General features: G+C 41.3%; 1 protein-coding gene and 1 long non-coding RNA gene across 3 annotated transcripts; one reads left to right on the forward strand and one right to left on the reverse strand.

Annotated features, from left to right (window-relative positions):
- Positions 1–13,796: 13,796 nt before the first annotated feature.
- Positions 13,797–24,288, forward strand: LOC118846276. The gene is made up of 3 exons (XR_005010183.1): positions 13,797–14,051; positions 21,668–21,840; positions 24,035–24,288. It is a non-coding gene; the product is annotated as an uncharacterized LOC118846276 (long non-coding RNA).
- On the reverse strand, positions 24,242–51,477 carry CDC7 (cell division cycle 7). Of its 2 annotated transcripts, none has more exons than XM_036754619.1 (12): positions 51,365–51,477; positions 50,386–50,569; positions 43,493–43,576; positions 42,224–42,359; positions 38,585–38,678; positions 38,353–38,495; positions 37,266–37,404; positions 36,416–36,511; positions 35,429–35,607; positions 30,057–30,139; positions 27,490–27,639; positions 24,242–25,937 (listed from the first exon to the last, which is right to left on the reverse strand). In XM_036754619.1, exons 2-12 carry the CDS (start codon positions 50,498–50,500, stop codon positions 25,564–25,566), a joined length of 1,593 nt encoding a protein of 530 aa, XP_036610514.1. In that variant the 5' UTR covers positions 50,501–50,569; positions 51,365–51,477; the 3' UTR covers positions 24,242–25,563. The 2 variants fall into 2 exon arrangements, with proteins under 2 accessions (XP_036610514.1, XP_036610513.1); XM_036754618.1 differs by having other exon boundaries at positions 37,170–37,404; positions 51,365–51,464.
- Positions 51,478–72,089: the final 20,612 nt, after the last annotated feature.

Here is a 72,089-nt window from a genome sequence, read left to right on the forward strand (position 1 = left end):
TGCAAGTATCACAGAGAGGGTGTTACAAAAGAAAAGCATGGGAGGGAAAGGGATGAGAGGTAGGAAACAATGAAAATGGAGAAGGTCCTAAAAAAAAGCAGCATTTCTATGGGTCTTTTCTGGGGATTAAAGTCACCTGCTTCTAACTCCCTGAGAGACTTTTAGGAACAAGGGCTACAAAAGTAAGCCTTTCAAAGTGCTATAGTTTTTAACACTCTTAGGCATTTTGTCTTTGCTTTGTACTCTTGCTAGTCCTGGGCTTGGGTCTGTGGTCTCCCCCTTCAGAATGTGAGTTCCTTGAGCGTGGGGACTGTTTTTGTCTTTCTTTGTATTCCCCAGAATTTGGCACATAGTAAGCTCTTAATAAATGTTGCTTGCCTTTATTTCTATTCTCTGGTCAGGGATTCATGCTTACTTACGTTGATTATTCCACACAATTTGCATTTTGATTCTCTAAAGGTTAAGCTGTAAGCTAGGTGATGATTGTTGGCCTAATAATTACCTGGCATCACTGAGGATGTGAGATTCTTGTTTTTAAACCCCAAATTTCTTCCCTTCTCCCTAATTGGTGAGTGTAATGGATAAAAACACCAGGCCCGGAGGTGAAGGTCATTATCTCTTCTACCTGCTCAGACACATTCTTAGTCCCTTCCTTAGGAAGAAGCATAGTACTATGAGGGAAAAAAGCCCTGGTTCTAGAGTCAGAAGACCTAGGTGCAAATCTAGCCTCCAAATTTTACTGTTTGTGTGATCTTGAGCAAGTCACATAACCTCTTTGGGTCTCAGTTTCCTCAACCATAAAATGTAAGGATTGGGCTAGATGACCTTCTAAGGTGCCTTCCAGCAGTAGATCTATGACTGTGTGACTCCAGGCAGATATGACCTATCAAAGTCTGGAAAAGGTTTTGCCCCACACCCTTACATGTGTACCAGTCCTCTCATTAAATCATGCGAGATAGCTAATGAGTAAATAAACCTTCTACACATTGAGTAAATAATGTCTTGCACATATTAATACATCCCTCCCTCTAGTATGCCTCGCCAGGTCGTGGCTACTACTCTCAGGTTCTGGAGTACAGTTTCTCTATCTAGACTCTGCTACTATAAGGCAATGAGCCTCTGCTCATGTGCTTGCCTTCAATACATAGTTGACTCTTTTCTCCACTGCCAAGGGTCATGCTCTTTGAAATTATTTCCTCCTTGGATGACTACTTTCCTATGAATGTGTCTCCTTGGAGACTGCATGTCTCTGCTCCCTCAACTATGCCTCAAGCTGTCTCACGGGCATCAGTTCTCAAATTTCTGTATGGGCTATCTCCTACTAGGTAAGTAGGGCGTTGCTACATGGAGCCCCCACTGTTGTCCTGTGGTACAGGGATTATACAGGACCTGGACTCACTTGAACTCTTAGCTCAACTCTAGGGCTGGCAGGATTAGCTATTTAAAGTTCTCCAGGACCATGGCCAGTTTTCATCCAGCCAAACTCAAGCTCCCTTCCCAATTCTATTAGAGGAAATTTGTCACACTTTATAAGGGGAAACCAGATATAGAGGCCTATCTTTACAGTTAGTTCAACACCTCATTAATATACTTCTACATCATTACTTTATTATATTTTCTTTTTTTGTGTGATTATATCAACCAGTGGAATCAATCAAATGGTCAGAGACTAGCCACCTCCCTACATTGATATTGTTTCAACATGTACATAGAGACTGTTGTGATGAGTAACATTCAAAATCACTTAGAAGTGTTTTTGAAAGCTGAGGGGTTTCTTGTTGTCGAGTGTTTTCTTTTTTTTTAATTTATTTTTAGCAAGTGTTTTCTTAATCAACCAATGCCAACAACATGACTACTACGACACTTTTAAAAAGTGTCTTTGTGCTGGAGAACACTTGGTCTAGCCTATGTTTCCATCTTGCCTTGATGGAGAGTAGAGACCTAGATTCAAATTCTCTGCCTGCCACTAACTCATTGAGTGATCTCTTTTATCCCCTCTCTAATTTATCTATTTTGCAAGTTTGTTGGGGACTTCAATGAGATAAATCCCATGAGAAGACATCACCTTACCTATCTTTGCATCACCAGCACCCACCACAGTGCTTTACACTTAGTCAGGGTTCAGGGGGAAAAAAAGGTTTGATGGAAAAGAATGAATAAATGAGAAACTACATTAAAAATTAGAACCAGGCACATGAAAGGTGTGACTATTCTTAGCATTTCAGGAGGCAGGAACCCGGAGGGAGAGAAATCCAAACTTTGATCTTTTTTTGACCAAGGAGAGGGAGCTGGCAGGCTGGGAGATGACATCAGTAGGTGACCAAAATGTTGGGATTTGGGTGGGGGTGGGACGCCGCTTAGGGCTGGGTGGAGGGTGGGGCAGGGACTACAGCTTTCCGGGTATAACGCTTTTCCGGGTATATCGCTGGGCGGTGCCGGCTTAGGATGAAGCCCGTCCATATAAGGCAATGTTATAGCTCTCGCCACTGGATTGGCTGCAATAGGTTATATAATGTACGGGGATAGGGGAGGAGTCAGAGTCGAGCAGTCGCCGTGGAAGATGTACCAATAAAGACCGTGAGCGAGATCCTCTGGCGTTCTGTCTGGTGAATTCCGGTCTGGGTGGAGGCCAGGCCGGCCGGTGACGACCGAAGGCTCGGTGTAGGAGCAGAAGAGGTCCCCCGGGGAGGACTGCCCGCGACCCCCGGCCCAGGAAGAGGCCTAGGGGGAACGCGGCAGGTTGGCGCCCGAACAGGGACCGGCCTAGGACGGCTGGACCGTTGCAGAGTTCCGGAAGAGCCCCGGTGATAGGGGGGACTAGCCCGACTAGGGCGGACCAGACAGCTTCTCCGTGCAGGTAACGGGGGAAAGGCCCGGAGATGGGGCAAGCGCGCAGCCTCCCTTTGCTGCGGCCAGAGGATCGGGACTTATTAACTTTACAGGTCAGAACTGCTTTGTCTAAACGGGGGTTGTCCGCCTCCACGGAGCAGCTAAAGCGGCTCGTGGAAAAGTTGCTGGTGGTGGCTCCGTGGCTCATACACTCAGGGTTTCAGCCGGACCGTTTTCCGGTCTTACAGCAGCAAATGCTGTCTTATCAAAAACAGTGCCCGGGTTTTCTTCTTCCGGAGGACTTTGGCTTGATGGCTGCCATTAAGGGGTTGCTCGACCCCAGGCCTCCTCCGGACACCAGCACGGCAGAGACTCAGACGGAGACCCGGCCGCTCGGTGGGGGCCCGGGAGGGGAGACTGATCTGACTGAGGTGGTGGTAACTGGGCCAAGGCCCGCGGCCTCTGCTCCCCCGTTGTACGCTTGGGAGGATATGCAGGAGGCGGGAAATGAGCAGCCTCAGGCGGAACATACAGGACAATGGCCCCTTTTTGAGACGAAAAGACTAGTCTCGGAGAACTGCTACCACGCTTCAGGCGCAGTTCGACTTTTTGGAGCGGTGGGCGCACCCAGCAAAGATGGCGCCGGTTTCCGGCCGAGGGAGGAGTCGCGGGCGATTCCCTCCTGCGGGGAAGGGGAGGCGCGAGGGAGGGGTGGTGTGCCAGAGGGCCGCCCACTGCCCCGCCCTCCAGAACAGGAACGCAGATCTACTTCCTCTTTTCCCCACTCTGACTGCGAAAGCGAAAGCCGCTATGAGCGGCTCAGCCCGGGGGATAGATCAGGCGGGTACCTTCCTCTGATACCTCGCGCGATCCGCGAAGCTATGCGGTCCGGAGAGGTGGTGGACTCAGAAATCTCTGAGGCATTTCCATTATTTCTGGATAATGGTACCCGAGTTTTTCAGCCCCTGCCGCTGAAGACCATTAGGGAATTTAAGCAGGCGGTGCAGGAGAATGGCCCCGCTTCCCCGTTGGCACAGCGCCTTCTTTCTAATATGACTGTCTCCACAGTCTGGACCCCGCGTGATTTCGATGACCTCGCGTTGGGGGTCCTGAGCCCTGTGGACTACACGGCGTTCCAGGCTATCAAAGAATCGGAGGCTAGAGCGCTCCAAGCGTGCACCGGGGGGCCCCCGGGGCGGGTAGACCTGTTGTTGGGCCGGGGACAATACAGTGATCCCCGGGTACAGGCCACTTTTAGTAACCAGGAGCTGGAGGATGTGCGGGTAGTGCATCAACAGGCATGGCAAAGGCTGGGGCGTACCTCTGCAGGAACCCCAGCTGGCCTGGCCGATATGCGCCAGAAGCCAGGGGAGAGCGCACTTGAGTTTGCCACGCGAGTGCGGAGATACGTGGACAGCACGTTTGCAGGGCCGGGCCGGGAACTCATCATTAAGCAGATCCTCCGAGAGGGGTTCCGGGGGGAGGCGAAGACAGCTCTGGCGGCCTTGCCCCCCGACGCCACCCCGGACCAAATGATAGAAAAGGTGATGTCCCTCGCTCCTCCCTGTCCCATGGAAGTCTTGGCGACGGCCATAGAACGGGACCGGAGGGATCGCTTGAAAGAGGAGGCCGCGAGAAATGACGCCCTGGTAGAGGCTTTGAACCGCCTCGCGGTCTCCCGGGACTCCGGATCCGACCGTCGGTGCTTTAAATGTGGTCAGCTGGGTCACTTTCGGGCCCAGTGTCCACAAAGCTGCGGGTCGGGACGAGGCACCCCAAATTGCTTCCGCTGCGGAAAGCCTGGCCATATGGCGAAATTTTGCCGCTCCGACCAAAGGAACCCCACCCAGGAGTCGGGAAACGAGCACGGGGGGCCGAGAAAGCGGGCAACTCGCCCCCCCCGGTCCAGTCCTTACGGCCCGAGACTCAACCACCCTTCCCTCGTGGGGGGCAATAGAAATCCCGGTCCAAGGGCCAGCAGGAGTGCTCCTGGCCACGGGGAACCCTTTTCAGTCCCGCTATACCGTTCCCACCCAGGTGCTGGCCCCCGGTGACCCGTTACTGGTAGTTAACCCACACCCTCAGCCCCGCCTCCCGGAAAGAGCTCGCAACCCCAGAGGGGACAGTTCTAACGCTCTCTGGCAGATGGACATGACGCACATTGGCTCCCGGGTTCTCCACGTCTCAGTGGACACGTTTTCGGGATTTGTCAGCGCCTCCTTTCAGCCTGGGGAGACGGCCCGCTGTGTTATTGCTCACCTCTACCAGGCGTTCGCACACATCGGCGTTCCTACGGAGATCAAGACGGACAATGGCCCTGCCTATGTCGCAAAGGCCTTCGAGGACTTCTGCCCCTCATCGTTCACCGGGAGCGGCGGTTCTCTCTTGGGAGAAAGAGGGAGAAAATTGGACCTTGACTCCTCAGACTGTTCCCCCCCCAGGACGTTTGCGTCCAACCCCCTTTCTTCTGGCTCAAAGGTTGAATGTTACCTCTCCCCTTGCTGGAATGGCCCCTTTGCGCCGACTGCGGTGGTGGCCCTACCTGGCTGCTGCGGCGGCCTTCCTCGCCCTGCTTATTGCGGTCCGCGTTCTTTGCGCCCGCATCTCCCTGCTTTCTCGCCGCCAGCGGGTTGGTTACCGCGCCCTGCGGGCCGTAGGTGTGGGGGAGGACCCCTCAGGTTGATTGGATCTTGATTCCGCTTTGTGAGCACTGCCCTATGTTTCCCCTTCTTCCTTTTAATTTTAGTTTAAGGGGTGAATTGTTGGGATTTGGGTGGGGGTGGGACGCCGCTTAGGGCTGGGTGGAGGGTGGGGCAGGGACTACAGCTTTCCGGGTATAACGCTTTTCCGGGTATATCGCTGGGCGGTGCCGGCTTAGGATGAAGCCCGTCCATATAAGGCAATGTTATAGCTCTCGCCACTGGATTGGCTGCAATAGGTTATATAATGTACGGGGATAGGGGAGGAGTCAGAGTCGAGCAGTCGCCGTGGAAGATGTACCAATAAAGACCGTGAGCGAGATCCTCTGGCGTTCTGTCTGGTGAATTCCGGTCTGGGTGGAGGCCAGGCCGGCCGGTGACGACCGAAGGCTCGGTGTAGGAGCAGAAGAGGTCCCCCGGGGAGGACTGCCCGCGACCCCCGGCCCAGGAAGAGGCCTAGGGGGAACGCGGCACCAAAAGTCTGTGGAAAATTTAGCAAATGAAATTTGTAATTTGGGTATGTGTTTGGAGGTTCTGAATAGCACTTTAAAAATGATAAAGGACAAGAATATATTTAAGGTCTTGACATGCTACAGCAGACTAGATTTCGCCAAAGTTGACTTATGATGTAAGGAGCTGGTGAGAAAAGAGATTTGAAATAATAACACATACGTGTTTGAAAAGGGGTTTCAACAAAGTTGAGTCAAATCCAGGGCTGATTATTCTGTGTGTGGTAGGTGCCAATGGCACACTCCAAGGAAATGTTGGTGGAACACAGATCACATGCAGAAGACTAATCCAGAAATGAAGTCAAGGTTAGGAGGGTAGAAGCAAGGCATCTACAGACACAAGAATCAAAAGGCACAAGAGACTGTCATATTGGCAGCAGCATCCATCACTTAAGAAGGCTTGGCCAAAAAGAGTCAAGGTACACAGCCACAGGAAGTAGAATGATTAGAGAAGTTACCATAGACGTAAATTTGAAGTCCAGCCACATGGGCTCCTCTCACAGGCCAGCAATTGTTCAGAGAAGTTCTCTGATCCATTGGGAGGCTGGATAAGTCATAAAGACTCAAAATGAGCTCTGGGTATGCAACCTAGATGTACTTTAGACTTTCTCCAGAAATAGTAGGGGAGGAGAGGCAAGGGCACTCAACTGAGGCTGCTGGGAGATGGAGAGCTTGATGTAGAGGAAACCCAACAAAAGACTGAGGGCTAGAAGTAGATGTGAGGGGAAGCAGGTCAAAGTGAAATCATTAAACAAATCATTTCCTATTCTTCTTCAAGTCTCCCGTCATTTCTCTGCTATTCCAGGATCAGTGAATACATTGATCATGATTCTCAATTATCCAATTAATCTAACTAATCAATTATTCAATAAATCATTCAAAAGAGGCATCATGGTATATGGAGATATAAAGACGTGACCTCAAATAGCTTACATACAACCTCTTTGAGAAATAGCTAAATAACAGTATGATATATAACAAGGTAATACATGATTTACCTTTGAGTGAGACAGACAGTAAGATGAATTTACTTCCAGTAGTAATGTTTATTGACCATAAGAAAATATTAAAATAATAAATTGACTGATTTTTTTTGCATTTTTCTATATGGTGGAGAGCACTATAGTATAAGGAATAGAACATTGGATTTGGAATCAAAATACTTGGGTTCAAATCCCTACTTTATTGCTTACTACCCATAGGTCCTTGAACAAGTCATGCAAACTCTCTCTGGGTCTTCAGTTTCCTCAACTATAAAAGGAGGGGGCAGAGGACGAGATTCTCTGAGGTCCCATTCCTTTTCCAAGTCTATGATTTATGGAAAGGAATTATTAATTATTACCATGTTACTACACTAACTGAACACGTATTTTTCCATTATAAATCTGTAGTGAATGAGAACCTAAATCCCCACCACCACCACCACCACCACTCCCACTGTAGGAGAAGAGGACAAGGGAATGAACGATTGAAGATCAGCCAGATAGAGGGTTGAAATGGTTACCTGAGCCATGTACGAATATCGAATGAAGGCTTTGTCTGTTGTCCAGTTTCTGCCAATAAGCTTGAAGACTTGGCCAGAACTGAGGCAGAAAGCAAGAACTTGGTGAGAGATACAACAGGAGAAGTCTGCTGGGGACCCGGGCTAAGACAGGGATGAAACTGATCCACATCAAGGGATAATTAAAGCCCGTTAATTTCAATGCTGGAAGGAACCAAGTCGTCAAGAAAGAACTTGGCCCAGCCCTCAAGGGTGAAACTACAAATCCTAATAAGGGGCAAATTCTGTTAGCTAGTCAAGGGGAGATTGACCAAGAAATGACCACCCCTGTGCATAATCGAGGTAGGGTGGAGACAGAGGTAATAGGAATTGAGAGAGTTGAGGAACTGGGAGTCTAAAGCATTCTTGATAGAACTAGAGAAGATTAATTAATGTTCAACTTGTTGCTGTACCCTAAAAACCTCTGGACCTTACCATCTGACTTGTAGCCAAAACATCCTTTATGTGTTGTGTCCACATATTAAAACTTGGCAGATAGCTAGGTGGTGTAGTGGGTAGAGCAGTAGATAGGGCCTGGTGTCAGGAAGACTCGTCCTCCTGAGTTCAAATCTGGCCTCAGACACTTACTAGCTGTGTGACTGTGGGCAAGTCACTTGACCCTGTTTGCCTCAGTTTACTCCTCTTTTATAGAACTGGAGAAGGAAATGGCAAACTACTCCAGTATCTTTGCCAAGAAAACCCCAGATGGGGTCACAAAGAGTTAGACACAACTGAAATGACTGAACTGTGCCACCTAGCTGCCCCTCCTTTGGGGTAGGGACTGGTTTTTGCCTTTCTTTGTATACCCTGGAGTTAGCCCAGTGACTGGCACATAGTAAGTGCTTGATAAATGCTTATTGACTGACTGAAGGAAGGCAGGGGAAGGGGATAAGGATTGATATTCCTCCATATGTTTCTTTTTCTCAGTGCTCCAGATGCCTGAGCTAACACTTATTTGTACCTTGCTTGTCCCTTTAGATTTTGCCTTTCCAGCCTCCCCAATGGCGCATGCCTGATCAGGGAGGCTACTGAAGTTATTATCGACTTGGTTGCTGCCTTAGTTATGCTGCTGTTCCTTGTGTTCTGGGGGAACGTTTCAGCAACCCCTTCCTCTTCAGTGTTCTTTCTCCAGAGCTTTTTTTTTTTTTAAACTGCCATTCTAATAGGGAATTCCACCATCTCGTCTCAATCCCGTGACATTTCCTCTCTTCCTGAGCTGGGAAGATGCACGACAGCCATGGTGTTAGCAGCTTTGGATCCCTTTCAAGCTTGGCAGTCCAAGCTTTCCTGGGAGGATCCTCATGTTGGGGAGGAGACAGAGTATCCTGGAAACCCAAAGATGGCAGCCACAATGATCTTTAAAGGAAGGAGTGAACTTTAGAGGGATAGAGCTGACTGCTGAGTGATGGTGGTGGAAGAAGGATCTGGAAGGAGAATGAAGAGCAAACAGTATCTCAACTCCTCTTCCTGTCCTTCTGCTCCCCAATCAGGGAGTATGTGAGAAGGGACAGTCAGTCTTGGAAAGGATGCAATCTAGATTTCAATGAGCATCAACATTAAAAGGAATGTGAGGGGAAGAGAGCTAAGATGAAAGGTAGATTGCTAAGAGGAAGCTGGGTAGTGCAGTGGTTATAGTGTTGGAGTTGGAGTCAGGAAGCTGAGTTCAAAACCTCCCTCAAACACTAGCTTTGTGACCCTGGGCAAGTCATCTGGCCTCAGTTTTCCAATCTGTAAAAAGGGAAAGTAATAATGGCACCTGTTTCATAGAGTTGTTGTAAGGATCAGATGAGATAAAATATATAAAGTTTTTTTATAAACCTTAGAGCCCTGCAAAAATGCTAGCTGTTATTATTAATAATAGGGAACAGTTCCAGAGGGCCCAGTTGAAAATCCATGAAGATAGGTACTGGGTAGTCATTCATTGAGGTGATATGATTTGAGAGTTATACCTACATAAACTATATCCACGGGTAGCCTTGATATAGGAGCTGAGATATCCATATAACTTACCATTTTTTAAAAATAAAAGCATCGAAAGTACTCAACTATAAATTGGGAAAAGTGGAACAAATTATGGTATATAAGTATAATGGAATCCCATTGTGCCATAAGAAATGGTAAAATGGAGAGTTTCAGAAAAACCTGGGAAGACTTGTCTGAACTGACTCAGAATCAGGAGAACATTTATGTTATAACAACAATGTAGCAAAACAACCTGAAAGACTTAACTCTTTTCAACTCAGTGATCAACCATGATTTCAGAGGACCAATGATGAAGAATGCTACCCATTTCCTGATAGGGATGGACAAAATATGCAGAGTGAGACATCTATTTTTGGATGTGGCCAATGTGGAAATTTGTTTTACTTGACTATGCAGATTTGTTACAAGGGTTTGTTTGTTTTTCTTTTTTTTCTTTCCTTCAATGGAGGTGAGAAAGAGAAAATAAAGGTTAGTTAATTGAAAATAATAATAGCATTTATATAACACTTTAAGGTTTATAAAATGCTTTACAAATATCTTATTCGATTCTCATAACAGCGCTGGGAGGTAGATGCTGTTATTATTCTCATTTTAAACAAACGAGGAAATTAGGCAGGTCAATGACTTGCTCAGGGTCACACAGCTAGTAAGTGTCTGAGGCTGGATTTGAACTTAGGTTTTCCTGACTCCAGATACAACCCTTTGTCTATAACCATATAAAGAAAACAAACAGAATCCTTAAAACGCAGATAGGTATTGCATTAAGCCATTCTCCAGAAGGACCCTGAAGGGATGGGACAGAGGACATACAGACGTGTTTTAGTGGGAGCTGAAAGAAAGGGAAAGGTTGGGAGCTTAAAGACCTGTTGGTGTTACTTTGTGCAGACCCTGGACAGCCAGGAGGAAGCCTTGGGATGAGGAGAAGGTGCTGGGCAGGCAGAGGAGAGGGAAAGAAGCATTAAAAACAAATGTAATTGGCTTAATGATTTTTCCTGGGGCTAGTTCTCATAAATGAGCAGGCCAGACATAGACTACTTGGGAAATGACTTAATTAGGTAAATCTAAATCCTGGGCAGATCTTGCCCTTCACACTAAAGACCCAGAAATTCCCTATGGGTGATCTTCCTCTGTCAGTTTATATTCCTTGAATGAAAGGGGAATGAAAGGTACTTAACACTATACACATACCTTTCTCAAGTCTCTTCTTAAATGCTGATTCAGCCCTTTGGTGCCTTTATTGTTTGAGCAGTAAGTCAAACTAATAGAATCCCACAATCTCAGAATGTCAGAATGGAAAGGTCCAGTCCAACCTTGGACCTGAACAGAAATCCCTATTACCACCTCTTTTGTTCCAATTGTTCTTACTAAACTATCTTAGTATAGTATTTCTCTAAAGCATTTCTAAAAGCTGATTAAGTCCAACTGGCTAATTAAGCCAAGGATGGCAGGAGGAACAAACCAGATGGGGCTTGTAAGGGATAGTTCTGGAATCTGCAGAGGCCCTCAGGGTTATCCCTAGAACCTCAAGGGGAGAAGTAGCCAGCTGTATTCTGGAGCCCCAGATACCAGTATGAGTGTATTTTGAGAAATAGTTCCAGAGGGGCTGCTACATAATTGAATGATGACTAAACATCATGTGTGAAGGGTTTTTCTAAGGACCTCAAAGCAGTATGTAATGTCATTCTACTCAGATACTTTTGAGACGGAAAAGAAAAATATAATAAAACCCTTCAAGTGTGTTATACTGTGGAGCCAAATCATGTCACTTCAAATATTGCAATATACTGTGCTCTCTTACCACAATACGCTAAAAAGGGTGTTATTTTTGTTCCCCAGTGTCAATCTTTAGACAAAGCTCTACAAACCACTTTGCTCATTTTCTGTCTTTAAAAAAATTTTTATATCACTGCTTGGTCTGTTTCCAAAGATGATTAGGGAAAAAGGAAAAGAACCTATGTGTTCTAAAATGTTTATAGCGGCTCTGTGGTAGCAAAGAACTGGAAATTGCAGGGATGCCCACCAATTGGGGAATGGCTGGACAAATTGTGGTATATGATTGCAATGGAATACTACTGCGCTATAAGAAATGATGAATGCAATTATTTTAGAAAAACATGGAAAGACTTGTATGAAATAATGAAGAGTGAAATGAGCAGAACCACTAGATCATTGTATACAGTGACAGCAACACATTGTCTTAAGAATGCCTTTGAGAAAATAAGTTATTTTGTCTATTATAAATACCCAAATGAACTACAAAGAACATATGAAGAAAGATGCTATCTGCATCAAGAGAAAGTACTGATAAGTAGAAGTATGTACAGAACAATTTTACATACATACACACATATATTATTTGCCTAATGGTAGGCATCCCCAGGGCAAGGGGAAGGGAAGAAACAAAAAGAAATTTACATGATAATTTTTGTTGTATATTTGAAAGGAATGGCAATGAAAGGAATCTTTTTTATTGTACTATGTTATGGAAATGCTTGTTTTATTCCATAAATTCCACTTTACTCATTCTCACATTGAGAATACTGAGTCACAGAGTAGTTAAGTGACTTTTATAGTATCACACAAGTCAATCTCTGGCCCAAGGCTTGAATTGAGTCAGGTTTCAATGTGCTTTCCAATGAATAGACCTATTAATTAATTAAGAGATCACCTAACCCAGCACACTCATTTTATGGCTGAAGAAACTGAGGTACAGTGGGTTTACCCAAGGTCACACAGGTGCTAAGTAGCATAGGTGGGATTTAATTTATTCTAATGTTAAATCCAGTATTCTTTATACTATACCTAAACCCTGAGAGGGGAAAAAAAAGGCAGTGAATTGCCTGATGTGATGTGTTAGAAACCAGCTCCTTTCCCAAAAAAACAAACCTTCCAAAGCAACATCCACCTCCCTGCCCCACAACCATTTCCCTAAAGTTTACATCCAGCGGAAAGCCCGCTCAAAGCCAATTGGCAAGGGGTTCATTCTATACATAGAGTATTGGCAAGGGTTGAGATTCATGCGTAACTGTACGTGACCGGGTGTGTAAAGGAACACCATGTTCTTATTTCCACCCACTGCAGCCCAGCTGCCAATTTAAACATCTGCCACCCTCTGAAAGGGCCAATGGGAAGGCTTCAGGGACAGTGGGCTTAGCCAACACAACCTTGACACAGCTTTGAGAGTACTGCATGAACTTGGCCTGGAAGGAAACAGAAGGATGCCAGAAGGAAATTGGAACCCAGGCTGTGCTGCTGCCCAGACTACCCAGGCATTTTTTTTCCAGTCCTAGAGAAGCTTCTGCACATCTGTAGGAAAGGGAAGGAAAACTATCTTGAGATCGCTTCTGGCTGGGATGAGGACAGAGGCCCGAGCTGATATCATTGCTGCACATGGAGAGATCACTGGAACATTTATAAATCCAGGGCTGTCGTTGAAGCACACACTGGGGCGACACATTTTGACCTTGAAAGAAGAAATCATAGCCTAGGTACCGGGCAGTGTGGCCTAGAAGAGCACTAAAGGGACAAATCATCAAAAGAGATGATATATCTTTCTCATATGTATGGTTTGGGACTTAGAATTATGACCCATACCACTGATCTTCAGGGTTAAGAAGGGGGGAAGCTCTCTGTATTCAGTGAGGTCAGACTGGTGGTCAGAACTAGGCTTGGATAGGAGGAAGAGAGTGGATTTTAGGTAGGAAGAAAGAGTGGGTGAGGCCACACTTTTAGCACTTGGTAATTGACTGCCAAGAAAAAAGGTGGCATTTTTCTTCCTAGAAATCTTTTAAGATGTACAATTTCCCTTCATCCTTTGCTTCTACCGCTTCTGATGTCCTTTGAGAACCCACCATATCATTGCCTCCTCCCCCTACCCCTTCCCTTCCCACTCGCTCCCTCTCCCAGCCAGGATCGTATCTAACTGTGACCCATCAAATACCTTCGTCCAAATGGTGTGAGTCTGGATTCAGAAGAAAAATGGTTTCACTGATTGCTCGTAAGGGGCAGGTTAGCCCTTAGCTTATATTTGCTAGTTTCAACCCTCCCCATCAAATATTAATTTCACAGATCATCACGAATAGTAAATACTTATCTACTTATTTAAGCAAAATGGCAAACAGGCATTAAAGAAGTTTCATAGATTAGAATATTCCAGAAACTACCCAAGAGTGAATGAGCTCAGTAGCCAAGGGCAAGATAAGATTCCAGTTTAAACCAAAGGAGATAAGACACTCTTCCCCAGAGAAGGTCCTCTTTCAGCAGTCCCTTGAATTGTAGGCATGGGAAGAAAGCTCCCATTCATATCTACCATTCACAGTATTTTTCTTCTTATCTCCTCCATGTAGCTCTCCCAAGAGTGTCTAGAATCAACTAAAGTGAATCCCTTGTGGCAGGTGCCTAGTGTTTTGCTCAGCATTTTCTTAGCCAGTCAGGAGTCATAGCTCCATCTGTCTAGGCAGAAGCGTGCAAATGGACCCAGAGATTCATCAGGTAACTTTCAAAGCTGTCCTGTTTGTCTGCGATCATTCTGGCTTTTCAGTTTAATGATCTCTTAGTGACAAAATCCAATACCTCTTTCTCAGTCTCTATTCTTCTTAACCTCACTTCATGATCAGCCACCCCTTCCTTCCCTGGTTTCCATGAGATTATTTGATCTTAATTCTTCCCCTGCCCTTCTGACTGATCTTTCTCAGGTTCTAAACTCCTATCCCTTATAAGAGTGGGTGTTCTGAACCCTGTGTCTTAGGCCCTATGCTAATTCTCCATATATGCTTTTCCTATTGGTGAGTTCATACACTTGCGTGAATTTATTCAGTCTCAATTTTTGCCTCAATGCAAATGACTTACAAATATATGTATCCACTCCTAGTATCTGCCATCAGCTGCCATCCTCCATCACCAAATGTCTGCTGGCCACCTCAACCTGGCATCTCAAACTCAACAAGTGCAAAGTGAATTTCTTATCTTCTCTCTCAAACCTTCCCCTCACCCTAAAATCTCTATTTGAATTGATGGCATTAGGAGCCTCCTCATCACCCAAGTTCTAACTTTCAGAGACATGTTTGGCTCTTTTTCCTTATCCTCAAGCTTTTTTCACATCTCTTAATAAGTAACTGTCTCCTTTTCATTTAAGCTGCCATAATCCTAGTTCAGGGTAGCTAGGTGGTGGAGTGGATAGAATGCCGGGCCTAGAGTCAGGAGGATCTGAGTTCAAATCTGGCCTCAGATACTGGTTGCGTGACCCTGATTAAGTCACTTAACCCTGTCTGCCTCAGTTTCCTAATCTGTAAAACAAGCTAGAGAAGGAAATGGCATGTCTTTGCCAAGAAAACCCCAAATGGGGTCACAAAGAGTCAGATGAAACAACCGCACCATGACCACCACTCCTTAAGCCTAGAATGCTGGCCTAATGTCTAACAGTTGGATTCATCCTCTTCTTTCAAGGCTTATCTCAGCTGCCACATCCTCCACGAAGGATTCCCTGTTCCCTCCAAATGACAGAGTACCGTCCCTCCTCAACTGCTTGGAGGTCATAGGGTCTTCTTCTCCAGTCCTCATCCCACTTCCTTTCCAGATGTTTCTAAGACCCCTTTCTGTTGTAGGTCATACAAATCTGATGTCTAAGTTAAGTTACTTAGCTTCTCGCCTTGATAGCTTTATCTGTAAGGGAGTCACTTCATAAAGAAAGGAGGAGTATTTGTGATAGAGGGAAGGGCAGGTAACTGGTGCTTTGGACTTGAAATGGCCATGAAATACAATCCAATTACAGTCTGTTAAGCACTTACTGTAAGCCACACGCTATTCTACTGTGACTACAGAGACAAAATGAAAAGTCCCTGTCCTTAAAAAACTTACATTCTATTTGGGGGAAATGAAGACAAATGAGTTAATGCAAAATAATTGGGGTGGGGGATAGCACTAACTTGATGGGGTGGGGGCCAGGAAAGGCCTAGTACAGGAGATAGGCATTTGTGAAGGGAGCTAGGGATTCCAAGAGGGCAAAGTATGAAAACAAAATAGTGATGCTCAGGGTGTGCAAAATTCCTTTTTTAAAAAATGTGAAAATAAAATGGTCCCCCTTTTGTTGGAGAGTATACGTTTGATGAGAGGCACAGTAGTGCAGTGCATGGAGAGCTTGCCTCAGAGCCAGGAAGAATCAATCCCTGTTCCTTCATACTGCGAAGTGGAGGACCTGAGTTCAATTCCAGCCTCAGACATTAACTAGCCTTATGATCCTGAACAAATGACTTAACCTCTGTCTATTGCTGTTTCTTCATCTGTAAAATGGGATAATAACACCTTGTTGTAACGAGGATAAAATGAAATTTTTGTAAAACACTTTGCAAATCTTAAAGCACTCTTACTATTATAACATTGACTCTATGATCCTGGACAAGTCATTTAAATGCATCCAAGGCCCAAGGCCCTTTGTCTAAGATTATAAATTACGGGGAAGGTGTCAGTCTGTAAGGTCATAGGGACCTTTCTTTCTAGGAGTTCCCCACACCAGCAAAATCATGGGTCTGGACCAAGAAAACAAAATAAAATTTAATGGGCTCATTTAGCCCTGGAGTGTTTGAAAACAAAATAAAATGACAGACAAGATGTTCGCAAAGAAGCAGACTTTCTCTTCACAGAATGTGGACAGATGTTAAGAGGAATGATACCAATCCAAACTATTACTAAAGATTGCTTTTACACACACACACACACACACACACACACACCATAGCCAGTTTTGTTTTTAATCAAACTATTTTTATTGAGTGCTATAGAAGACAACTGTCAGCAAAATACCAAAAAGGAAAAAAAAATTTGATCGTGTATGAAAGTATTGAGATGAGTGAATGGAGATAATCAGATTTAGCTGTATTTTTTTTAAGGATAGAGCTTTGTACTTAGGGGGAAAAAAAAACCCAGCAAAGAGAGACTCCCCAATGTGCACATCTGTTCCTGATAAAATTTCTTAAGTATGGTTCTAGTTGGTGTCATTTCTCCATCACACACCACAACCCTCAGTGAGGTTACAAAGGGCCTTTGCCCTGGATTTACACAGAGGGGTTGAAGGAAACTCCCTTACATACAATCAGCAATCCACCATGAGAACATAGATAAGCAGCAACATGCAAAATCCGATTAGAAAAAAGGGAGGAATCCATCTGATTTCCTTTTTATTTGCTAATTTGTGGTTGCTTCATAACACACATACACACACACCCACACACACACACACACACACACACACACTCATGCTTACCCAACTCAGACGCTTAGCAGCTGTGTACCCCAGGGCCAATCACTGAACCTTCCCTTAGCATCAGCTTCTTCATTTATAGAATGAGAGGGTTCTACTTGATGGCCTCTTGGGTCCTTTCCAGCTCTAAATCTATGATCCTATGATTCCCCACCAACCCCAAACAGACACTGCATAAACTATTAACTCTTCTGATTTCAGGATGTCCAGCACTTGCTCTCAGGTTACTTAGCTCATCCTCTAGACTGATCTGTATTTCTTCATCTCCCTTGAACATATGTATGTTCAGGGTTTCCACTGCCTTTTGCCCTATTTGGAAGCCTGATAGTTTCACACATGAGATCAGTACAGCACACAGGACACACTATACCCTCAGTAATATTAAACACCACCTAAACATTCATATACTTGCCGATTTTTTCTATCATCTTTCATACTTTGCAAAAACTAGTTTTCCTTAGCTATGTGTACACCTTCTAAGTTTGTTGTAATCTTGTTTAATTCATCCTTGAATTTTCTTCTATGCAGATTTTTTTAAAAAAATGACAAGGTATTAACTTGAAATGCACATTATACATTCATAGGTAAGTCCAGAGATGAGGTCAAGCTTTCTTTTTCCATCATTACTTCTTTATTGCTGCAAGTCAGTATTGGCCAGGCTAAGCTCTCTATATTATATGTTATTTATATATTAATAATATATCTGTTACATTAGTTATAACAAATATTGGATGTAATATTGTATTAAATATGTAGACTGAATATATAATACTATATTAATATAATAATATAAATATTATATTATACCAATGCTGTCATTTATACTTACACATAGGGCAGGGAGGAGAAAGAAAGGTGTTCTGTTGCTAAACCAGGTTGTATCTCCTTCCTGGGATGCCTTCCTATCTCTCCTCTCAGAATCCCTTGCTTTCTTCAAGGCTCAGCTCAAATATCACTTTCTTAAAGACGCAATCCTCTTTCCTGATTCTTCTACCTACACCAGAGGTTGTTGACCCAGGGGTCTGTGAACTTTTTTAATAATAATAATTTTGATAATTATATTTCAATATAATTAGTTTCCTTCATAATCCTATGCATTTTATTTTGTGCATTTAAAAACATTCTGGAAAGGGGATTACAGGCTTCACCAGGCTGCCAAAGGAGTCCAAGACACACTAAAGAGTCAAGAACCCCTGTTCTAATTGTTGGTGTCCCCCTCCCCCAATCACTCTGTATTTGCTTATCGGTATACATTATATCCCCTTCCGTTGGAATGCAACCTACTTAAAAACAAGGCTGTTTCTTTTCAGTCTTTATAGCCCTAGAACCCAGCAAAGAATCTGGCACACAGTAAGCATTTGATAAATTGTTGAATGCCTACTTGATTGAAATCTCCCTTTTGCTTGTTTTTTTTTTTAAATTTGTTTCTCAGCCTATTATTGACCCCGTTTTCTGTTTTTGTTTTAGCTCTTTTTATGTCATATCTCATACTTCAGAAGATATGACCTGTATGATTCCTTGTTGAAAAGCTTTCTGTAATTTGACACACAGTAATAACCATTTCAGATGATTTCTCCAATAAATACAGAGGTGAAAATGTCCACTTTCTTAAAAAGGATGACAGTTCTAATATGCCATCTATCATCATTAAAAAGCAGCAACCTGTCTTATTAAAAATGCCAGGGTGGGTTAAGGGGAAGTTATAATTGACATTTTTGCCTGGTGTCAGATGCTATTCTTTTAAGACCACAGACAGCAAAAAAGGAAAGGAAGAAGAAACAATGCATCTGGAGACACTGGCAGACAGTACTGCCTGCCAAATTTGGACAGTTTTTTTTAAAAGATAAATAACATTTCAGGGACATGCAGGGCCAAAATTACATAAACAGCAGAAATTACTAAGACATAGACCCCAGAGTTTTGTGGGTCTCAAGACTTTATGCAATCAATATTCTGACATCTACAAACTTTTCTCCCTCAAGTTACTGATGCCAAAAACTGTAAGATGTTATCACTGGCGACTTCTGCTCTGATTTTGGAATAAGTTTGAATCTTTGGAACAACCAGTTTTCCAGTTGCGTTTCTGTTTTGGTCTTTAACATGGCAGTAATCAGTACCTTATAAGGAAAAGTGGCATTAAAATGGCTACTTTTAAAACATCACTATCAACAATTCTGCATGTCTAGGCTTAATAAATTTCAACAGAAACTCTCTCAAACTAAGCAATTTAATCTCCAGGATAAATAACAAATAGAAAAAAAAACCTAACAATGAAAAATCATCAAAGGTTGCATAATAAATGACGTCACCTTTTCCTATAAATGGGTTTTGTGCTTCAGAATTGTGAATATATGTTGAGGAGTTATTTGCCATTGGAGAAACAAAGGACATTGTTCTATGGCGAATAAAAGAATGGACATCATTTTAAGCAGGTGTTTGGTATGGAGAAGGGCAGTGATGTTAAGGTTAAGGAATAGGGTGAAGATGCAGTCTTTGGGAGATTCACACCCAGAAGTTCTTTCCATGATCCACATGGAAGGCCTGACTCATTTCTGATGCATACAATACCCAACAATTCAGAAGCAAGTTACTTGGCCAGTGGTGGAGCATCTCATTTAGTGGGATACGGGGGTGGGGTGGGGAAAGTAACGTTTTTGAAGTCAGAGGTGCTGGGTGGGAAACCTGGCTTTTGTATTTGCTACCTATGTGACCTCACTTAATTTTCCTTAGATTTTCAGTTTCCTTATCTGTAAAACACTGGGGTCATAAGAGATGTTTTCTAAGGAAGCGAGAAGGCAAGAGTGGAGAAAGGGAAATTTCCCAATGTTCAATAAAAAGGGAAAAAAAATTGAATCTGAACTAAAGACCAATGAGGTTGACTTTCATTCCTGGGAAAATTCTGAAAGATCATTAAAAAGAGATTTTAATATCTAGTAAAGAAAGTGATGAGTACTAGAAACCACCACAGCTTTATCAAGAACAGGTCATGCCAAGCTAACTTTATTCACTTTTTTTGGAAAAGGTTAGAGGCGTTGTGGCATGATGAATAGAGAGCTGACCTGCAAGGCCTGGGTTAGAAAACTGCCTCTGACACATACTGGCTATATGAACCTTGGACGATTTATTTGACCTCTCCATTTTCTAGACTCCTTAGTTGTTGTGTTTGTCCTTCATTCTAGAAGAGGACCATGGCATGGCATCAGGGAAATGATGACGTGACTTGCAGTTGACTTTGATTTGAGTGAGGGAGGGCTGTGCAAGGTCACCAGTCTCACTTTCTCCTCTAGAGCCATCTGGGTCCAGTCTTCTTAGTAAGACTAAAGAGAAGGCACCACCCTGCATTGGTAAAGTGAGTTTCTTCACCTGAGGGTTCCTTGTACCAATGAAGTTTTCGTCTGCATCTCTCCCAACCTGGTAGATCAGGGGATGCTGTCGATGTAGTTGACTTATATATTAAAGTATTTCAATTAACGAGTATTTATCAAGCACCTACTATGTGCTACATACAAAAGATGAAACAATACCAATTCACAAAGACCTTATATTCTAATGAGGGAGTCAAGAAGTACTTAGGTAAAGATATACAGCATAAGGTGAAGAAATACAAACATATGCAAAGTAGTTAACTTGATAAAGTACCTTAGACTATTCTTGTAGAAAATATGGCGATCTAGGCTACATGATAACACAGTTAGATTCAGAACTGGTTGTCTGACCAAAGTCCAAGAGGAGTCATTAATGACTCAATATGAACTTAGCATGGGAAAAGCCTTAGGTAATGCAGTTGATAGGGCACCAGACCTGGAGTCAGACTCATCTTCATGAGTTCAAATCTGGCTTCAGATACTTACTAGCTGTGTGATCCTGGGCAAGTCATTTTAATCTGTTTGCCTCAGTTTTCTCATCTGTAAAATGAGCTGGGAAAGGAAACGGCAAACCACTACATCATCTTTGCCAAGAAAACCCCAAGTGGGGTCACAAAGAATTGGACTCCATGGAACAACAATGAATTTAGCAGTTCCCCAGTGAAATGCCCTGAGGATCTGGGTTTGGTCTGGTGTTCTTTAACATTCTGATCATTGACTTGGATTAAGACAGAGATGCACGCTTATGGAATCTGCAGAGGACACAAAGCTAAGAGTTAGTAAGTGTCTGAGGCCAGATTTGAATTCAAGTTACCCTGATTCCAGGCCCAGCGCTCGATCCACACTGCCCAACCCAGCTGCCTGAATACTTAAGTAAGCTAACACAGCAGAAGACTCAAGATACAAAAAAGATTTTGACAAGTTAGATCATTGGACTGAATCTAATAAGAAGAAATTCAGGAGGGATAGACTCAAGCTCCAAAGCTGAACTTCGAAGTACAAGATGGAGAAGACGCAGGGAGACAGCTTGTCTGAGAGATCCGGGGATGCTAAGAAACCATAAATGCAATATGGTCAGCAGCATGATGACACACCACCTCCCACCCCCAAAAAAGCTAATGCTTTCTCAATTGTAAGGCATACTTCCAGGAATAAGGAGGGGACAGGACTATGTTATGCCCAGGTCAGACCACACCCGAAATACTGTGTTCTCTTTAGAGGACCACATTTTAAGAAGGGTGGAGAGCTCCCAGAGGGTGGAGCTTTTCTCTTTTTTTTTTTACTTTAGTGCTTAGAACAGTGCCTGACTCATAGTAGGCACTTAGTAAATGTTAATAGATTATTATTGATTGAAGTCCTAAGGGGGTCAAGGAACTAGGGCTATTGAGGCTAGAGAAGTAAGGGTGGGCAGACACACGTGATAGGGCTCTTACAGCATTTGTTGAACTAAGTACAAGAGATAAGCCGCCTTCCATTTGTCCCCATAGGGGAAAATGAAGAGCAGTAAGTGGAAGATGGAGGAAGTTTCAGCTTGATGTGTGGGGAAGCTTTCTCTCAGTGAGAACTATTGAAAAGTGGAATGGACTGCTTCCGGAGGTAATGGCTTGCCCCTCATTCGAGATCTTCAAGTAGAAGCTGGATATCACTCGGGCATGTTGTGGTGGGTATTCAAATTCTATAATTCTGTCTCCTCAAACTCAAGACTCAGTGCAAACAAGTCTTTCCCTTTTCCTTAATTGCTATCCTTTCTTATTCGTTAATATTGTTCTAATAATGACTTCAATGGAAAATTGAAGGAGCATGGATGAATTTTAAACTTGAAATCCCCCCTCCCCACCCCACCTCCATTCCTTGGATTTTGCCCAGTCTCCTGAGGTGGCTGGGAGGTTTTATTTATCTAGAGCAGCAGTCTTTAAAGGGAAACCATGGGTTCTTGAGGTACATGGCTTGATCCCCAAAGGGCACGTGATCCACCAGAGAACAGGAAGTTGGTCAAATCCCACACTCCCTTCAATATCCAAGTCTCCATCCATTCTCCATCACCCCACCCCCTTCAAAGTGTTAGCAGTCCCTCACTCCTCCCCCAATGCTTTGGCCATGTCATCAGGACAGTCACAGTCTCTGACCCAAGCACCTGAAGGGGTTAAAACTCACCCCCCCTACCCCCATCACCTCCTGGCTACTGCAGACAGCCTTCAGGTAACCGGCTCAGTGCTCTGAGGTGATGTCAGTGAGACTCCTGAATTTTCATGTTCACAGAATGAGCAGGTATTGATCTGATTATGACTTTTGCCCTCCAAATCCGCTCTTCTTCCAAACATCCCTATTTCCTCAGAGAGCACCATCAGCCTTCCAGTGTTCCCAGTTCACAACCCTCTCTATCTCTGGCTCTCTTCAAAGTTTTTGTTGTTATTCAGTCAGGTCTGATTCTTTGTGACCCCATTTGGGGTTTTCTTCGCAGATACTGGAGTGGTTTGCCATTTACTTCTCCAGCTCGTTTTACAGATGAGAAAACTGAAGCAACCTGGTTTAAGTGATTTGCCCAGGGTCATACAGCTAGGAAGTGTAAAATTTTAAAAGGATGCACTCCTGGTCACTGATATTTGATCTTCACCCTGGGCCATCCATGATTTAAAGTGCAGGGCTAGGGGAGTAAGATACTCTTAGATACTTTTTAGGAAAGGACAAAAGCTGAAAAGATTGTTCTGTGTTTTAGGGTAAAGGGTAAGAGCCCTGGCAAAATTTGTATTTTAAATAAAGTTTGTTAATTTCCCTTTTTTAGAGGCAGTCGAGGTTAAATAACTTGCCCTGGGTCACCTGGGCCAGTGTCTGAGGCCAGATTTGAACTCACGTTCTCTGACTCCAGGTCCTGTACTCTTACCTACCATGCCATCAAGCTGCCAACCTCCCAAATGCCAAATCAGATGGCTTTTTCTCAAGCCACACCCTTCTCTGCTGCCTTTGATACTACACACTACCTTCCCTCTCATCCTGCATATAGAACTCTCCTCTCCACGTTGCTCATGATGTGGTATCTGTTAAAAACAAAACCCTAAAATTCTCACATCCACACTTGAAAAAAAACTTGGAAACATAATTTTCTAATGTTTTAAAATCTTCCAAATTGAAGTTTAAAAATATTTCACCTTTATCTCACTTTTAAAATGTTTTATAATATACCCAATTATTTAGTAGTATACATATTTCATAAAATGTGTGTGACAGAAAGGGAACAAGCATTTATTAAGCACCTATATATGTGCCACACACTATGCTGGCCACTTTACATTTGATCTTCACGACCACCCTTGAAGGTTAAGTGCTATTATGATGCCCATTTTACAGCTGAGGAAACTGAGGCAGACATTGGTTAAGTGACTTGCCCAGGATCACACAGCTACTAATTGTCTGTGGCTGGATTTGGATTTGGGTCTTCTTTGCTAGGCCCAGCGCTCTATGGACTCTGCCATCTAAATGCCTAGCTGCAGTGCAGGCTCAAATATTTTTTAACTGATACAGTGTGATCAAAAACATTTGGAGATCCTTGGTTTGGTGTTGTCATCTTCTTTAACTATTCATTGTCTCTTACCTTCTTCTGCAGTAAATCTCCCCAAGTTCCAACACATCTTTCCTATTTTGTGCTTTGGAAAATCTCCTATATTTCACATGCATCTCATGAACACAGTCAAGTTTATTTTGGCCAGTTTTACTTTCTATTCCCCATCTCCCTACCCCCTCAAATCAATCCCAGATATTTCTGGAGCACTCAAAATAACAAAAAGGTCAATTTAACAAACGTGTATCTTTTTCATTGATTCAACAACTATTTATGGAGTCTGTGGGTTTTCTTTTAGGAACATGCCTTAATCCAAGTCTGACCCTTCCATGCCCTTGAAAGAAGAGCAACCTCCTACTTCTGAAAAGTGCCTCAGAAAAAGTGGAGTGAAGCGATGAACAAAATCCTCATTACTTAACAACCTGCTGCTTACTAAAGAGGCACTCATAGCAAAAGATACTAGCAGCGGCAAATACCTTTTACTTCAATAAATGATCGAGCAACATTATGAAAATACTAAAAGTAACTCTTTATTAAATAGACAGACAAATATATAATTTCACATTCATTTTTTTTAAAGAATTACTGCATGAGAAGAAACTAAAATCACTGAGGTGGCGGTTTCTGTAAACAATCCCCTAGAGCTTAGTCATCTATTTGGGAACAAGACACATCAGCTAAGTCATGAGTTAGAGACGTTCATTTTCTTGGCTCAGACTAGGAAGGTCCCCTTCTTTCTTGTAGAGGTCTCATGATGAAACAAATATAAGGTAAGTACCAAATGGGTAAATTCTGTAGATTCCTAACCTCCAGTAGCATCCCCATCCACCCAGCCAATAACTCGGTATGGAATCATCCACATTGGAATGTGAATAAAAGAAGGAGCACAGATCTTGGTGTCCCTTCTGCCCTTTCCACCTGCCCACCTCAACACTTCTCTTCACAAACACCTCTTCCTAGGTCAAATGCTACTGGAGCCGTCCCATGTACATGTCCAGTGTTGCCAAAAGCAGGATAATGAAGATGTAGATGGCCTGACGGTTTTGGTTATCGTTAGAAGAAAAAATTATGAAACTCAAAAGATTTTCATTATGGTCTCATGGTCCTCTAATTTGCCATTTTAAGTTAACTCACTTAACTTCTTCATCTATTATCATCAGATTTGGACTCTACATCTATTTCCATCCATTACTGAATAACATATCCTGAAATCCTGGTGATATAAACATATCATAACCATATAAACACCAAAAAGAATGCGTAATTGTGGGCATGGAGTAAGGAAAAACATTTTCAAGAAAAAGATGGCAATTGGCATGAAATACTTCCACAAAGCAGGTGTTTACAAAACAGAAGAAAAATTATGACAATTTAAAATTAATATCTTACCAAATTAAAATTTTCTTTTATTAGTGATTTTAATTTCCATGAAAGGTGCCCAAGAATAAAGAGGCTTCTGGCCAAGTTCATCTTGGTCTTTCAACTGAAAGGTTAGCCTGAGAGCCAACTAACTTAACTGCTTATATTCTTGGGTCCTGGGCGTTAGGCAGGAATCACTTCTATTTCCACCTCAGTGGATCTGACCAGCCAAGTCATGTGACCAGTCCATGGAACCATCCACAATCTCTTCAGGGATATTTAAGTTCTAGCAGTTTTCTGATAAATGGCATAAAGTCAATATGAAAAACATTATACTTGTTATGAGACCAAATTTTTTTCTCCGCATTACCTACCAGGGGTACCATCTAATCAAAAACTTAAAGGAATTACAACAAACTTATTTCCCATTAGACAATAATCAAATAAATGCCAAACGAAGTGTTGTAATCACAATCTCATATCTTTGAAGAATGGGTGTACCAATGCTTCCTGGGCAGTTATTCTCGTAGCTGGGTTTAGATCTAAGAGTTTATCAAGTAGGTCATAAGCTTCATCAGGGACTCGATTCCAGCCTTTCAAATTGGCTCTATGCTCACTCATAGGAGTTTCTGAGACCTCCCTGCCATCTTCATGAAATGGGTTCCCTGGATGCTCCATGTGGAGAGGGAGCTTCAGTTTCTGGTCCGTTCTCAATGATAGAGTTGATTCATGAGTATGGTCCTCTTGCTTTTCAACAGCCAAACTGGGAGAACCCCGAAGCCTCTCACAGAGGGTTCTGAGATTCTGTGCTGGGACTTCTTTGCTGCATAATACTGACTTACCTAAAAGAGAAAATTGTCTCTCATTATTTGGATATACCAGGACCCTTTCCCCCAAGGAAAACCCACACATGTGGCACTAATTCAGGATACTCATAAAGGAAACAAATATTGAATGAAGGTGAAAGAAGTGCATGGTTTAATAAGGTTGCATTTTCTCTCTCAGGGGGCAGGAGGTGTTAGGTGTGGGCTTTAATCATGCCTGAGATTTACAAATTGTGTAACCACGGGCAAGTCTTTACTCTCAAGGTCTTTGCTTCTTCCTCTATAAAATGGAGACAACCCCTGTAGTCTGTGGTTGTGGGGATCAAATGAGATAATGTACATAAACCTAAAAGAGCTATATAAATGTCTAACTATTATTATAAGGAACTGGAAGACAAGATCACAGAAGAAGAGATTTAGAGCTGGAAGGGACCTCAGAGGACAGTTAGTAGAACTCCCTCATCTTACAGATGAGAAAACTGAAGCCCAAGAAAACAGCAGCTTGTCTAAGGTCATACACACAGTGTCAGACGTGGATTGTGACCCAGGGCCTTTGCCTGAAGAGTCTGTGCCCCTGGGCTATATTAATAAGAGGGCTTCACTAAGATCAACGACTTTAGAAAGGCCCTTTGCTTTAAACTTGGCTGTGCAGACTGAAGGCCCACCTGCCCCTTACCTACCTGACACCAGAGAACTGTCTTACAGAGCGCCAGGAACCCTGGCTTAGGAATCATTTCGTTATACTCTCATCAGCCATCAGTGATCTCTTAAAAACAACAAAGGAGGAGTCTTCTGTTCTTATCCCTAAGTAAATATGAAGTTGGGTGGACACAAATAATTTCACCACACCCTGCTGACAGGTCAGCACTGTCATTCTAATATATGAAGGGCAATATTGCTAGTTTAAATAGCAGCAAAGAATGCCACCCATACCCCACCATATCCTAGTCATTCCGTGACTGGGGGCCTTACATTGGTTGAATTGCAATATAATTCCAAATAGAAGATCCAAGAGAACAATTGGGAGGCTTACTTTATTTCTACAAAGCCTATCTACTCGACCCAAACAAAATAAAAATACAGACTTTATCATAAACATTTATTTTCAGGCTTGCCAAGTCCTGTTTGCACCAGAGTACCAAGAAGTTCAGTTTTTGGATTCCAACTACCAAAATCTAAATAAGCCTGTTTAAGTGTGGAATACTATTTACAAGTTACCTTATATAGTACAGGATATTTCCAAAAATATTTCTGTTGCACTAAAAGTCTGCTCCTAATTGTAGTATAAGATGCCATATTTTAGGTTTGTTGAACAAAAATATATGCATTCTACATTTACTTCATAAATGACTGGCCTTAGAAAAATAGTGGTTGTACATTTTCAGAGGTAATGTAATCTTGGAGGTTGTAGTTTCATAGCTCTTCATTTTATTTTCAACTTCTGGAAATTAAGATTTTACCTAAAATTACCTAAACCTGGATAAATCAAAACAATGTCAAGAACATGGCCTATGCTGGGTTTTTCAGAATCATGTACTGATTTATTATTAGATAACTTCAATCTGCTTACCAAAAGTCTTAGCCGCCTGGATGGTTTCCCTGGAGCCACGAATCGTCATGATCTGAGCCAAAGCAGTCAAATCATCACTTGCTTTATAAAATGGATATCGTCCACTAAGCAAAGAGAGGAATATGACACCTGCAGACCACATGTCAATTGCTGTAAACCACAAAGAAACTGTTACAATCACACCCATTATTTTGTCATCTGTATTCTAAGCTTAAAACACAAAGATACTTAGTTCAAATGCAATATTCCATTAAAAAAATGATTACCAAAAAGTTAAAGGCGATCTAGGGAGACTTCAAGAGATCAAGTTGCATAGCTAAAGCCAGGAGAACACCTAAATCATCTAAAACAAGCAGCCACCTGAGTGGAGCCACACTCCCCAGAGAAATGCCATAACTGTTCTATTTTCCCAACGGCACCCACAAGTTTGATGCTTAGCAGACTGTGGTCTTCCAAGAAAAGATTCACAACCAGATAGTTATCACTAGGAGACACTGTTATTAACAATGTAGGGTTTTGTGTCTTTTTAATAGCTGGAGGAATGTTGTTTCTGTTATAAAAAATAGTGCGGGTAGTTTCAATATGGCTAAAATATGTTGTAAAAGGAGCAATTATGTTTGATCTTAATCCTTCTGGTTTATGTCCCATGAATTTCTTACAAATTTCTAGTGTATTCTCTAATATATTAAACTACCATTACCCAAATAACCCTGTGTTTAATTGGAAATAGCTTCTGCCCTCATAATTCACAAACCCAGAGTTGAAGAGATCCTTAGAGGCCACTGAGGTCAGCCAGAGATGGACCTTCTTGACATCCCCAAGGGCCACACAAGAAGTGACAGCGGTGGGACTGGAATCTGGACCTTGAGACTTCAGAGCCAGACGCCCTTCCCTGGGACGGTGCTGCCTCTCACAGCTAGCATAGTCAAATGCAGGTCTCCTTTTTAATCTAGACTTCAGTTTTGGGCCCTGGACAATAGGCACCCAAATAGCTTCATATTTGTCCAAGTATTTGGCTCTCTCTTTAGGATTCACAGTTAGTGATTCTTTAAAGAATATTTTCAGCATTTATCCAGGCAGATCATTTTGTCTTTATTATTTGCAAAATGTTGTCTCTTTGGGGCAGCCATATGGTGTAGTAGATAGAGTACAAGGCCCAGAGTCAGGAAGATCTGAGTTCAAATCCAGCCTCAGGTACTTGCTAACTGTGACTCTGGGTAAGTCACTTAACTCTGTTTGTCTCCATTTGCTCTCCTGTAAAATGGAATAAAAGCAGTACCTACTTCCTAGGGTTGTGAGGATCAACTGAGATATCTGTAAAGTGCTTATTAGCACAGTGCCTGGCACATACTAAGCATCGTGTAAATGTTTAAAAAACACCACTACCATCATAGCAGTCTTCAAAGTGGACCTGACACAAGTTTCTTTTGAGTAACTAGCTTAAATGCAATGCAAGGTGGGCGGTTAAGTAAGCAGGACCAAAGAAACTAATGTGCAACAAAATGCTTTTCAAACCTTAATTTCTATATTAGTTGTTTGGAGGCATCATGATTTAGTGGGTTCAAATCCTGCCTCAGACCCTTCCAAGCTATGTGACTCTGGACAAGTCACCAACCTCTCTGTGTCTCAGATGAGGTTGGACTCCAGGGCCTCTCAAAGGTCCCTTGTGCCTCTAAATCTATGATTACAAGAATCTTGCGGCAAGATCTCATTGGACATCACTTAGCTGACCCACTTGCGCATAAGGAAACCCCTGAAGGATGGCAGAAAGTGGAGGCAGAAGACCAGCGTTGGAGGTTCAGCTCCAATGCCACCAACTGTGACTTTGGTCAACTCCCTTATGTTTCCTTACCCAAAAAAATGGGGATTATACGTGAAAAACCTGACTTGCAAAATCAACATATGGAGTGTTTTCTAAATCCTACAACAATACAGAAATGTGAGACATTCACTTATTTATAGCTATTTTTCTATGGTAAAGGATAACACTCTTTCTTAGCAGGGGTTACCATCTAAATGTCTATCTTGGATTCTTAGAAGGGAATAAAAAACAAAGCAAATAGTGTAGAAAAAACTGGAGAAAACTGCACTATTTCTTCTAAACCCCAAACGGAACCTTCTATTACCCAGGGCATTTTTAAAACTACACCAAGGTTTGCAACAAAACAACAAAATGAAGCAGAGTCAAACCTGCATATTTTTCAAAACTACCAATCAGAAGAAAACCTGAATAGTCTCTGAACCAAAATTTCACTTGATTTGAATTCTGGATACAAATGTATTAATATTAACTTTATGATGTGAGGGCCAACTGTTCTCACTGCAATCAATGTGTCAACAATATACTTTGTGAATTTGAATATAACAATGAAGAAAATTGTTACATTAAATGTATGATATTTTTTCTTCCGAGATAATTTGTGTTAACAGAACTACTTACTTATATAACTTAGTGAAAAGCAAAAGTGGTTGAATCCTAAACAATGAAATGATTCTAGTATATAAAAAAAGAACCCAGGTAGACAATAACAAATGTGGTGAATGGGTGTTTGATTTACGTTACGCACCTGTAGTTTGATTGGGACACTTGGTCAAGACCTCTGGTGCTCTAAATCCTGGTGTACCAGCTCGGGGGGCAACTTGCTGCCGTCTAGTAAAAGAGAAAAAGACACTTCCAAATTAAGATTTTTGCAGTCTCAACTCCCACCTGTTGCCTTAACGGTATGTCTTCTATTACCATACAATCTGTTTTCTAAGATTTGGTTCTCTTTTTGGCAGCATCTCAGATACTCAAAGCAGGCAGAACACATACACTCTTTAATCTGGGAGGAAAAACTAATTCTGGTTATGAAATGCTTAAAGCTTATTAATTAAGGTAAACACCAAACAAATTTATAATTTTTGATGATTTGACCCAAAGTCAATATGACTAGTGCATAATCAGTGAACAAATGGTCTAATCCAATAGGGTAAGAAAGCTAGAGGAAATGTTAGTCTACTGAAGAAAACAAATTTAAGGAATTCCAGCACAAGTCCCATGCAGTCCACAATCAGCTGACCAACCTATCCCTCGGCAATTAGCTCTGAAATTCTGTAGCATTTCTAATCTGTATTATAAAATTTTGTATCTATAACTGGTTTGTGGATATTTTTCCTCTTTCTTGTGTACACAAGTTCCATGGGGGTAGAAGTTATTGCTTAGTTACTATAGTATCTCTTCCTACTACTATCTACATAGTGGATAATTAAAAAATATGTGTTGAATATCTAACAGGATTTGCTGAAAGTGCAAAATGAAACATTTGATTTTTGTGATACAATTTATACTGATTTTTAACTAAATCAAAGATGTCCAAACTAAATCTAGATGTCCAAATAGTCTGCAAATTACTGCTACCAATTCCTTGTCACTTAATTTGAAGACTGTTCAGGCCTTTTATTTCCCTTTTCCCTGCTGCTGCTAACTTCCTACTTTCCTGTTCATTATCATTCTACTAGAAAATGGGTAGAAAAAAATAAAAAGAAATGAAGCTCAAATTAATCCATTTTGTTTCCTGTAAAATTCAAATGAAATTCTGTGATTATAGATTTAAATTATCCATTCTTGCTTAGGTTTCCATTTCAAGAAAGGTAGAGAGCTTTGCTATTTGTGGTAAAAACAAAATATACAGTGAAAAGAATATAGAAATACAACAGCAATGTTAATTTTCAATAAATATTTTGAGGAAAATTGAAATGGATTGTTTTCATAGTCCTCAAACAAGTGAAAAAAAAGATCCAGTTTCAGTTCAATTTCATAAATATTGATTAAATGCCTGCAAGGCAGTCTCCTGGAGGCTAGGGACCCAAAACCAACAATAAAGCAGTCTCTGCTCTCAGAGGGCTCACATTCTAACTGTGGAAACACAACACATATAAATAAGAATAACAAAAATCAATATAAAGTAGGGAAAACCTCTAATAAGTGGTGCAGAGATAAGGAATACTTCATGGAGGAGTTAGCAAGTGAGCCGAAGGTTAAAAGAAGCCAGGAATTCTGAGAGGTAAAGATGAGAAGATAGAGACATTCCTGGTATGGGGGATGGCCTGTGTTAACACATGGAGGTCAGAGAATTCAGAGGAGAGCTAGCAAAGGAGAATTTATACAAGGGAGTAGTAATGCCAGAAAGTTAGCATAACTAATGACTAGTCCCCACACACTTCCCTTACTACTACCCTCAGGATGTCAGAAAACCAAAAGGCCTCCAGCACACTGGATGGACTTCCCATTGGAGGACATGGACAAGAGTCATATATGATGAAGAATTATCAATGGGCTGCAGTTAGCTTTGTTGGAGCAAATACCCACACAGATGAGACCACAGAGCCACAGATGTATGAACCTCCTACGTGCAAAGTCCTGCAGATAAAGGTTCCCCAAGCAATTTATAATCTAGTAGGTGAGTAAGACACGTTCACTTCTATAGTTATTTCCTAGATACAAAGTATGACCCCATAAGATCTTAGAGATGAGAAGGACCTTAGATGTTATCAAATCATTTTACAGATAAGGAAATTGTTAGTTAGAGCCCAATGTTCCTTCCAAGTATGTAAGAGATACAAAATGCTTTCAGAGTTCAAAAATATGTGAAATTACTTCTGATTAGGCTGATCTAAATGAAAGATGAGACATTTGAGCTGGGTCTTAAAGGATATACAGGATTGAGAGGCGGAAATGAAAACGAGGCAAGAACATTCTAGATGTCTAAACAGTCTGCAAATTACTGCTACCAGCATGAGTCAATACTCACAGAGTATTAAGGTGTGCTTGGGTAGTGGTGAGTAAATCAATTTAGTTAGAACATAGTAAAAAGGTGGGCTGGAGTGACATAATTAAAAGGGCACTTTAGAAAGTTTATAAGCATGAGGAGACAATAACAAAGGAGGACTAGCACAAGAAAAGTGGTATAAAAGTTCTCGTTTATGTTAGGTTTATAGGAGGATATGATTAAGAGGTCACATAAGATGGACACACTTGCATGGGCTGTAATCTTCACTAGAGGGAGTACCATCTATGTCAATTAGATCAGAAATCCATTGAAATAACCAAGTACACAAGGGGAAATGGAAGAGTCAGGACTGGAGGGCGGGAATCCAGCTATTATGACTGTTGTTAATACTAACTTACATTTACACGGCACTTTCAAGTTTAGAAAATACTTTACCAATAACTGTGAGAGGCAAACAGTTAGGAAAATACTGTGAAAGTCCATAGAGGAAGGAGTAAAGGCCTGCATGAAGGTCGTGGCAGGTAAAAGAGAGAGGGAGAAGAATTAAGAAGCTCCCAGCGAGAGAAGAGCAGAGGGAGTCAAAGATAACTAAGACATCATCCCAATCAATCCAGTCTGCTATAATCTACCTGCTGGACTCTAGCCCTACATTCTGGACTCCCTGCTGTCCATTTCCACCTAGATGTTCTGTGAGCACTCAGAGCCCAGCTAACCCACACCTGCCCTGCCCCCAGAGGCACCTGCCATCTCCAAAGCCGTGAATCCCATGGCCATTCTGTCTTCCTCTCCCATGGCCTCTCAGCAGTTTGTAACACTGCCGACCATCCCCTTCCTGGAAACCTCTTCCTTTGGCCTATAACAGTACTCTCTCCTGGTTCTCTTACCCTTCTGACAGGCCTTTTCAGGACCATTTCAGCTGCTTCTTCATTAACCTTCTACTCCCCAAGTGTGGGTTCAAGGCTCTGTCCTGATCCCTATTCTCTTTTAACTCTTGAGACAACAGAATTGGAATGAACCTCAGAAAGGGAACTGCTTCTATCACCCCCAATAAGCAGTTGTCCAGCCTGCACTGCAAAGCCTCTAGGAAAGTCACTGTGCCCAGCACATGGTGAGCACTGAAGAAATGCAAACTGAAAGGAGCTCATTACTTCTCAAGACAACTCATTCCATTTTGGTTGGGTGGAAACCTTACATTAAAATTTAAGGAACCTACTTAAGTGTCAAGCTGCATTTGTGTATATCGGGAAAGAACTGTAGTGCAGTATTAGGCTAACAATAGGCATCTGCTAATTTGCAAACGTCAATGTATCCCTTCTGGGATGGATCTGTTCTTATGAAAATGACCAGAATACTCAGAAGGACTGGAAATAGATTAGTCAATTACAGCATGAACACAGAGCCAAGCATTTCACAACCTGAAATTGTCAACACTTTCTCACTTGGTGATCTCATCAGCATCCATGGGTTTAATTATCATCCCTATGCAGCTGGACTGCCATACCCACATATCTAGTGCCAATTTATCTCCCAAACTCCAATCTTGCTGGACATTTCCCACTAGATACCCTGTCAACATTAGAAACTCATTTTCCTCATAAGATCCTCTACGGCTAAACGCTCCGATTTAGGTCTGGTCCTTAAGACCTTCCACAATTTAGCTCCAGTCTCTTTTCTTATTTTACCTTATTACCCTTCACAAAATCTAGGATGTAGCCAAAATGGATTACTGGATGTTCCCCACCCTTTTGTTTCATCTCCTGCCTCCAAAGCATTTGACAAGATTCCCCCCCACACCCCCTCAAGGCTTTCCTCTAGAATCCTGTTGTTCCTCCTTCAATACTCAGTTCAGATGCCCCCTCCTTAGCAAAGTCTTCCCTATCTTCCCCTATTACAGGTTTAGTGCATTATCCCTGTTCGATTACCAATTATACACTTTTAAAAATGTACGTACATGATGCATCTCTCCTCCAATAAAATGGAATCTTGTGGAGAGCAATTATCACTGATTTGGAGCTTTAAAGCGGAGGTGTCACACTGCCCCCAACCAGATTCAAATGTAACTGGGAAATGTTTAACAAAATAAGTTAAAATACAATATAACAAGGATAATGTTAATTTGTGGTTTTCTAAGTAAATATGCAGCAAGCAGGGATCCCTTTCTATTTCAGTTTGATACCACTCATGTAAGAAATCTAAGGAAACATTCAGTCCCACCCCCTCATTTTACAGATGAGGAAACTAAGGCCTAAAGAACAAGTGACCTGCTCCAAAACCCACCTATGACTTGAAATTCAGTGTGTATCTAATGTAATTCTTCATCCCCTACCAACCTACCAGAAAAATTAGATTATCTGGGCCTTCATTCACCTGGTAACATGAGCAAATGCTGTACCATATTCCCAGTCCTGTTTCACGCTACTCTTTCTCATACCAGTATACATCGGTTGTTTCCCAATCTTGTCTAGTTTGCTGCCTGTGAATGCGCTCAGGAATTTCCCCATGCCTGGCCCACTTTCCTTCGCCATCTGTCTGCTCCAATGTCACCATCTGCATGAGACTTTCCTTGGCCCTCCCGGCTTAAAGGGCTCTCGTTCACCTCACATTTTCTTAAGGACTTATCACTTTGGACTTTAACTGTACAATGTTCCTCTACTCCATGGAAATCTCGCCCTGTCCCACTTTTCTTCCTGTAATTCTGGAGTTGTTAAAAACTAGATGACAATTTCTTTCCAAGTAACTCCATCCTCTCAGATAACTGCCTTTTCCTCCTCCCAGGTTCACAGAAGGGCTCAGCTTTTCAGAGCAGCATCACCTGGTTTTAGTTATTCTATGTGAGGGGAAGGGACAGAAATGAAAAAGGAAGGCAGAAAATCATTATGTCAGCAAGTCAACTGTGAACTTCTATGGTTCCAAAAAATTCTCCTTTCAAACTATTTGCATATAACAGCAAAAAATGTTTTCCTAATAGTATACGCATGTGAAATGAACACCATATGAAAATGGTCATTGTTTGTTTGTCTTGCAAAGAATCGCTCTGCTCCAGGGGCAGTGCCGGGGCAGAGACCTCAGTACCACCGCCTCTGCATTTCTTACTCTGCTGCCCACCGAGCTGCTGCAGACAATCTCTAACCTGTGGGACGGGGTTTTACAACACTCTTCAACCACGTTACCTTGAAAGGCAAACACTGCAAACTTGATCTGTTGCGTAACAGTCACAGGTCAGGTTAGGTGGGCAAGTGCTGGCAGTTTTCCTCGTTACGTTACTGGTCACAGTTTTAGTAGAAACAACCTTCTTTTTTGTTGCTAACTTTCTAGATGTGATATCCACCGGTTTAGGTTGCTTTATGAGCTGTAAAGAAAAATTACATTGTTTTCTAGTTTTGGATTTGTCTAAGTGTTATCAAAAGTACTGGTGCCAAAATATAACTTCTAAAGTCACAACTTGGATACCAGGTTATGACTACAGGTTACGCTGCCCATTCTAGTCTGATAAAAGAGTGAGTCTTTCAGTTTAGTAAAATCCATTTTTGATGATGACATGTTATCTAAATCATACTTTAAACTACCACATTAGGTTACATGAGGAAAGTGCCACTCTCATTTTCTCAAAGGCCTTTGTAACTCTGGTAGAGGAGTATAAGAAAGGGAATATTCTCGTGTCTAACTCCATTTCAGAACCACAGACTGCACAAAGAGTAACTTAACTTTACTAACTTAAAGATGTTATTGATGTTAATATCTAGAACTAGGAGTTTGGGCTGATTTTCAAAAATTTAACATTTACAGCTGTAATCTTTTACGTTTCTAAAATGCTATTTTCCCTGCTCCATTAACAAATTTCAAGTAGACCACTTAAAAATATAACCAGAAAAAATGTACTATCAATTAACCAATGAGTATTTAGTTAGTGCCAAATATAAACATGGTCTATGAAGAACGCAGCCTCACTTTGACTGTAGCAACAGTTAACCACTAAACCATTTGAAATACTTCATGAGTAAAATGCAGGAGAAATTTGGAGAACTGGCAGTTTGGGCCAGATGTTCAAAGCAGCCATCTCTGGGGCACAACAACATTCTAACTTTTTTTCACAGCGAATGATACCAGGTTCTAAGTCCCTAAACTGTGTAAGTGACTCATTGTTCAGCATTACTTACTTTCGCGGCAGGGCTCTCATGTGAAATGGAGCTTTGTATATTGAAATTTCTTTCTCCCAAAACAGAGCGCTGGACAGAAAGGCCTACAGATCCCTCCTACAATACCAACAAAAACAAGGACAATAAGGATTATATCTGTAATACTTTCTGCCAGCTTTCCTCTGCTATAGTTTGGAAAGAGTTAAGGGACAAACAAAAGCAGCTGCAATCAAGTCATTTTGAGGCACCAAAATATTTCTGTGAAAGAAGAGAATAGTCTGGACAGAGCCATTAACCCCTGACAAAGAAGCCCCCAGCCCCCATGTGGACCCAAAGAAGGCCTAAAATCCTCTGCATGGATGTGACACTTTGCTGTGCCCCTAAAATGGAGATAGACACTAGAGAAACGTTCTTTTCTGCATTAGCTATGAGTACTGTTTCCTCTTTAAAAGAATCCTTACCCGATGTTTTTTTATGGCAAGCAGGGAAAAAAATCAAGCATTTTCTGTTTCATACAGAAAACACGTGATTTTGCACTATAATACACGTGACCAGAAGGTATTTTATAAACCTGGGAGCTAAATCTCAAATGTCATAAAATAACAAACATAATTCACCACAAATCTTATCAAAATGCTGTCAATTGAAGACACATACCAAATGAAAAATAATCACCAAGTATTGTTTCAGTGTTATATCCCCCCCTGTTGGATGAAAAAAATAACTTTAAAAACAGTACAAAATTATCAAAAACAAACAAAAAAAGGGGTAGAACCTTGCCATCTTTTCCGTGTTTAGTCTGAATTTGTACATGTGAGTAGGGCCTTTTAACAGCTGTTTGAGTGGATGATTTTGGTGCTGGGACACTCACTGAAACCTTGTTTGCCATGACTATGGGAGCTTTATTTTGTGAACAACTTTCCTGTTGGGCTTCCGACTGGACCAGTTTGAGTAGATCTACCTTTGTGTCACGGGTTCCTTGGGCCAAGCCAAAGTCTACTAAGGCATACCTACAAAACAGAATTAGGCACACAGGTTAGCTTTGGTACAGCTCAAAAAACGGAAGTGTCAGCAGTAATGTGACCTAATCTACGTTCATCAAACTACATCTGTAAAGAATCAAGCCACCATCAAGTAATCAATACCTGGTCCTACTTCCTTTCCTGAGAAAAGGGAAGAAGTTTTCTCTAGCAATATCACTTAAGAATTCTGTCGTAAGCCACGATAGAGACCTTTGCTAAAATGGGCTCCAGAAGCGAGTTCTTCATCTGCCTTTCTCAATTCCAAAGCCAAGAGTAAAAGCACAAAAGGGGTGAATTCTACCTAGAGGTCTGATGCTTTGTTTTCTGATGCTAGCAGCAGAACAGCAGGGTTTCTAGCTTGCTGCCATACCAGAAACTTTCCACATTAACAAGCTTAAAAAATATGCAGTCTAACATTACACAAAAAGCTAAATCTGATTCTGATTAAAGAAAGTAGAATGGCAAAAAATAAGTCAGATGTGTGCAAAAATCACAAATGAGAAATGTTCTAGCCTTGCTGTCATAAACAATGTGTTTTGATAATCACATCATTTATCAGCACACAGAAACATGTGCAGATTGTAACGTACTCATACCCGGCCAAAGTCAGCATCACTAAAATAAACAAAAAATAACCCCCAAGTTGAAAACTCTTGCCAATCTAATAATGCATTATTTACCATTAAATCCAGTTTTGAACATTGGAGCTGTTTCTTCTTAAATTGTTTTTTATTGCTTTGAGGATAATGGATAATTCCTTTTTTAGCTACAAATTGTTTCACTGCGACAACTTGGTCTTCTTGTTAAGTTTTCAACAAGCATTTTCAAAGGCAACATGTCTCCACTGCTGCTACAGACCTTCTTTACCTAGGTCAGAGCCCACATGCGACATCTTGACAAATACCTGTGCATTATCTATTCACCTTACACACTCACTTTTTAAGTCGCCTATTGTATAAGAAGTTGCTGGGCTTGACATCTCGATGGACAATCCCAAATTGATGAATGCGTCTCAAAGCTTTAAAAAGATTAAACATATATTCTCGAACTTCTTGAAAGGAAAGAGAATTCAAAATTTCCTGAAACACATGTTTTAAGAAGTATAATTAAATGATTATTCTCCATCTAAAAATCAAATTGTTTAAATATAAGGAGCCCTAAGACTCACCAAAAAGGATTCATGTTCCAGATATGGCATTGCAATAACCACATGATCATTTTTTCTAAAGCAATACTTAACTCCCATGACATTATCTTGCCCCCTAGAGGAAAAATACAAAAAGAAAAATCAGAATGCTACATATAACCTTGTTGGATGTTTAGAAATGGAATTTTTTAAAGTATAAATTATGCTTAAAGACTAACTTGAAATAATAAGCACAATGCATTAGGCAACACAAGATTAGCTGACATTCAAGTTTTATCAGTCAAGATGTGGTCAAGGTTGGGATTTAATGGAGCCATTACCCTCTTGAGACCAAAGCAACCTGTCCGTGGCATTCTTAACAAGTCACTTATTTATTACTTCAACTGTCCCCACTTTGTTTTCTTTTTCACTTCAGCTCTCCAATTCCCATTGTGAATTAGCAGCTTATAGTAAATCCTAGGGCCTAGCCCTGTGCCTTCCTTGTGTAGGCTCTCCCAAGGAGGCAATGCCCTCTCCTGAGGCAGGGCACTGCCTTCTTTGCCATGAGCTTCAAGGCTCAGGAAGTTACTCAAGGAACCAGGTGACATGACTTGCCCAGGGTCTCATAGGAAGCACGGGTCAGTCAGGACTTCAACCCAGGTCTTCCTCACTGAAAGACAGTTCTCTATGCCCCAAAGCCTCTCGTAGTAAACCATAACACATAAAAACAAATTTTTTTCTTTTGGAAAAAAATTTTATGAAAGCTACAAACTAACAAGCTATTGAAAATAAATTATAAAATCCAAATACTTGTAGTTTAGAGATTCTCATCTCAAGCATAGTATTTTAAAGCCTAAATTCTCAAGGTTCATTTGTTTACCATGCACATAGTACTGTGACAGACACACTGGGGACTGGGAAACAAGCACCAATCTCAGAGAATTTCCCACCTCGTGGCAAGAAAAGCTACATGGAGAAGGCATAGTAAAGGCAGAGGGATCAGTGAAGATGAGCTAGGCTGTACCTGGTCACTCTGAGCACATCAGTTTTGGGAGAGTAACAGAAATGAAGCCAGAATGTAAACATGAAGGACGGAAAGGAAGGAGAGGAAATAGAGGAAGTCACAACCAGAGAAACTAATTCAGTTGAAGCACTAAGAGGCCAGAAATGGCCTGGACGTGGTCACAGTACATCTGGATGTTGTGTGTACTTTCAGGCACTTTCTAGGTCTAAAGCACTGTTCAAAACCCTCATTTTCACATGAAGGTCACCCTCCTGGTGCACCAGCTCTGAGATGTCCTATCAAACTGAAAAGATTTTAAGGCTGGACCCAGTGACAGATGTAGCCTGCTGTCTGAGGACCCACCTAGATATTTTAAGAAGCTCACCAGTATGTTGTCTATCAGGTGGTGAGCTCCATGATAACTCCCAAAGGCTGCTGTTGTGTTATGGAGGAGCTGTAATCTATGCTGGTGGAAGGAGGACCTAGACTGGTGAAATCATGGATCCTGTCTGTCCTGGCAAGTTGGAATGCCACCTATTAGAGGACAACTAGGAGCAAAGAGGACTGGCAACGTACCACGTAAAGATCAGTTAAAGAACTGGAAGACAGAATTAAAGTAGGAGGGACCAGATCGAGTCAAGAGGCATTTATCAAGTGCCTACTATGTGCTAAGCATCTGGGATACAAAGAAAGGCAGAAACAGTCCCTGCCCTCAAGGAGGTCACAATCTAATGGGAGAGACAATATGCAAAGAACTAGGCTCCTACAAGATATACTTGGAAGACACAGAAGGTAAGCTCAGTACCAGCAGGTGACAGCTGTCTTCAAGTAGTTAAAGAACATGTTCTGCTTGGTCCCAAAGGGCAGAACTAGGAGCAGCAGGTACACGTGGCAGAGGCAGACTGAGGCTCAGCAGAAGGGAAAACTTGATAGTAATCAAAACTATGCAAAAGTGGCCCGAGGCCGCCTGGGATTGCCATCTCAATGACAGTCTCCCAACAGGTCAGCTAATAATCTGTCAAAGATGCTGTGGAAGACGATCCTATTCAGAGACAGGTTGAACTACCCAGGAGGAAAGGTTTCAGGAGGGAATTGGAAACAGGCTATAAAGGATGAGCTGGAGAGATGGAGATGGAGAAGTCTTTAAAAAAAAAAAAGGATAGAAGTTTGAAGGGGCAGGAGGAAAAGACAGTGAAGATTCTGAGCCAAATGTTCACTACAGGAGAAACATGGACTGGGATATAGAATATATAGAATAGACGATCTGAATGTCAGGCTGAAGAATGTAGACTTTTATCCTATGGATGATGGAGAGTCAATGAATGTTTTCCAGTCAGGGAATACCCGTGTGAAAGCACACTCTAGCAGTATTAATTTGGTGGTAATATATGCAATGAATTGGGGAGCAAAAATACTGGGCGCAGGAAGGCCAGTTAGAAAGGAATTTGGGTGTAAAGTGAAGAGGGCTGAGATACAGAGGAAATTAAAAGAAAACTGTGCTTAGGAAAGAGGAAGAACCAGGACAGCATTCATAAATCAAATATAAACGTAGAGAGGAGATTCCAAGATGACTTCCCCTGCTTTACCCTGGATGAGCTGAGGAACAGTGCTGTGAATGAAGGAAAAGTCAGGAAAGTATACCTATCTGTAGACAAAAGGATTCTTAATTCAGTGTCAGCTATAGTGAGTTTAAGGTGTTAGAAGGACATCCCACGGAAACGTCCACTGGACAGCTGGCAGATATTGGGTGAGAGGTCAGGGCTGAAGACACATATTTACACAGTTTTAATATTTAAATTATGAGAACAGGTCCTCTATGGGAGAACAAAAGAGAACAGGACTGTGCCTTGAGGGACATCTTTCATTAAGGGGCAGGAAAAAGGAGAGCAATCCAAACAAGATTGGCAGAAGTGGGAAATCTAAGACACTGTACCACTGCAGTCATGGGAAGAATTATCAGAAGGACGCAGTGACTAGCAATGTCAAATGAAGTAAAGGCACCACAGAGAATGACAGCTGGAAAAAAGACTGGGCCAGAAAGCTGCTCTAAATGTGACTTTTGAGAAGAGGGTCAGTACAGTGGCAAGGATGAAAGCCAGCACACAGAGGAAGATAGAGAAAAAGTGTAGTGAAGAAACAGAGATGGGATTTAAGTCACTAATTCTAGAAACAAGGTGCTAAGAAGGTGGACATGAGGATCAAACAAATACTGTTTTAAGATGGGAAGATCTGTACATGTCTGAAAGGGTGAGGGGAGAGACTAAAAGACACTAGGAAAGAAAGGAGAGAGGACTTGAACTATGCAGTCAGATGAAGCGAAAGACCTAGCAGACAGCCCACTTCCCATGGCAAAGGTGGAGGCAATTTGATCTGCTAGAAGTAAATAAGAATTTAGTTATGATTTCATCAATTCTTGCTTTAGGAAAATAAGGTCAGTGACCATTAAAGTCATGTTTAACCCTTTTTGAATGGCCCAGAATTGAGTTCACTGCAAAAAACAATGGTGACTGTGTGCAAGGAGCCAACCTTGACACCAAGAGATCAGTTCCAAGGATGCAGGGTCTTTGAGGATATCATGCAATTCATGACCAGGTTCCTGGTCATCCTTGTTGTAGCCTCCTTAAAGATCTTTTCCAAAATGCAGTTAATGTAACCCAAGTATATTCCTAATTACCTACCCAGCCACAGTAAGACATTGGAGTTCAGCAGCAATTCTTAGAGGATGACTTGTAGGAATTAAGTGTTTCAGAGCAATTTTCTCTTCAGGTCCCATTTTTAACTGTGCAGTGGCCAAGTAAACAGAGCTGAAAGTACCTGTGGAAGATATTGAAAAATCTTCAGTATCTGGTTTTTGCAAGCATAACAAAACCCTACTAAAATGCTAAATTGCAAAAAATATTTTAACAAAATTATAACAAACCATCTATTTTTAAAGTTTATTTTATCAGTAATGAGCCTATCAACAGATTACAGTAAGTATAATGCAAAGTAAAATATGGCATATTTCCATTTTGAATAAATTCTTCCTTCCCTCCGACTGCTTTTGAGTGTGCTATAAGTTCCCATAAACCTTTGCAAATCTATATAACTACGTTTAAATCAATGTTTCCAGGGCTAACACCAATATGTCATTCTAATTGTTTGTTAAATTGGGATGTTTTAGTTTTTTCCTAAAGACAACCACACAGGTTTGATGGTAAAACTAAGAATGAAACCTTAAAAAAATCTAATTCTTTAAGCAGACTTCTATATCCTAATATTTAGAAACTAATTACAGATACCATGTTATCATTTTCTAATCCCATAGTCCTGCCACCTTTGCCCCATTCTTTTATGGGATGAGCATGTTATAAGTTTTTATTCTTCACCCATTCATTCGTTGACACACTTTTTACTTTCTTAACCCTTTTAAAATCTGCTTTCCAGAATGATTTACAGCCTACCCCCTTCCCCCTGTAAATAGATTTCCTGATTCACCCAGCATCTTTTTAAATAATTATTAACATCATGCTACTGTTACTATACAAACTTGATTTCCTTTGTTATATCATTTTAGGTATCATATTGATATGATAAAAATATTTTTAAAATTCTATGACATTTACATATTGGAATATTAAACAGATTTGTATATTTTGAATTAATAGAGAATGCTCATTAATGTACTGGAAGGGAACACAGAAAGGATACATATAATTCAGTTTCATGTATCTAATGTGTTTCATTCCAGCTTAAAAGTCAGCTAATAGTCTTTGAAGTAAAACTAAGTAACAATAAAAACTTCTTACTATGTCAAAGTTAGTAATATAACTTAATTTTCTTAACATTTAAAAAGGAATATTAAAGGGAATTTCTTCAACAAGAAATAATGGGTACCAGAAACATACACATCAGAAAAAATATTGGAATAACATTTTTTTAAAATTCAAAATTAGTCCCAGATCTACCTTCTCCAATTTTGTCCTCAATCTTAAACACACTACCAAGCTGTGGCACTGCTTCATATAGTTTCTCAATATCTTTTTCAACCCCTGTTGAGGAAATAAACATTTGAAAGCATTTATAGTCACACTCAATTAACCAAAATAGATTTACTACATTATTTCCTGAAGTTAAAGAAGCCAGTGAAATGAATCATAAAACCCAAGCACTTAAATATACACACAAAAGACAGTTTACAGAACTGACAGGAAATCATATAAATTTATGTTTACCAAAACGTAACTTACGCAGACTGTAGAATTTTTATACAAAATTTACAGTTTTGGAATTACACAACTTTAATCTCAACTACTTTTTGATCATATAAACAATTACAGCACCATTACTTTGGATCTAGCACAAAGGAACTCAAGGCAGCAAATAACCAAGGACATTTTGTACTCTTATCACTAGATGGCATGACAAGGACATAATACATTCTTGGAAAACTGAACTTCTTTCCCTGAAACATATGAGTTCTTTCAAATTTAGAAAAGATTCACATTTAGGGTATTCCCAATGGATATCTTCAATGAGTACTATTAATGCTCAGAAGGAGCTTAAAAAATTTCCCAAGCTACGTACACTGTAAAAACTAAGTTGGTTTTAAAGAAATTGTAAGGCCTTTACACTAATTACAATATAATGAAAAATTTTAGCAGGAGTAAAGAAAGATTGTCTTAGAAAGACATTTTTAGACCTTCCATTATAATGTTTGGGCCAGGAATTAGCAAGCTTTTAGAAGGACATGCACCATTCACCTGAAACACTCTGACCATTCTCCAGGCACAATTTTGTAGAATTCTAATATGCTGGTAGAGTAGCCAAAGGCGGAGGCAGGGCCAAGAGGATGCAGCGTGGAGAATGGAGCAGATGTTCAGGCACACTAACAAACAAACCATGGTGTTTTACGGATCACAAAGCCAAAGGGACTTTGTGCCAGCCCCTAATACATGAGCATTCCTTGTGTTACTAACATTCAGACCAGGAACTGAAAGGTGTATTTTGCCATCTTATGTGGTTCTAGAAACAATAAACTCAGGTCCAAAATAGGAAATAGCTGAAGGAAAAATGTTCCACAAGCACTGATATGCCAACATTACAACTGGTAGGAATTCAATCCAACAAAATATATCAAGTACTTATTATGTTCAAAGCATGGCGCCCAGAAGAAGGAAAAAATACAGATCTTGAACTGGAAGAACTCTTTTAATCTGACAGGGAGAAGACAATGGTTAAATAAATAAGGAGAATACAAAGCAGAATGGGATATGGGTGAAGGAGATTCGGACAAATCGCTCTGGTAAAATATCACTTTAATAGGCAAGCTCCTAATGCAGGGCAGAAAATGCACCACAGAAGTATCCCTGTGTCTGGATGGGATGGGGCCCAAGATGGCTACATCATTCTGTAAGGCTACCTTTCTTATTCAAAAAGAAGAGGACTGTGAGAAGGTGGGGATGGAAAGGGGAATTGAGCAGTGTTTTACATTAAAAAGATATATTCATGGGAGAAAATCTAGGAATCCTAGGAGAAAGCAAAGTGGGAAGCAACTAAGTAGAAGCAGAAATGGACATGATTTTGTCATCAAATAACTTACTCAGGACCACCTGGACTGAGAAAATAAACAGAAAGGAAGTTTAGGAAATGGCCTAAGTGCGGCACAAAGCCAGGACAACACAGGCATGGACTTCAATCACCTGGATATTTGCTGGAGCTTTGTCCAGGAAGCATCAAGTGCTGAACCTAGAGTCAGGAAAACTTGGGTTCAAAGCCTGCCTCAGACACTTAATAGCTGAATGACCCTGGGCAAGGCCCTTAATCTCCGTCTGCCTCAGTTTTCTCATCTGTAAAATGGGAAAAATAATAGCATCTATCTCCCAGGGTTGCTGTGAGGATCAAATGAGATAATATTTGTACTTTGCAAAAAGCACGTTACAGCATTATATAAACGTTAGCTAATTTTTCTCCAGTGCTTAATATATTGCCTGGCCCATAACAGGCATTTAATAAAGGCCAGCTGACTGTGTCAAAAACAGAGAAGCTAGTACTTTCTTGGACTGCCTGAATGACCATTTCATCTTTCAAAAGTTAGAGAAACCACGACGGATACTGGTTCTAGATGTGACTCTGACCAATAAGGAAGAACTTTGCGCTAAAGTAAAAATTAGAAGTCTTCGAAACCAAGGACCTCTCTTACCTTAGAACTGGTGAGAGGAAAGCTAGGAAAAATCTGGCATGCACTCTAGATTTTGGGAAAGCAGTTTTCAAAGGGTTCAGAGAAAGGATAATTAGGGTGCCAAGGCCCCAAATTCCCATGGAAGCCAGCCTAGGAGGGACAGAAAGGGATCAAGAATGCAGTTCTGAAGACAAACAATCACAATGAGGGGAGAAAGGTGGATTTATCTAAAAAGATCAATATAGATTGATAGGAAACTCACTGACCAACTTCAGTTTTTAGAAGACACAAAACAAAGATGGAAGCAAGATAACAGAGGATGAACATAAAAGCCTAGAAAATCTTATAAATGTTGACAACAGCCCTTGACTAAAGCCACAAAGAGTTGGGTTTAGCAAAGAATGCTAAGGTTAACAAAGGTATCAGTTTGTTTTTTAAAGCCATGTTAGGGATTAGAAGAGGCTAAAATAACGGATAAAGCTGCTATTTGGAATGGTTGGAAGGAAGCTAAAAGCCGAGAGACAGAAGGTATCACTGCTCAACTCTTGTTTTGCTTGTTTTCTCTGTGAAGAACGATCCTGAGACCCTGAAGGGCAGAATCAATGTAAGAGGAAATTGAGAGCACTAGCTGTCCTTGAGTTTAAATCACTGGGCCCAGATAAACTACAAGAGTACTAAAAAAAAAAAATTAGCAGATGTCAGTGAGTCCATCAATAAACATTTGTTTAATTATACACAACCACAGATATATGGATTCGGTGAGGACTAACCCTGACAGACTGCTCTTCTCAGCAACACAAGGTGCAAAGACAACTCCAAACAACTCAAGATGGAGAATACTATCGTCATTCAGAGAAAGAACTATGAAGTATGAATGCAGATTGAAGCACACTTTATGCTCGCCTTCCCCCTCCTCCCCCGCCTTTTTTTTCCCTCTCTTTTTGTTTTTGGGTTGTTTTTTTTTTTTGGTTCTGTTTCTTCTTTCTCATGATTCATTCCATTGGTCATAATTCTTCTCCACAACTTGACTAGCTCATAAACTAATTCAATGCGAAGTTATACATGGAAGATATATGGGATTCCATGCCATCTTGGGGGGGGGAGGGGGGGAAGGAGGGAAGAAAATCTGGAACTCAAAATTATGTAGAACCAAGTGTTGTAAACCAAAAATAAAAAATGAAAAAAAAAAGAAAAGACACTTCATATACAAAATGGATATAAAAATAAAAAATAAAACAATAAACATTTGTTTAAGCACCTACTATGCACCAAGTACTGTGCTAAGCACTGGGGATACTGAGGCAAAAGACAGTCTCTCCCCTCAAGGAGCTTAAGATCTAATGGGAGAGCCAACAAGCAAATACATATTTATAAACAAGCTAAACATACAGGAAAAGTAGGAAATAGAGGGCAGACACTAAAATTAATAGGGGTTGGAAATGCTTCCTCTAGAAGCTGGGATTTTAGCTAGGACTTGAAGGGAGCGTTGCTCCAAGCATGAAGGACAGTTTCATTTGAGGAACAGCTAAGAGGCCAGGGTCACTGGATCAAAGACCTGTAATTTCATGGGCAAAGGGACTTGTTGATGAAGAAATCCCTTCTACCACTGCAGATCAGCACCTGATCAGCAACTCTGAGTCTTCAAGAGTGGCTGGGGCACTGACCAATGAAGCCCCCTGCCCAAGGTCACACAGCGGAGAGGGATCAGAAGTGGGAGTTGACTCTCTAACAACTACCCCAAGGCAAAAGTATCAAGCACTACGACTGGATTCCAAAAATCAATCTCACATTAGATTATCAGCTACTTGAGAGAAGGGACTGGCTTGGTTTGTTTTCCTTTCTTTGTATTCCTAGCACTTAGTACAAAGACGGCATTCAGTAGGCACTTAATCATTTCTTTTTCACTGACTAATACAAGGTGGGAGGTGTGTCCTTAGTCCGAGGAGACAGTCTTTCATGACAAAGCCACCAGGGGGATCCAGCAGACAAAAATCTAACCGCAGAAAAGCTTCCTGGCGTCTTAAGACAGCTCCACTGGGCCCTGGGCAGGCTTACCTAGACCACAGGGCTTAGTGCTGACTACCACATTTTGGAGATACCTAGAAACTGGAAGGAGTCCGGAGGAGGGTGACCAGGTCAGTGAAGAGTCTCATGATTGCTCCCAGATCTCATTAGACTGTTAGCTCCCAGAGGCCTGGGGTAGTCTGCCATTTGGCCAGACACACACGTATTCTCTGTGTCTGTCTGGGGGGCAAGAAGAAAAGAGAGCCCCAAAGAAATCCCAGAGAGATCAGAAACCCCTATGGTGGGGGCTTTGAAAGCTAGAGGAATAGCAGTGACCAGAGCAGTGGGCAGCTCCCAGGTCCCAGTATTCTAAGGTGGTCTGAGACACCTTAGAGGACCCGGAAGATTCAATGCTCTGAACCTCAATGATACAGGGGGACATAACTCCAAGAAGTGGAGACCAGTGCAGGGGCCTCAGGTGAGCTAACCACACCACCCAAAAACTAAGCAGGGGCTAGAGCTTGGCCAAGCTGGAGAAGTGGGTAAATCAAAGAAAACACCAACCAAAAAAGTAATTGTTATAAATCTAGAGATCTTCAAAAAGAATGAACAAGTAACTTCATTAACAACTACAAGCAGTGATTCAAAGGAAAAAACAGATTTTCCACAAGGATTACAAGAATCACCAGGAGAAATAAAGCAAGCGATTTTAAAAAAAAGAAATATGTGTTGGAGGAAAGATAGGGAAGTAGAATAAATACCTTAGAAGAGAAAATGGTAAACTTTATCCAAGTAACACGTTTCCTACTAACCAGAACAACCCAAACAAATATCACCACTCCAGGAGACAGAACAAAATGAAACAAAATATTAAAACAAACACCAAAAAATAGAAGAAAATGTCAAGCATCTGATATCAAAAAACAACTGACCTGGAAAACAGGTCGAGGAAAGATAATCTGAGAATCAATGAACTCCTTGAAAAACATAACTAAAAAAAAGCCTAGACACTATATTTTAAGAAATCATATGAAAACTGCCCAGCTCTATTAGAACTAGAGGGCAAAGTGAAAGTAGAATTGACCAATGACCTCCTGAAAGGAACACTAAAAGGAAAAGTCCCAGGAATGTCACAGAGTTCCATGTCAAAATCCAAAGTTCCCATGTCAAAGAAAAAACTACTGTAAACATCTGGAAAGAAGCAATTTAAGTACCAAGGAACTACAGTCAGGATCATGTAAGCTCTGGCAGAGAGATTAATATTCCACAATATTAATAACAATACTAGCTAATATTCACGTAGTGCTTACTATGTGTCAGATACTGTGTTAAATGCTTCACAATCATTATCTCATTCGGTCCTCACAACAATTATGGGAGAGTAGGTGCTATTATAATCCCTATTTTACAGATGAGGAAACTGAGACAGCGAAAGGTTAAGTGACTTGTCCAGGTTGGAGTATCTCAGGCTGGAGTTGAACTCGGGTCTTCCTGACTCCAGGCCAAGCCCTGTATCTACTGTACCACCTAACAGAGGAAGTTCAGAAAGAAGCACAAAGCACATAGTTTTGAAATTAATGTGTGGAATTATCATACACTTTTTTAAAAAAGTGGTGTGAAGTAAAAATTCACAGTTTCATGTATAATCTTCTTTTTGTGTTTTGCTATTTAGATAAAAATGGTTTTTCTGGGTATTTAACAAGCTCATAAAAAAAAATTTAAAAGAAGTATAAGACCGCTGTGAGAAATGATTAGGCAAGAGTCATGTCTTAAATTCAACTTTGATGGATGTATTCGATCACAATAAACTGTGAGTAGGCTAGAAGGTTTTCTAGGTAAGAATAAGGAGTAATCATCTTTGAAGGGAGGTCAGTAGCAATAATTGATCTGGAGAGCAAGGCAGGAAGAATTGGAGTCAACTAGGATAGGTATGAAGCCCCTTTTGTTTCTGTAGTACAAGTGAACAACCTGAAGAAAACAGGTTTGTCTACAGATTCTTTTTATAAGCATTCATTGACTTTAAAATAAAGAGACAAAAGTGTGTGACTGGCTTCTATTAAGAAATATTTAACTGTCAATAGGAAACAGTTAATAATGTAAATTATGAGATGAGGCTTTTCATAGTGCTAACAGACATCTTGGTATCTTTGTGAAAATCAGAGTCAAACTATTATAGAACTAAAGATGGCCTAGTTACATTCGGTTTAGAAAGCTAAGTTTTATGTAGCAGTATATATAGTATGGTAGAAAGAACATAGCCTTGTGGTCAGGAAGCCTAAACTCCAAGTCCTCTATAAAGCCTCTTCTAGAAGAGTGGTCAGCAAACTATAGGTGAGCAGTCTCATCTACTCTAATGTGGCCTGAGAGCTTTCCATTCTAGTGTTCCAGGCCAAATAAAAATCATCAGTGGGCTGCATTTGGCCCCCAGGCCGGTTCGCCAATGCCCACACTAGCACGTTCCTCAGTGCTGTGGATACTATGATCTAGTCCAGGTTACTTAAATTCTCGGGATCTTCTCTTCTCCATATGTAAAATAAGCGGTGTGGGCCACATAAACTCGTCTTACTCAAGAGTTATTCTGACCCCAAGTAGTTTTCCTGATTTTTAGGCGGCTGTACAAGCACTCCACCGCAAACTTAGAGCTAAACAGCTGGTCCCCGGGGTTGGAGGCCTCACCCGTCGGCCTGCAGTTCTGCCCGTATTTTCTGCAGGAGCCCTCGGTCTGCAACTGCTCCTCCGGGGGCGACGGAGGCTGCTGCTCGTCGGGCCGAACCCCCAAAGACGCCTCCATGACAATGACGCGGGATCCCGAGGCCGGCTAGAGGCCCATGTCCGCGGAGGCTGCTCAGGCCGGGGACACCTGGAGGAGACAGCACAGTTAAAGCCCTGGCTGGTCATGCGGGGACCGCAGCCGCTGCGATGGCTGGGCGCTCCTGAGAGGGGTCCTGTTAGGACGGAATGGGGGGGGGAGGGCTAAAGAGCGTCTTCATTGGTTGTGGGGGGCTGGACTAGTTCTAGGGTCCCTCCAGCCCAATCCCCTCAATTGTACAGGTGTGGAAACTGAGGCCAGGAGAGGAAGAGACTGTCCCAAGGTCACACGGGGAGTTTCGGTCCTCCCAGATGGGACGGGTCGGGAACAAAGCGGGGCTCGTTGACGATGAAGGGCCGGAAGGGGCCTTAGGGGTCAACCACCTCACTTTACAGATGAGGAAACTGAGGCCCGGAGCGAGGACGCGTCTTGCCCAGGGTCACACGGGTAATCAGGGGCAGGGTCCTGAGTTCTATAACTTCTGAAGGCCCTGGTCGGCGGTCGGGAGTCTACGGGTTCCGCTCCGCGCCCGAGGTACAAGGTACGAAAGGAAAAGGAAAGGTAATGGGAATGAATGAGCCGGCGGTCCAGGCTTCCTCGCGCGCATGCGCTCGCGCATGCGCGGACGCCCACCGCGCCGGCCCCTGGGGACAGCCGCCCTGCGCTGCGCAGGCGCGTCGCTTTCCCGCCCGAAGACCGAGGATGGCGGACGGAGGCGGGAGGACAGCAGGGAAAGAGAGAGGGCGGGGAGGCGATCACAGCCCCGCCGCGCGGGCCCCCGACTTAATTCCTCCCCTCTCTGGGATCTCCTCTGCGCTTCCGGCCACAGAACACTCGCCGACTCACCCCAAACTCACAATCGGAGGCCGTGCAACTTCCTCCGCCGGGTCCCGGGATTCGCCGCCTCTGGGTTCCAAGCTCTCCTCAGCAAGCCGGTGGGCGAAACGCGCCTGCGCAGCACCTTCCCGCCTTGCCGCGGTCCTCCCCGTATTCCAGCCGCGCGTGCGCACTCGCCTGCTCCAGCGCTCCCCACTGGGAACTTAGGGAAAGGCCTCTCCCTGATGGCGAAGTACTAGGGAGCCCTGGAGGGATGCAGGGAAGGTGTGGGAGGAACTTGGAACAGAAGAGCCCGTGTCAGCAAAGGACTCAGCCCTTTTTCATAAATGAATGATCAGACAAAATAATGGTCATTATCAAGCAATTTGGAAGGGCTATAAAAAGTTTATCCAGCTGGGTGACTCTGGGCAAGTCACTTAACCTCAGTTAAGCCTCATTTTCTTCATTCATAAAATGGGAGTGATAACGGCACCTATTCCTCAGCCAGGTTGTGAGGTCATAATGAGATAATATTTGTAAAGCATTTTTCAAACCTCGAATGATGCATAAGTGCATTATTATTATTGTTAATATAATAATTATTATAATAAATAATATATTATTATTTTGTTTGTTTTTCAGAGGGGAAGGCAAGGCAGTTTGGGTTAAGTGACTTGCCCAAGATCACACAGCTAGTAAGTGTATCAAGTGTCTGAGGCCGGATTTGAACTCAGGTCTTCCTGACTGGGGGGGTGGGGGGGGGCTCTCCTCACTGCACCACCTAGCTGCCCCTAGCTATCATTATTATTGACTATAAACTGGGGAGCAGATTGATGGAGGAGGTTAGGACCAGGCTCTATCCCTATCTCTATTCCAATATTCCAGGCCCAGAAAGACCTAGGTTCAAGTGCTGCCTCTCACTGGGGCAAGTCAAAATCATCAAAATTCCAGTGAACTACCAGAAGTTTTTGAGGAATTGTCTGTGCATTTATGGAGGCAGTTTCCATACTCAATTTCCCTACACCAATAAAAATCGCAGGCCTAGAGAAAAATAAATTCCACACCACACTTTCCATTAGTGGCCTATTTCTATGTCTTTCCCCTGGTGAAAAAGGGGACAATGCTCCTGAAACTTGGAGGTTTTAATTCAGTTCTTCATCTTTTCTGGGAACAGCCAGGATGTGCAGTGGATAGAGTGACAGGCCTGGAATCAGGAACATCTGAGTTGACAAGCCTGCTCAGATACTAGCTCTGTGACCTTGGGCAAGTCACTTAACCCTGCTTGCTTCAGGTTCCTCATCTGTCAAATGAGCGGGAGAAAGAAATGGCAAACCACTCCAGTATCTTTGCCAAGAAAACCCCAGGTGAGCTCACAAGGGTTTGGACACAACTGAACAACAACAAAAAACCTTTCTGTGTCCTGGGCCCTTTGGGCAGTGGAACAAAGCCCATAGAACCCTTCTCTGGACAATGGTTTTTAAATGCAGAAAATCTAATGCATAGGATTACAAAGAAAACCAATTTTATTGAAATACATTTATCAAAAAAATTTATGTGTGTATGTGTGTATATATGTGTGTGTATATGTACACATACATACATATACACGTATGCATACACACATACATACATACACACACACATATATATATGTATATAAAAACAATTTTAAGTTCACCATCCCCATGTTAAGAAAACAGGTTTTAATTCAAGGCTTTCCAAAGTAAAAGATATGAACAGTAATGTACTGGATTAAGCAAATACTTCTTATCAAGGCTTCCTGCCTCTAGTCTCTTCTCTTAAATCCATTGTATCAATTACTGCCACATTTATCTTCTCCAAATACCACTTACTTTATGTCATTTCTTTACTCAAAACCCCACAGTGACTCCCTTATTAATGATCAAGTCCCAATCTAGCATTTGAGGTCCTTCATAATCTACCCCCACTTCATTCCGTTTCAAATAGGACGAAGTCTAAACTCCTTTAACTGGAGTTGAAGATCCTTCACAATGTGGTCCCTATTTACATTACCAGTATTCCTTAATATCAGCCCTTTACTCCCTCCTACTTCTTTTTTTTCCTTTTATTGAGGCTACCTTCTATTGTAGGGGGAAAGCATTTATTTTATTAAACATTAACTATGTGCCAAAGTATGTTATTTCACTGTATCTTTCCTTTGGTGAGAAAGGAGAGAATATGCTGAGTGTTGGGGATAGAAATATAAAAGCAAAGACAGTCCCTGTTGCCAAGGAGTTGACATTCTAAAGAGGGAAACAACACATAGAAGAAAGTGGTTATCTAGTAAATGGATCTACAGACTCCATTCAGGATCAATGGTATAAATGATTTAAACTTGGTTCTTGGTAAATGGTAGGATTAATCCCTTGAAAGGGATTGCCTCAGAAAAGGCACATGCATCCCAGTGAGGTAGTTGATGAAAAGGTTTTGAAAGAGATGGTTGGAGAAGAGGGACAGTGATGCAAGAAAATTATGAAAAGAGAATCAACAGCTTGATAAAGAAGGCACCAAAAAAAATCTGAAGAAAATAACATCTTAAAAAAAAATAGAATTGGCCCAATGGTTAAAAAAAAAAAGGCACAGAATAATTCCTTAAAAATTAGAATTGTGGGGCAGCTAGGTGGAGCAGTGAGTAGAGCACCAGCCTGGAGTCAGGAGGACCTGAGTTCAAATCCGACCTCAGGCACTTGACACACTTACTAGCTGTGTGACCTTGGGCAAGTCACTTAACCCCAATTGCCCTGCCTTTGCCCCTTCAAAAAAAAAGAAGAAAAATTAGAATTGGGCAAGTGGAAGCTAATGACTCCATGAGACATCAAGAAGCAATACAACAAAGTCAAAAGAATGAAGAAATAGAAGAAAATGTGAAATAGCTCATTGGAAAAGCAACTGACCTGGAAAATAAATGGAGGAGAGAGAAGCTTTCCCAATATGATCAAGGGTGAAGCAAGGATGCCCATTATCACCTTCATTATTTAATACTGTATTAGAAATGTTAGCTACAGCAATAAGAAGAAAAATGAAAGGATTTAAAGTAGGCAACAAAGACACAAAACTATCACTCTTTGCAGATGATATGATGTTATGCTTAGAAAATCCTAGAGAATCTACTAAAAAGCTACTTGAAATTATTAAGTTTTATCAAAGTTGCAGGATACAAAATAAACCCATTAAATCATGAACATTTCTATATATTAACAACAAAGTCCAGCAAAAAGAGAAATTCCATTTAAAATAACTGTAGACAGGATAAAATACTTGGAGTTGACCTGCCAAGATAAGCCCAAGAACTATATGAACAAAATTACAAAACACTTTTTCCACAAAGAAAGTCAGATCTAAAAATTGGAGAAATATTAATTGTTCATGGTAGGCCAAGTCAATATAATAAAAATGACTACCTAAATCAATTTGCTTAGTTCTATACCAATCAAACTACCAAAAAATTATTTTATAGCACTAGAAAAAAATAACAATTTATCTGGAAGAATAAAAGGTCAAGAATATCAAGGAATCAATGAAGAAAAAAATGTGAAGGAATGTGGCCTAGCAGCACCAGATCTCAGACTGTATTACCAAGCAGTAATCAAAACAATCTGATACTGGCTAAGAAATAGAGTATTAGATTAGTGGAATAGATTAGGTATATAATATACAATAGTATATGACCGTAGTAATCTACTGTTTGATTAAGTGCTAACATCCAAGCTCTTGGGACAAGAACTCATTATTTGATAAAAATTTCTGGGAAAACTGGAAAACAGTTTGGCAGAAATTAGGTATAGACCAATATCTCACACTATATATCAAGATATGGTCAGAATGAGAACACGATTGAAACCTAAAGGGTGATATCATAAGCAAATTAAAGGAGCATGGAATATGTTACCTGTCAAATATATGGACAAGTGAAGAATTTATGATAAAACAAGAGATAGAGAATATTACATGATGTAAAATGGATAATTTTGATCACATTAAATTAAAAAGGTTTTGCACAAACAGAACCATTACTGGTTTTGATTAGATTAGATTTTTATTAGATTAGGTTTGATTTGATTTTTTATTAGATTAGAAGAAAAAACAGGGAAAAATTTTACATCAAGTTTATCTGATAAAGACCTCATTTCTCAAAAACCTATAGAAAACCAAGTCAAATCTATAAGAATAAGAGCCATTCCCCAATCTGATACATGGTCAAAGGATATGAACAGGCAGTTTTCTGAAGAAGAAATCAAAGTTATCTATAGTCATATGACAAAACACTCTAAATCACTATTGATTAGAAATTAAAACAACTCAGGTACTATCTCACACCTATCAGAAAAGGGAAATAACAAATGTTGGAGGGGATGTGGAAAAATTAGGACACTAATGAACTGTTGGCCAAATTGTGAACTGATCCAACCATTCTGGAGAACAATTTGGAACTATGCTCAAAGAGCAAAGTTTTACCTTTGACCCAGAAATACCACTACTAGGTTTGTATCCCAAAGAAATTTTTTTTTTTAAAAAAAAAGGACCTACATGTACAAAAAATGTTTACAGCAGGTCTTTCTGTGGTAGCAAAGAATTGGAAATTAAGGGGATGCCCATCAAGCTGTGGTGTATGATTGTAATGGAATACTACTGTTATAAGAAATGATGAGCAGACAGATTTCAGAAAACACAGAAAGATGTATATGAACTGATGTAAAGTGAAGCGAACAGAACCAGGAGAACATTGTACACAGTAACAGCAACACTGTTCAATGGTCAACTGTGAATGACTTAGCTATTCTCAGCAATACAATGATCGAAGGCAATTCCTAAGGACTAATGATGGAAGATGCTAACCACAACCAGAGAAAGAACTGATATAGTCTGAATGCAGATTGAAGCATGCTTCTTTTTACTTTAATTTCTGGAGGTTTGTTTTTTGCTTTTTGTGGTTGTTTTTTTGCAACATGGCTAATATGGAAATATGCTTTCATATGCTATATCAAATTGTTTGCCTCCTTAAGCAAGGTTTAGGGGAGGGAGAGAAAGACTTGGAAACACAAAATTTGAAAAAAGCAGATGTTAAAAATCGTTTTTACGTATAATTGGAAAAAAAATTTTTTTAAGGTATTCTCATATGAGAAAATCCAGAAAAGAGGGTCTTAGAGGGTAGAAAGTATGAAGCATTTGGAGGAAGATCAATGGAGAGAGAGAAAGAAAATAGATGAAAAATTAAGTAACAAGGGATAAATATAAGTGCATGGCACAGGGACTCAATGCATAGCTGGAGTTGACTTAGATGCATTGGGTAACTGAAGTACCTACCAATCCCTATTACTCATTGGGCCCTATTGGGGAGTTCGAGAAGTGAAAGAGCTAAATCCTCCAGGGCACAATTTTTGGCCAGAGGGGCATTGCACTTGGTGAGAAGTTGTCTAAACTTGCTGCTTCCATTTCCTTAACACCCCATTTACTTCTCAGGCCCATGAAATCTGATTTCTCACTGTGTTATTTTCTAAAACTGTTTTCCACCCTCCAATATAATACTATTGACTTTAAAAATCTCTCTAAAATGTTCACTTAATGACCCCCCACCTCATTAAATCCGCCACTTCCCAGAGTTTCTGAACTCTTCTAGGTTGTCATCAAAACCCTATTCCCCATTTTCCACTACCTTATTCCTTATTCTCATATCCCTCAACCCACTTACCCCAAAGTATCAACCAAGCACTAACCAGCCCTTCAGTGTATCCTCTGGAATGCTGGCTCCATAGGTAAAAAACTTGCTGACATCTAAAATCTTTTTTTTTCCTTTTCCTTCCATCTTTTGGCTACCTTTCCAGCTTCTGGAAAGAGCTGAAACTCAGCTGTTTCCTGATGAAAAAGCCCCCCTTTCCAGCACTGGCTGCATTTACTCATTCCTTCCAATTCATTGGTCAAGGTGGAGGAATTGGAACACTTTCTTTTTATTGCCACTTCCAGATTCTCCCTCACTACCATCACTCAGTATCCTCTCCTCCTTCGAGGTCTGAACAATCCACATTGATCAAACCATCTAATCAAAATATTGGTAATTGTTGTCTATGAGCCTCCAGATAGGAATCTAGTAATCTAGTTTAGATTACCAGAAGGAATCTAGTAAATCTGTAAGCTGAAAAGGAACACCCTTGATCCCTCTGACAAAGTGACCACCCAGCTTCTGTGAGAATACTTTCAGTGAGGGGGAAGCTTCTCCCTTCCAGGGAAGCCCTTTCCACTTGGGACAGATGTGACCATTAGACATTTTTTCCTACTACAGTCGGTCTTGCCTTCCCAGAGAGACTGACTCTCCCCCTCTTTCAAAGCACTTTCTTGGGGAGGAGCTGTCTGTGACCCTTCCCCGCCTTCAGGAAAATTTTTTGAAAGTCAACTAAGGGAAAAAGAGGACCAAATCTAGTAGTTTCCCCCCCACCCCCCCAAAAAAATCCAAAGGGTAGAGTGCTAGAGAGATGAAGTGTTTAATTCAATCACAGGCTTTGTCTACTGGCCAATCAATCAGTGTAAGTAATATGCATATATCATAGCAGATAGAAAAAACACTTGCTAAATATTATGTATATACACATAAAAAGCACTATGTAAATGTTATTATTGGCTATTATAAGTATGTATTAAGCACCTACTGTGTGCTCAGCTCAGTACTAAATACTAAGGAACGACAAAGACGAAAATGAACAGTCTCTGTCATCAGAGAGCTTAGCAACTGTGTTGAAGGAAATTAGATATACGCACATTAGACAATACGAATCAGTGGCTGTAGAGGCAGAAAGTCCTGAGTTCAAATCCAGCCTCAGACACATTAGATTCAAGACCCTAGGCAAGTCACTGTACCTCTGTTTGCCTCAGTTTCCTCATCTGTAAAATGGGAACAGTAATGATACCCACCTCCCCAGCTGTTGTGAAGATGAATGAGTTAATACTTGTGAAGGGCTTAGCACAATGCCTGGCATACCAAAGCATTGTATCAATGTTAGCTGTTGAGGTCCTCTTATGCATCAGGCGCTATATAAGGAGTTGGGGTTAAAAAGACAAATGCAAAAACAGTCCCTGTCCTCAAGGACCCAATAGTTTCGTTGGGGGTGACACGTACACCTACAGGTATAGACATAACACGGAATGTCCCAAAAGTCCTAGTGCACTTCTAAGCACTAAGTCTGTGGTGAGACTTTAGAGACAGTCTATACAAAGCAGATGTAGGGTGATTGGGGCAGGGAATGGGGAGGAAGGCACCAGCAGCTAGGGAGGGATCAGGAGAGGCCTCATGTAAGAAGGGGCCTTTGAGCTGAGCCTTGATGGAAACCTAAGGATTCTAAGAAATTGAGGCCAGGAGGCAGCTAGGTGGCTCGGGCTAGAGGCCTGGGCCTGGAGACAGGAAGACCTGAGTTCAAATCCAATCTCAGACACTTACTAGCTGTGTGACTCTGGGCAAGTCCCTTAATGTACATCTCTTTAATCCACTGAAGAAGGAAATGGTGAACCACTTTGCCAAGAAAACCCCAAATCGGGTAACGAAGAGTCAGATATGACTGAAAAATGACCAAACAACAAAAATACTGGATATCCTCTCTGACACTGGCCAACACCCTTGGTGAGCATACACATCCTCCCTTTTGTAGATAGTAATCAGAGAGTTGTTAAGCCAAGTTAGCACTGATAGTTTCTATTCAAGGAATTTTGTATGATTTGACATATTCATGGGAGGCATCTTGTTGGAGGCAACATTTACTTCTTTATTTGGTGATTCTATAAATAAATGGAATTTATGAAATCATGTTGTTTCCTAATGACAAACAAATGGACTCTTTAAAAAAAAATTCCAGCAGTAGCAGTTGAAATCATATTTCCATGATTTTATGTTGGACAGAGGAAACACATCTGGAACTTGTCAAACCAGGTTAACTTTACAAGGTAATTCCTTATAGCAAGACCTCTGGTCAAACGCAAGCTTTCTCTTGCAATTAAAATGCTTTAGAAAATCATGAATATTAAAAGCTGAGCATAAGCTGCCTTAAACTTTGTCATTTAGAAAGCACAAGGTGGGCACATTTAAAAAAAAAAAACAGTTTAACAATCAGAGCAATGACTTTTCTTTTTAAAGTGTAAGACCCAAATTGGGAACTCTAATTTTGTTGTTTTTCAGTCATGTCCAACTCTTCGTGACAGCATTTTGGAGTTTTCTTGGCAAAGATACTGGAGTGGGTTACATTTCCTTCTCTAGCTCATTTTACAGATGAGGAAACTGAGGCAAACAGGGTTAAGTCACTTGCTCAGGGTCACCCAGGGAGGAAGTGTCTTAGGCCAGATTTGAACTCAGAAAGATGAGTCTTCCTGATTCCATGCCCTGTGCCCTATGCACTATGGTGCCACTAGCTGCTCCGTATCTATAGCTGTAATTCTATGTGCCTGCTTTGCTCTTCCATGTCATTCTGTGAGCGTGATTTTACAATTACCCCTTTTTCAATTTTAAGCAAAAGGTAATGTAAAAGGAGTAACAGTATTACTGCAACCAGAGAGCAAAGCCAACTGATTGGCAAGGCAGAGAGGTAGCAGCTGCTGCTCATACATAGCCTCAAGGACTTAACCTGTCTCCCATTTGAAGTTGCCTGAGGGCGGTACATGCAAGTGGGCAGGGACCAGTCTCTGGACTGTTCTTTAGGCTGCCTGTCATAGTATTACTGCAAGGGTGGGGCTAAGTTGTTTTTGCAGAACTGTGAGTTGGAAAGAAGGAATAAGAGAGCTGGCAAGGTCTCTTCTACACTGAGGAGCAGGATTTTCTGGGAATCCGGTTTTCCTATAGGACTTCCTATGCATTTCTGCATCTTTTTGTGTTGTGTCCCTGGGGAAACCCTCTGCATCTGGCTATGGTGTGATCCAGAAGGACTGTGTCACAGTGACCACTACAAGTCAGATGGCATTTTTTGAGCCTTTTCCTAGTCTCTTAGGCACATCTGTATCAGTGGTCTTAGGACCTACAGGAAGAGGTTGAAAGATTTTTCTGAATGACATACTTAATGAACCTGACAAGGAAAGACATGGTAGAACTTAGTGTGAACTGGGTCTGTCCCATACAAAGAATGTACCTTCTTAAGATTCAGAATGTCAACTTATGAAAATTAATAACAATTACAAAAAGCCAAAACACATAAAATGGTGTCACCAGGTTGAGTTTTTAGTAGCTGACCGATGCTTGTTACCTTTTCTCAATGAGACATTTTTCCCAGTGTCCCTCACTCCATTCTTCCATAAATTCACACGACTTTATTTGCTACCCTGTGCTATCACAAGCTTTAGAAGTGACACTTGCCTCTTCTCAAGCACTAATGACCGCACTTATTGTCATTCATGCATGCTATTTTTTTCTCCTGTGACTAGGCCCAAAGGTCAGTAAGTAGCTTATCGCAACCAAATTAGAGAAAATAGAAAATATGTCCTGGACTTTATTCCTGGTTGGGAGAAGAGGTATTTTGTTCCCACCTACATCATCTTCTCTTCCATTTTATTCATGAGGAAATGTGGTCTAGCATATAAGATGAGAAGATTTAGGAAAAAAAATACTGGTATAATAAAGTCATTGAAGAACCTTATTTTGTTTAATATACATATATACATACATATACATATACATATATATTAATGTTAAATTTTCCTGTATAATGGAGCATGCCCACCACAGATTTTAAACAGAAGACTTGAACTTTGCCCTCTTATATTCCTGTATGCTATCTAGATATCATAGCTCCAATGAAAAAGGATTACTAGTCTTGCAGTCCCAAATTTGTTTGTCTTGTGAGAAGAGTCGAAACCTTTCAGGTAATACTCTAAGACTATAAGCCTATATATGTCCCTGAGGTGGAAAGTGGAACTCATCTGACTATGAAAGTTTGCCTCTTAACCAATACCAGCTTGTTTTCATCCCAGAGGGAGGCCAAACTCATAAGCTGGTACTATCTTAGGAGAGATTCTGAACCTTATGGAACTGGAGGTATGTCTAGGACCCTAGGGTAAAAGCAAGACTCACCAGAGAGAGCTGTTATAGATTCTTGTGAGTCTCATGTTGTTTTTTTTTAAATTTTAATAAAATGTCATAAAGACTGATCCCTATCAAACATGCATTGTTGTCTAGAGTACTTGTTTGGGAGCTGGGACCTTTTTTACCCATGTCTGTGAAGATCTACACAGGATCTATATTTTGAGGTTCCCAGAAGAAACTCTGGGTAGAGACAAAGTAAACCAAAGAGAGCAATTTGGAAATAATCTTCCAGATTGAAATCCATCTGTGTAAACCTAGAGCTTGGAGTCCTGGCTTACTGTTTGCAGGTGGGTGGAGTATACCTGCCGGGGAATAAAGGGTGGGAGGGAAGCAATAAAGAGTATTGGCCCAGGTAAAGAAGAAAAGAAAAGAAAAGAAAAAAGATTACTTATATATTGAAGTTTCAACCAAAGATAGGGAGAAAGCAGGGTCTGGAAAAGAAAATTTGCTACTACCCCTCTGTAAGCAGGTCATGAGGTACTTGACTATAGTCAATTGGTTAATAATCATTTATTAATTGTAAGCACTAGGAATACAAATAAAGATACAAAACCTATTTGTAAGGTGCTTACATAGAAATGAGGGAGAAAAATATACATATAAGTATATATAGAATAAATATTAAAAGAATAAATAAATACAAATTTGTTGAATTAAAGGTAGTTCGGGAGAGAGAATACTAGCAGTTGGGGGAATCAGGAAAGAATGAATGTGGAAGGTGATGCTTGAGCTGTATCTTGAAGGAAAATGGGTGTTCTTTGAGGTAGCAGTGGGGAAAGAGTGTATCCTAGGCCTGGAATAGGGTGACAATGCAAAGCCAGGGAGAAAGGAAATGAAGCATGACGTGTGAGCAATTTGGTCAAATTGAAGAGTGTGGGAGGAGTAGAGATGTACCCTATGACCAGAAGGAGATTGGGGTTAGGTAGTGAAAGACTTTAAAAGCTAAACAGAGGGGTTTACACTTGCTCCTTGAGGTAATAGTGAGCCATTGGCATTTCTTGAGTAAGGTAGTCATGGGGTGAAATCTGCGTTCGTATTCTACAGGATAGAGTGGAGAGAGACTTGAAGCAGGCAGACCATTTAGGAGGCTGTTGGTATGATCTAGGTGAGAGGTCATAATTAAGATGACAACTGTGTGGTTGAAAGAATCAGATTTGGGAAATATTGTGGAAATAGAAAAAGCAAATTTTGGTGATGAATGGGATATGTGGTGGGAAGGAGAGAGAAATTGAGAATAATGCTGAGTTACAAACCTGGGAGAATGGTAGTACCTTTGGGAGAAATGAAGTTGAGGGGCTTGGCATGGGAGATGATGAGTTGTTTTACACACATGGGATAGAGATTGACATGAATGAATGATTAAAATACTTATTAAGCACTGACTACACGCAAAGCACTATGCTAAATACAGAGAGTATAAAGAAAAAAGTATGCTAGCCACTGTTTAAAGGAGTTCCCATGCTAACAGGAAGACGGCACAAAGACAAGGCTTAGCCAAGTCAGATGGAAAGGCCTAGTGGTTTGTATAGTACAGTAGCAAAGCAGAGAGTAATGCATCTTCCTTAGAGTCATTCTAGTAATAAAACCATATGCATGTTTTGATGGTGAATCATTGGACAGGGCTGAGGACTATTGTCTTGTGCTGGTCTTCAGTACCTGTGACTGCTAAAGGTGCTGGAGCCATGATCACAGCCAGGTACAGTCTCCACCAGAGTTGTTTCTAGCAATTTACAGGAGCCAGCTCACACTGGCTATGGAGAGAAGACTGTTAAATTTTCAGGGTGAGCACTTATATTGGAAATCCACAAATGCTATAAAACAGGGCTTGATTTCGTTGTTTTGTGGATTGTTTAGACTTAAGAAAGTGATGGGGAAAATATTAGTAACACATTAAATTTAAAAATGCATCCTGTATACTTTTTCTCCCCAAAGAGCTTGTGGTTAGACATTTACCAGTTGGGCTAGGTAGTACAATGTAGAGAGCCCTGGGCCTTGAGTCAGGAAGACCTGAGTTCAAATCCTGCCTCAGACACGTGCTAGCTGCATAACCCTGGGCAAGTCCCTTTGCCTCCACTTGCCTCAGTTTCCCCAACTGTAAAAAGGGGTATAATAACAGCACCTACCTCCCAGGGTTATTGTGAGGATCAAGTGAGATGATATTTGTAAAGTGCTTAGCTCACCCTTCCCTTTCCATAAGCAGCCTGGTTGCTTCCCTGAACTGTGATTGTGAGGGAACAGGCTAGGAGCATGGTCAGAGGCTCTGTGGGGCATTGGTGTTCCCAGGTCCGGGGCTGTCTGTACCATGGTGGTCTGGGGGGCCTTGCTGTCCTCGGGGGTCTGGAACTTACCTGGGAGTCATCAGTGTGGAGATTCTAATAAACCCATGAAAACTAACGAAATCAGCACGAGCAGGAGGAGTGTAGAGGAAAAAAGAAAGGAAAGCCTAGGCTGGAGCATTGGGGAGTGACCAGAGTGCAGGGGTATGATCCCAGGGATTAGGTAGCAAAGGAGAAGGGAGGCTGAGGAGCGGTCAGAGAAGTACGAAGAGATCCAGGAGGAAGGAGGGTCATGAAAACTGGAGGAGAGTGAATTTAGGAGGAACGGGTGGTCAAGTGTCCAATGCAGCAGATTTGGCCATGAAGACATCATTGATAATGTTGGAGGGAGCAAAGGGTTGAAGGGTAAATGAGGGGAGAAATGGCAGCCGTGAGTATAGACAGAGGACAGAAGTGGTGGCCATGAATATAGACAGAGGGGAGAAGTGGTGGCCATGAATATAGACAGAGGGCAGAAGTGGTGGCCATGAATATAGACAGAGGGGAGAAGTGGTGTCCATGAGTACAGACAGAGAGGAGAAGTGGCAGCCATGAGAATAGACAGCTTATTCTAGAAGTTTGGCTGAGAAATGGAGGAGAGATATAGGGTGCTAACTTGAGGAGGTAAGATTCTCAAATCAAATTAACAAGGCTTTATTAACCACCTCCTTCTTGCCAGGGCAGTGCTGGGAATACAAATACAAGCAGTAAAATAAACCAAACAAAACAAGAAAAGCAGTTCTTGCCCTCAGGGAGCTTATGTTCTAATGCAGAAAGAGAACACATAAAAAAGAAACTAAAAATCTGGGCAGTGGGGGCAGGGAATGAAATGTGTGTGAGGGCATGGTAGAAAAAGTCCAGAGAGTCAAGAGATAAGCCAAAAGAGAAATAAAGATGGGGTGAGTCTGGAGGCTCTGGGAGGAAGCAGCCTGAGGAAGAGGCCATAGAGGCAGAAGGTACTTCAAGTAGGAATAATCCAGAGTTGTGGGGTGAATGTCCACAGTGCTGGATTTTCTGTGGCATGGTAGAAAAAAGTATGAAAAATGAGGACTGCAACCAGCGGAGATGAAGTGAAGGGTGTTGTTTTTTTGTTTTGTTTTGTCTTGTTTGTGGTTATTTTTTAAGGTTGGGGGAGTCTTGAATATGTGTGAAGGAAGTAAGGAAAGAACTAGAAGATAAGAAGACACCGAAGATTGTAGGGGAGGGATGACTGAGAAGGCCATCTGTAGGAGAAGAAGGGAAGGAATGGAATAAAAGACACATTAAGAGGGGCTGGCTTTGGCAAGAAGAAGGGCCACCTAATTCTCAAAGAGGAGTGAGTCAAGGATGATGTCAAAAGGCGCTGAGATGAAGAGAGAAAGAAGGAGCCTGTGTCAAATGCTCTAAAGGTAATCGATAAAAAAGGCAACGTCTTCAGCAGTGAGAGGTTGGGAGGTGGAGGGATGGGAGGATTGAGGAAAGAAGAGATTTCAAATAGCTTCTCTGGGGAGTATGATAGGGAATAAATTAGTGGCTGCAGTAAGGGCCCAGCTGAAGTGGGATAATATGAATTTATAACATACCCACTGCGGACAATTTCACAACTTCCTCCAGCCCATACTGAAAAGATTACACTGACCTTGACACGTAGGAATTGTGCAAAGGAAATTTTTACTTTGAGTTTAAAAAAAATGAGGGTGAGGGTTTTTTTTTTTTTAATTAAAAAATAATTAAATGGAAAAGCATGTTCATCACATTCTCAACTGGCCATGCTTTTGGGAAGTCTTGCTGTTTGAATCATGAGGCTCTAGCCAAGACAGCCCTGCTCACCTGGTGGCAGCACACACTAATTACATGCAAAGTACTTAAGAGGAAATAAACATCCCCTTGAGTGCCGAGTTTGTGAACCTCACCCTGTAAAATAACTGTAAATTTTAGATTTGGTTGTAATTATTCGGGCTCATGTAAAATAAGATTTTTCTAGGAAAAGAAGTGCTGTACTTGGACCTAGGTAATTTGAAATGAATTACTGTAATTTAAAGGAAATCATTTTTAAAATAACTACGTTGTGGTATACCAAAGATATACCACACTACCTTAATTACAACAACAAAAAAATTTACATTTATATAACCTCTTTTACCGAAAGAGCTTCCAACATTAACATGTTGGGGAAGTACATATTATGACTACCATATAGTTGGGGAAATGACAGCCCTTAGGGGCCAAACAATTAAATTCAAATGAATGAATGACTTTCTCACAGCTCATACTGAATGGAATGAACTTATTCGTTCCAGAGGAAACTTTCTAGAGCATACTTGTATAAATTACAGAATCTGTTGTAAGTGATGAAGGAAACAGTAGTTCTAATTTCTTCATCGTGTGAATTCCAAGGTAAATTTATTCATTCAGCCAACAGATATTTATCAGACTCATGTATGTGCAGAGCATTCTACTAGGCACCGGAGGAATTATAATGTTAGAGAGATATATAGTACCCCTGCCCTCCTGCTGTTTTTGGTGTTTGTTCTTTGTTCTCAAAGAGGACCGTGACGTCAGGGAGGCCATGCCATGACACGCAAGTGAGTTGGATTTCAAGGAGGGAGGGCTGTGCAAAGTCTCACTTTCTCTTCCAGGGCCACCTGGGTCCAGTGACTAGATAAAGATCAGGACAACTGGAGATGGCCCAGGATGCTATGGGGCACATTGAAGACAAGAGACAGATCCAGATAACCCTATCATGAACTATTACATGATAAGTGCATTGGAGAGTTGTACACCAAAGTGCTATAAAAGGTTCAAAGGGAATGGTCATTACTGGTAGAGATCAAGGAACCCTTCATAAAAAAGAAGGAAACTTAATTTGAGTTGAACTCTAAAGGATGGATAGAAATTCAGGAAGGAGAAGCAGGATATCCCAAGCACCAGGACAGGCAAAGGTGTGGAGATGGGAAATTACTAAGGAGTGTTTGAGGGACAAAGAGTGATTCAATGTGCCTTGAATATAGAGCTTAGAGGTATAGAGTATTACCTATAGAGTATGTAATATGAGATTAGCCTGGAGCTAAACAAAGAGCAAGATCATAGGGTGGCAATGAATTAGGCAACACTTTACTGCCTTTCCCAGCCTCTCCCCACCTTCAAATCCATAATGAGGGTCTATCCTAGGGTGGTTGTAGTAGGAATAGAAAAAAGAACAGGCAGTGGAGAGAGTGCTACATGATCTAGAGACCAAGGATACCAGTCCAAATCTGTCCTCTGAAGCCTACTGTTCATATGACCCCAGGTAAGTTACTGAACTTCTCGGTGTCTGTTTTCTCATCTGTAAAATGAAAGAGGTGGACTAATGGCTTCTGAGATCCCTTCCTGATCTATGATCTAATGATTAGCATGTTTTCATGCCAAAGTTCAAACTTTGGCTCATGTTGAGATCAGTGCCACATTCTGCTGAGACTTAAATTTAAAAAATTATTTCTACATTTTCTTTAAAAAAGCTGCATACATAATTCTGTTTGTTATAACTATTCTAGAAAACATTTGAAACTATAGTACTTTGTTTCTATTTGCTATGTCCTTGGGTTACTCTTGACTTAAATATGCAGCGTTTGTCCTTTGGGACAAAATATTCTGTTAGTTCCATTAATTCAAACTGCTGACATCCGGTTTTATGGTTGGCAAAGGTCACGGATGATACATTTTTGGAATCTATCTTTTTTCCTTCGAAAACCCTACAACATTTAGAGCAAAGGTAAATGCATTACCTAGAAATGTTAAAAAATAACCAAATTATAATATAAATTATGTTGTAATTCATTTTAAGTGAAAATTTATAACATATCCTACAAATATTTTTAGATGGCCATAATTTCCATTGCCTATTTATGTGTGGGCTGTGTGTGTGTGTGTGTGTGTGTGTGTGTGTGTGCGCACAAAAATTATGACTTCAAATGCTTAAAGGAAAGATATGGTACAGTTTACCTGCCTTAAAGATAATCTATAGTGACTGTATTTAAAATAAGAATATAATAGGGGTGATCAGGAGAATGCCTGCTTTTCTCTTATATTCTGGCATGAGTCCACCCTCCTGACTCTCACCAAAGTCTCTGGGAACCAATAAGCAGCTCCCTGTGTCATCCCCACAAAGCTCATGTCCCTCAGCAAAGGGCAAGAGCACATATTCGGCTCCATGAAAGGTGCCTAGGTCTATCAAATCAATGGTTCTCTTGATCACCCCTGCTGTAACCATAGAAAAGGTTATATGAATTCAAGGAGCTGTTTCAATGTACTCCTAGCATTCAGGATCATTCCTTAAATTGTTACTTTTAAAATAGAAAATTGGAACCTGATTCTTCAACTCAAAGGATACCAGGTAGCTCTTGCAAATGTATGGAAGGAATCTTTCTGTGGCTTTACCCTGGAAGATTCCCTCCTCCCCATAAGGCTACTTCCGTCCTGCACTACTTTGTGGAGTTAGAATAGGGAAGCACTGTATTTTCTGACTTTATTCTGGGGCCTACCTCTAGATGTCTACATTTTCTATGATGAAATAAGAAGGGCTCTATCCTCTTTTGGGGGATAGGCCCAGGCTGACCATGCGTGGTTCCGCTCCTGGCTGTGATTCTGATTCTCCAGGTTTTGCTTAATACACTTACTTCTTGCCTTTTTATTTTATAGCCATTAATAATAGACTTTCAGTTTTGGGAAAAGCAAACAAGAGTTTGGAATCCTGCCTTTTTTGGCATTATTAAATCTAGGCTCCCATTTCTGAATTGGCATAAGCTATTCTTGAGACTTCCTTGCATTTCCCTCCCATTTTTTTCCTCCTTTTCCTTTCTTTTCTTCATTTTCCTTGACTTTCTTTGGCCCATGAAGCAAAAAGGAAAAAAAAAAAGAAGAAAAAAAGAGGAAAAAAACAGGACAAGACTGAGACCTCACATGCTTTATTGGTATCTGAACATATTGTCAAGGGAACTAAGGAAGGTCCCCAGAATAGATGGACCGTGGGGAATTTATGGGAGGACACGAATAAGAGTCACAGAGGATGGGTTATATCCTGCATCACCAGAGTGAATACCTGCACCAATGAGATTATGGATCCTCTGCACTATGCCTCCCCAAGAAGCTTTTATTCCTCTCCAGAAAAGCCCAGGGTGGTAGGTAGATAGGAGGCGAGAATAAATGTGTCCTTGGGGTCTACAGAGTAGGGCTGTGCTTAGTGGGTATTTTCCCTCCACATCAAGTCCTAACTGTTATCATTCAGCCATTAAAATTAGCGTACATGAACACTTTCAGATAATCATTGTGGGATGGTGAAAGGTAAAATTAAAGATGGAGATTTTTTTTTCCGGTATGCTTTTTTCATCACTGTGGAGCCATCTGGTTCTTATGTTATCCTCAACATCTGTACCAGCTTGACCATACTTACGGACAAACTGGATCTCATCAACCCTAAAAATGACAAGAAGTAGGCAATGTTCACATTGCTTGAAGCCAGAACGGAAATTTTTCCAAAAGCTAACAATTTGGAAAAACGTATGGATCAGTGTTTCCTAAAATGAGATCAGGGAAGCTCTGGAAAGGCATGATTGTTTACATTTTGAGGTGATCTTGAAAAGTCAGAAGAGGTTTCTGTCATGAGGGCCAAGAAGTATCGCCAAAGAGTAGAACAAAAGAGAGAAAATGAATTAGAATGAATGGAAGAGTAGGGGAAAAGAAAACTTATTAATTATTTAAAGGGTGAACAAGTTCAGATGGAAAATATTGCGATGGTAAAGCTAAAAGTTAGAAAGAGAACTTCGGCATTAGATAGAAGGGTAGGAGGGGATGATCTCTTTAATTTAGTCAGATATTTTAAAAGATTTGATTTCAGAAAAAAAAACATCACAGGAGACACAAATATAATGAATGCAGAACACAGAAGAAAATAGAAATCAATTTTTCTTTTAAAAGAAAGCATTCAGAATAGCACAATTTTACAGAGGTGGTTTGAGACTCAACGGAGGCTGTAGATGAAGATAATAACCAAGAAAGACAGAGAAATGAAAATGTTATGAATGTGGATCAGTATCAGGAAAAGAACTGGTAGAGTTTTTAGTATTTTCTGTTATATAAGGAACACTTATTAAGCCCCTGCTGTGTACCAGGTACTGCAGTCCCTTACCCCAAGGATCTCACAGTTTGCTGGGGGACACACTATGTATACAACTATAGTAATACAAAGTGTGTACAAAATATTAAAAGTAATTTTAAGAGGGAGCTAGTACTGACAAGTCAGGGAGGGAGAAATCCGGAAAATCTCATGTAGATCGTGGGAATGATATGAATGATGAGTCAGAAAAGGGGACTGAGAAAGAGTGAGGAGGAAGACAGAAGGAAAGAGGAGAACCAAGAGCATGCTGAGGAAAGGTCAAAAAGGTTGAGAGCTGAGCAGTGACCATAGTCTTGGCAATTTGAAAGATCACAGTAAGTTGGAGAAAGCAGTTTCAGTTAGGTCAGAAGCCAGACTATCAAGGGTTTAGAAGAGAGTGAAAGGGAGGTTTCAAGTACAAAAGTCTTTTTCAAGAAGGATGGCTGAGACAAGGAGATAAATAGTTAGACAGGTAGCTGAAGTTTTTTAAGGGTGGGAGAAATGTGAGTCCTTTCGTAGACAGCAGGGAAAGAACCCATAGCTAGGGAGTGATTGAAGATTAGAGAGGGAGAGGATGCTAGTAGGGGCAATATTTTAGAAAAGCTAGGAGAAAATGGGTACATTTAGAGGGATTCGCCTTGGAGCAGAGAAGGGTCATGTCTTTTTCAGAGATTAAAGGAGGAAAAAATGGTGTCAAAGAATTTTGAGTTGAGGAGAGGGGAGTCAAAGTAGCTCACAGAGAATGACTCCACCGTTCTCAGTAAAGTATGAGGCTAGATCTTCCGCTGCAAAGGTGGTGGAGGGGGGAAGGTGGTATGGGATGCTTAAAGAGAAAAGAGAAGGTTTGGAGCAGTCATTGTGGTGAATGGATAGAGAATCAATTAGGGAGAAATAGAGGCAGTTAGGACGCTCAGTGAAAAGAGCATTATAACTGGAGTCAGGAAGACCTAAGTTCAAATCCAGCTTCCCATACTAACTAGCTGTATAACCTTGATCACATATCTGATCACATATCACACCTCTGTTTGCCTCAGTTTCATCATCTGTAGACTAATGTCTACCTCCCAAGGTTGTTGGGATGATAAAATGAGATAGCATCTGTAAAGCACTTTGCAAACTTGTAAGTGTTATACAGTAGTAGTAGCAGCAGTAGTGGTAGTGGTAGTAGTAGTATAGTAAGAGCCTAGTTGAGATTAGATGACAAAAATTTATAGTGCACCTAGTCAGCATGGTTTTGTGACTTCTCCAAGGCTCTGTTCAATAGCACTAGAACAGAGGAGACAGATGGTGAAAATAGTCCATGCTGGGGCTTGACAAAGCAGGAACAGCCATATGACAAGAGAACAAGGGATTCAAGAGTAAAGGTTAATGTCGAGTTGACCTGCTTAACCAACGAAATGGAGGAGAATAAAGGCAGAACAGGGGTGATGGCCTAGGCAGATACTGATGGGTGGAGGGATTGGAGGTCTCAATGAGGACCAAGAACAGTTTGAGGAGGAGTAAGGCATAAGTAGGGATAGAATGACAGGAGATTATGTTCCTATAAAGGAATTTCAGATTTCTTGACGGTAGAAGTGGAATACTCATAGGTAAGGAAAAGAAAGATCAAAGGTGTAGCTCTGTGTAGCTGAAGTATATTGAAAGAATAGGTCATGGGAGTTAAGTAGATTGAGGAATCTAGGGATTTGAAGAAGTAGAGTGGAGGAGGGAGTACATTCCAAGTGTGGCAGGCAACTGGGAAACCTGACCACTGGTGTGAAGGCAGGAGGTGGATAGCCATGTATATAGAATAGCTAACGGGCCAGTATGACTGAGATAGATAATGTGGAAAAGGGAGTCATATGAAATAAACTGGGAAGATTGGAGACAGATTAGAGATGGCATTAACTGTCAGGCTAAGGATATTGTATTTACTCGTAGAACCAATGGGGATCCATCAAAGTTTTTGAGTGACATAGTCACTCAAGTTTGTTTTAGGAAGATGAATTTGGTAATTGTGGGGAGAATAGATCGCAGGGGGGAGAACCTGGAATAGGAAGTCCAAATGGGAGGCAATGACGATAATCTGGGTGGAAGGTTATTAAGGCCTAAACTAGAGTAGAAACTATACGATTAGAGGATGAATGTGAAAGATATCATGGACATAGGATTGGTAAAACTTTACAACCGATCCTATATGGAGATACAGGAAAGGTTAGGGGTGGTTCTAAAGTTATGAAGAGACTGACTAGAAGAATGATGGTTCCCTCCACCATGATATTG

The sequence above is a fragment of the Trichosurus vulpecula genome, chromosome 4 (assembly GCF_011100635.1).
Source record: "Trichosurus vulpecula isolate mTriVul1 chromosome 4, mTriVul1.pri, whole genome shotgun sequence".
Taxonomy (NCBI): Eukaryota; Metazoa; Chordata; class Mammalia; order Diprotodontia; family Phalangeridae; genus Trichosurus; species Trichosurus vulpecula.

Coding starts and splice junctions, on each gene's coding strand:
- CDC7 (XM_036754618.1), bottom strand. CDS start 50,500: ATGGAGGCGTCTTTGGGGGTTCGGCCCGACGAGCAGCAGCCTCCGTCG. Junction 35,608..36,415: donor ATGAGAGCCCTGCCGCGAAA/GTAAGTAATGCT, acceptor TTTTCTTTACAG/CTCATAAAGCAACCTAAACC. Junction 30,140..35,428: donor TGCAGTGTTTGCCTTTCAAG/GTAACGTGGTTG, acceptor CTCTTTTACTAG/ACGGCAGCAAGTTGCCCCCC.